General features: G+C 45.0%; 1 long non-coding RNA gene across 1 annotated transcript; it reads left to right on the top strand.

Annotated features, from left to right (window-relative positions):
- Positions 1–32,881: 32,881 nt before the first annotated feature.
- LOC134337850 (uncharacterized) lies at positions 32,882–69,666 on the top strand. The gene is made up of 3 exons (XR_010016091.1): positions 32,882–33,004; positions 58,344–58,407; positions 69,188–69,666. It is a non-coding gene; the product is annotated as an uncharacterized LOC134337850 (long non-coding RNA).
- Positions 69,667–72,089: the final 2,423 nt, after the last annotated feature.

Raw genomic sequence — 72,089 nt, 5'->3', positions numbered from 1 at the left:
TCAGCACTTTGAGCAGAGGAGTGTAACATACTTGTGTATGACCTCACACTTTAGCGTATGACCTCACACCTTTGTGTATGTCCTCAAACCTTAGTGCGTGACCTCACACCCATGAAGATCAGCACTTTGAGCAGGGCAAGGTAAAACGTTAGCTGGATGAAACACTACTGTTTGTCCCATTCCTCAAGAGAAGATTTATAGGCAGATTTCTCATAGTTCTACTGTTGCTATGCTGCTCTGTCAGGACGAGCTGGTGCACTTTGGTTGGATTAAATTCTCTAATGGCTTTAGAGCTTTCAATTCATTGGCCTTGAATCAATTTCCTCAAGTACAAACTATGCCTGAGGGTTTATTCATAGGGCCCCTCCTGTGTTGCTGCCTATTGTGTAAATGATCTTTTTCTTATTTTTATAACCATTACTAGATATCACACATCCATCAGACACGGTAATCATTGTACTGCATGTGTGGGCTTATTTTTTTTTAATGATCCTCCTCACTTGGTACAGTTTCTGCCTGACTCTTCCAAGCTCGCTGCCCCCTCTTGGAGTGATGGTGCCTGGAGCGACACAGCACTCCTTCCACTTCATCCACTTGGTTGTTCTTCACCTTTGACCTTAGACAAAGCATGATTGGTGGATTGTTCGCAGGAATGCTGGACAAACTCAGCAAGTCAGGCTGCATCAGTGGAGGGGAATAAACAGCCCTCGTTTAGAGTTGGGACGTCATCAGGGCTGGAATGGCAGTGGGTGGAAGCCAGCCAAATGTAGATGCTTCATCTGCCAGAAAAAGTGGGATCTCCTGTTAGTCATCCATTTCAATTCCATTTCCCATTTCCATTCCGATATATCAGTCCTGGGCCTCCGCTGCTGCCGCCTTATCTCCTTACCTGCCCATTACTTCTCACCTTCCCTTTCTTCCACGGCCTTCTGTCCTCTTCTATCAGAATCCCCCTTCTCGAGCCTTTTATCCTTTTCACCAATCGACTTCCCAGCTTGTTACTTCACCCCTCCCCTCTCCTGGTTTCACCTATCACTTACAACCTTGTACTTTTTCCTCCCCTCCCCCCAACTTCTTCCTCTGACTTCTCATCCTTTCTCCCCCAATCCTGAAGAAGGATCTCGGCCCAAAATGTTGACTGATTACTCTTTTCTATAGATGCTTAGCCTGCTGAGTTCATCCAGAATTTTGTGTGTATTGCTTTGATTTCCAGCACCTGCAGATTTTCTCTTGTGTGTGAATATATTTACAATATTACTGAAATATTAACTACACAATACTCCTCCCTCCTTAGCTATTTCCTTTGCCTTTTGGAAAGCCTCCTCACACTACTTTGTCCACTGCCATTTCTTCCGGATCTGTAGTAATAAATTCAAGGGGTGGATCACTGAGTTTGGTAGGAACCTGTTACAATAATTGGCAAATCCTATACAGGACTGCGACTGCAACACGTCCTTTGGCCTTGGGGCATCCGCCACTGCCTGAATTTTCTCAGCACACTTGTGTAATTCTTGTGCGTCAATGGTGTGACCACTGTAAGTGATGCTTGGTTTGAAGAACTTACACTTGCTGTGTTGTACTCTGAGCCCATAATCTTCTAATCATTTTAACACTGACTTGAGATTTTGGAGATGTTCCTTAGCAGCCTTACCAGTGATGTCATCCAGGTAACACTGAGTGCCTGGAGATCCTTGCAGAACTTGGTCCATAGCTTTCTGCCAGAGTGCAGGTGCAGAAGCTACTCCAAAAATAAGCCTATTACAGCGATGAAGCCCTTTGTGAGGGTTTACGGTAAGAAACACTTCGGACTCTTCTTCCATCTCCCTCTGTAGGTAGGTCTCAGCTGTCCACGTTGATGAAGTGTTTCCCTCCAGATGGGTTTGGAAAAATATCCTCTATCAAGGGCAGAGGGTATTTATCTACTTTCAGTACTGGGTTGATGGTGACCTTAACATCACCACAGATCCTGACAGACCCATTCTTCTTTGCTGCTGGGACCATTGGCATTGCCCATGGGCTCCACACAAACTTTGGAAAGAATTTCATCAGCCTCCATGTGATCTAGCTCACTGGCTATTTTATTACAGATGGTATAAGCAACTGGGTGGGCTTTGTAAAACGTGAAGGTGCCATTTTCTTTAAACACTATTTTACTGTTGATATGTTAGAGTTTTCCACTGCCGTTCTTGAACACTTCTGTGACATCATTCAGTACTTTTCCTAATACAGTTTCAGCTAACTCTTTTGCAGGGGATGTGACGTGCAAATGGTGGATGGATCTCCAATAAAGTTGTAGTTATCTCAGCCATGTTTCCAATTCCATTTTAATTAATTTGCCATTCACTTCTGACCTGAGCTGTATTCCTTGTCTACCGTTAGTTTTCATATTGTAAATGTCAAGGCTACTCAGTCCTATGTCACTCTCATCACTATCAGATTTTTCATGAGCAGCATGCAGGTTAGTTCTCTTGTTGAAACTGCAACTTAACTTTTTAACTTTTTACTCTTCACTGTGCAATCCATTTACTTTTGTCTGCCCAGCAGGCTCTTTGTATGTATGTGTCCTGCTTTGTTGCATTTTCTGCAAGTTTCACCTTTTAACCTTGCATTGTAAGATTCCACAAACTAAATGATCTCTTGGTGCACCATTAAGCCCATTACCAAACTGTCAATGCTCAGACAATCTCTTCAATTCAGCCATGTAAACTGAATAAATTCCCCTTCTTTTTGGTTCCACTTATGAAACCTAAGACATTCTACAATCAACGATGGTTTTGGTTCTAAGTGTTCCTGCATTACTTTTATAATATCAGCAAAGTTTTTTCAGCTGGTTTGGTTGGAGCAGTGAAACATCTAAGCAAATTATATGCCCATAAATCCAATGCAGTCAGCAAAACTGGTACTCACCTCTCATTGGCTATTTCATTTGCTTCAAAATACTGCTCAATTCATTCAGTATATATGAGTCAGTTATCCGTTGTGCAATTGAGCTCATCTATCTTTCTGATGTAGCCAGCCATTTCTGTTTTTTTTTCATTTATGATTGGTAACACCCAGTAGTCTCTGTTTATGAACCCATGACTTCATCCGTTCTCTGTCCTTCTTTTAAACGCAAACATTTCTCTCTTGTGAAGAAAGCATGCTGTATTTTTTAAAACTCGAACATCTTGCTGTGCTTTTTATAACCATATGACCATATAACAATTGCAGCACGGAAACAGGCCATCTTGACCCTTCTAGTCCATGCCAAACTCTTACTGTCACCTCGACCCACCGACCTGCGCTCAGCCCATAGCCCTCCATTCCTTTCCTATCCATGTAACTGTCCAATTTAACTTTAAACGAATAACATCGAACCTGCCTCAACCATTTTTGCTGGAAGCTCATTCCACACAGCTACCACTCTCTGAGTAAAGACGTTCCCCTTCATGTTACCCCTAAACTTTTGCCCTTTAACTCTCAACTCATGTCCTCATGTTTGAATCTCCCCCACTCTCAATGGAAAAAGCCTATCCACGTCAACTCTATCTATCCCCCTCATAATTTTAAATACCTCTATCAAGTCCCCCCTCAACCTTCTACGTTCCAAAGATTAAAGATCCAACTCAAACTTTTTTAAACTCAAACTTCTTGCTGTGCTTCAACAGGTAGGTAGTCATCTCCGATTCATTTTAAAACTTACTTGAAAAATGTTTTGTAACTCCAAAATATTAAACTAATTGAAAGCAAAAACATGGAGCCAGGAATAATATATCTTAGTTTTGCTTTTACTTTAAGCAAGGAACGCAAGTACTGTATGACATGGTGGCTCGAAGGGCCGAATGGCCTACTCCTGCACCTATTTTCTATGTTTCTATGTTTCTATAATAATGTATGCCATTTACATACTTTTACATATAACCTGCAAATCATTATATAAACAACCAAGAATGCTCAAGCAAACGATATATTTACAATATTACTCAGGTATTACTGAAGTATTAAATACACAACAGGAGGGAGGCATCTATGAGCAGATTATGGATCTGATTCTGAACTGCACCCACCTCCCCAACACAGTCTGTGGTCTGCATAACCACCGGCTACTCCTATTTTAAAATGTCTGGATTTTATCACAGCTCTGGAGATAAATTTGATTTAATGACCATTTTTATGGCTTTGTTTTTTCTGCCATTGGCGACAAAATAACAGGGAGCAGCCAGCTGTGACCGTACATCAGATGGATACCAGACAGATGTGATGCCAATGACTACTTGAAGCATAAATAAAATTTGAGAGACTCTGATGCATAAACCAAACAACAACTTACAGTGAGAAGGAGGCTGTTTGAACACTGGCATCTCAGGAATCTCTTTGGTGTGAAAAACAAGTCTGCAACATACACTTAGTAGTCAATACCACCTGCACCTAATAAAGTGGCCACTGAGTGTATACTCGTGGGCTTCTCCTGCTGCAACCCATCCACTTCAAGGTTTTATGTGCTGTGCATTGAGAGATATCTTTCTGCAGACCACTATTGTACCACGTGGTTATGTGAGTTACTGTCTCCTACATGTCCGCTTGAGCCATTCTCCTCTGACCTCCCTCATTAACAAGGGGCTTTTTCTCACAGAGCTGCTACGCGTCTAGAGTTTTTTGTATTTTGCACCATTCTCTGTAGTAGGGGTTCCCAACTCTTTTTATATCATGGACCAATACCATTAAGCAAGGGGTCTGTGGCCACCAGGTTGGAAACCTCTCCTCTAGAGACTGCTGTGCATGAGCATCCCAGGAGATCAGCAGTTTCTGAGATACTCAAACCACCCCATCTGGCACCAACAATCATTCCACGGTCAAAGTCACTTAGATGACATTTCTTCCCCATTCTGAGGTTTGCTCTGAACAACAACTGAACCTCTTGACCATGTCTGAATGCTTTTATGCATTGAGTTGTCTGATTAGGTATTTGCATTAACATGCAGATGTACAGGTGTACCTAATAAAGTGGCCACTGAGTACATATGCAGGAAGAGTGGGGTGAGTGGAGTTTTACAAACAGGAGTGGCTCCTCTAACTTCACTGGAACTATTTTCTGCAAACTCTTTACGTTCAAGTGCAAGTTTAATTATCGTTCAATCATACACATTAATAAAGCCGAACGATACAATATTCCTCTGGGGCCAAGGTGCAAAACACAGTACTAAAAGGCACACACAGCAGAAGGCACAGAGGGCACATATAATTATAATATCAGTAAAACACACAGTCACAAAAAGAAATAATAATATAACCCAGTTCCCTGAGTGTCACAACCAGCAGATTGATGGTGCATGGGCTTTTGTCCTGGAGCCAAGTTTCCACAAGAACAAGCACGTAGCAGTTACTCATCACACTGCAGATGAGCACAGTCCAGCTTGTCTTCAACCAAATGAACACTAGAGGGCAGCACTGACAGGAGGGGCAGCCCCCAACCCAGCATAGACTCCTCTCCTCCCCCGAACGGCTGCGACAAGCGACTAGGTGGCGTAAGGGGCTGGTCCAAGCAACAATCGAGGCCATACAGCTTCCTTGCCATTCGTCTATCCAATGAAACAATGAACTGCACTTCGAGTATTCTATATTACCAGTGTCCTATGGGGTATTGCAATCACAAGTTAAATGTCCAAGACAATCACTTGCACTGCTCGTTGCACTGCGCATCGCCTCTGCACACCACCTCCTCCTTGGGTGTCTGTAGTAGGCTGCACCACTGTACACGGCAAGTCCAGTTCCACCACTACTGAGCAATTCAGTGGAGGGGTAGGCCTGCGACACCTGATGTCCTTAATATCCCTCAGTGTCTTGTGATCATTAAAATAATTGTAAAGGACAAACAAGGTCTTACAGCAGCTCATTATGTGCAGTTCTTTCCTTTTATAAACCTTTATGAAAGGCAACATATGGAGATGAAACGATAGCCATCTGGAGTGATTAGGTAGTTTGGCTGTTGAATACCTTTGGTGGCATTATAATCATCGGCTGACGTTGATTTCACGCACATAATTTGGATGTGCTATCCTCCACTTACTGCATTTTTCTGGAGAAGTGACTTTGCTTTCACTTGGAGAACTTGCTTTAGGTTCTGGCTCCCCTGCGCTTTAGACTTCATTTTGTGAGTTTGCTGTGTGCTCTGAGTCACACTCATTGGTCAATGTAACATTGTCAGTAAATACTCTGGTCCAGATCTCAGGGACAACTGATATCAAGGCTGAAATTGAGATACAAGAGATTACTGGTGCTGGAATCTGCAGCACCATGAAAGACTCCCCACCATCTCCCTCTCCATCTGCCCATCACCCACACACTCTTCCCATTGGTAGCTTTCCCTCCTCCTTATCTTCATCCTAATCACCACCGTCCTCCCCTATTAGATTTCATCATCTTCAGGCCTTTGTTGCTTCCAACTATCACCTCCTGGTCTTGACACTATTTCCACTTCCATTTGCCTAGCGACCATCCATTGCCTCCCACCTGCTATCTCTTGCTCCACCCCTTCCCCAACCTTTTTATACTGGTTATCTGCCCTCCATCTAGTCCAGAGGAAAAGTCTCCACTCGATCCGATTCCCTCTGCCCCACCAAGCTCCTTCAGCGCTCTTTGTGCTGACTCCCGGCTGAAAAAGACATTTTTCTATTCACAAAGTACGGTATCTGGCTTTACTAGTTGCTACATTCACGACAGGTCTGCCGTAAACCAAGCAGCGATTTGATGATCGAAAGTAGAAGAGACTACAGATCCTGAATTCCAGAACAAAAATAAAACAGAACGCTGGAAGAAAGGAGCAAAAAGAAAGGACATAGCAGAACGCTTCACAGTGCCAGTGACTGCGGTTCAATACTCGCTGCTCTCTGTAAGGAGTTTGTACATTCTCTCCGTGATTGTATGATTTTCCTCCCAGTGTTCTGGTTTGTTCCCACATTCCAAAGATGTACGAGATGAGTTAGTAAGTTGTGGGGACGTACGAGATGGATTAGTGGGTTGTGGGGACGTACCAGATGGGTTAGTGGGTTGTGGGGACGTAGGAGATGGGTTAGTGGGTTGTGGAGATGTAGGAGATGGGTTAGTGAGTTGTGGAGATGTAGGAGATGGGTTAGTGAGTTGTGGGGACTTACGAGATGGGTTAGTGAGTTGTGGGGATGTAGGAGATGGGTTAGTGAGTTGTGGGGACTTATGAGATGGGTTAGTGAGTTGTGGGGACGTAGGAGATGGGTTAGTGGGTTGTGGGGACGTACGAAATGGGTTAGTGAGTTGTGGGAACTTACGAGATGGGTTAGTGAGTTGTGGGGACGTAGGAGATGGGTTAGTGAGTTGTGGAGATGTAGGAGATGAGTTAGTGAGCTGTGGGGACTTACGAGATGGGATAGTGAGTTGTGGGGACGTAGGAGATGGGTTAGTGGGTTGTGGGGATGTACGAGATGTGTTAGTGGGTTGTGGGGACGTACGAGATGGGTTAGTGAGTTGTGGGGTCGTAGGAGATGGGTTAGTGAGTTGTGGGGACATAGGAGATGGGTTAGTGGGTTGTGGAGACGTAGGAGATGGGTTAGTGGGTTGTGGGGATGTACGAGATGGGTTAGTGGGTTGTGGAGATGTAGGAGATGGGTTAGTGAGCTGTGGGGACTTACGAGATGGGTTAGTGAGTTGTGGGGATGTAGGAGATGGGTTAGTGAGTTGTGGGGACTTATGAGATGGGTTAGTGAGTTGTGGGGACGTAGGAGATGGGTTAGTGGGTTGTGGGGACGTACGAAATCAGTTAGTGAGTTGTGGGGACGTACGAGATGGGTTAGTGAGTTGTGGGGATGTAGGAGATGGGTTAGTGAGTTGTGGGGACTTACGAGATGGGATAGTGAGTTGTGGGGACGTAGGAGATGGGTTAGTGGGTTGTGGGGATGTACGAGATGGGTTAGTGGGTTGTGGGGACGTACGAGATGGGTTAGTGAGTTGTGGGGTCGTAGGAGATGGGTTAGTGAGTTGTGGGGACATAGGAGATGGGTTAGTGGGTTGTGGAGACGTAGGAGATGGGTTAATGGGTTGTGGGGATGTACGAGATGGGTTAGTGGGTTGTGGAGATGTAGGAGATGGGTTAGTGAGCTGTGGGGACTTACGAGATGGGTTAGTGAGTTGTGGGGATGTAGGAGATGGGTTAGTGAGTTGTGGGGACTTATGAGATGGGTTAGTGAGTTGTGGGGACGTAGGAGATGGGTTAGTGGGTTGTGGGGACGTACGAAATGGGTTAGTGAGTTGTGGGGATGTACGAGATGGGTTAGTGAGTTGTGGGGATGTAGGAGATGGGTTAGTGGGTTGTGGGGACGTACGAAATGGGTTAGTGAGTTGTGGGGATGTACGAGATGGGTTAGTGAGTTGTGGGGACGTAGGAGATGGGTTAGTGAGTTGTGGAGATGTAGGAGATGGGTTAGTGAGCTGTGGGGACTTACGAGATGGGATAGTGAGTTGTGGGGATGTACGAGATGGGTTAGTGGGTTGTGGGGACATACGAGATGGGTTAGTGAGTTGTGGGGTCGTAGGAGATGGGTTAGTGAGTTGTGGGGACATAGGAGATGGGTTAGTGGGTTGTGGAGACGTAGGAGATGGGTTAGTGGGTTGTGGGGATGTACGAGATGGGTTAGTGTGTTGTGGAGACGTAGGAGATGGGTTAGTGAGTTGTGGGGATGCTATGTTGGCATCGGAAGTAAGGTGGCACTTGCAGGCTGCCCCCAGCATATCCTCGTACCATGTTGATCACTGACGCAAACAAAGCACTTCACTGTGTTGCTCGATGCAAGTACAGTATAATAAAAAAAGGTCATCTTTTAAATTATAATTTATTTATTTATTAAGGTACAGTGCAGCACAGGCTCTTCCAGCCCTTCAAGCCACGCCGCCCAGCAATCCCCTGATTTAACCCTAGCTTAACCATGGGATAATTTACAATGACCAATTAACCTACCAACTGGTAAGTCAATAGACAATAGACAATAGGTGCAGGAGTGGGCCATTCGGCCCTTCGAGCCAGCACCGCCATTCACTGTGATCATGGCTGATCATCCACAATCAGTACCCTTTTCCTGCCTTCCCCCCATATAACTTGACTCCGCTATCATTAAGAGCTCCATCTAACTCTTTCTTGAAAGTATCTAGAGAATTGGCCTCCACTGCCTTCTAAGTCAGAGCATCCCACAGATCCACAACTCTCTGGGTGAAAAAGTTTTTCCTCAACTCCGTTCTAAATGGCCTACCCCTAATTCTCAAATCATGGCCTCTGGTTCTGGACTCCTCCAACATCGGGAACAATGTCTTTGGACAGTGGGGGCAAAATGAAGCACCTGGAGGAAACCCACGCAGTCACAGGGAGAAACTCCCTACAGACAGTGACTGGAGTTGAACCCGGGTTGCTGGTACCTGTACTGTAAAGCATTGTGCTAATCACTACGCTAACGAGCTGGCAATATGCTTTGGATCATGATGTCAACTTCACCTTTTGCCTCCACAAGTACTCTTGCCCAGCTGAGTAGTCCAGTGCTCTGGTTTTAATTATAGCTTTGTTGGCAGTTCTGTACAGATCATGCTTGCAGCAGTTTGATATTGGCATTAAAATTGGTTTGTTATCTTCGTTCTTCTTCTAAGCCTTGCAGGTAAATCATTCACATGGCAGATGTAAAATAGTTTAACAAGTTTTAAGTAACTTTTCTAAGCGTTGTTTGATTGACACAAACTGCTCAGAACTCGGGGACAATGTATTATAGAGTCTACTCCCATTAACTCTGATAAAATTTCATGAAGTTCTGATTGTGCCAGAGGCTTCACTCACTGGGACACTACATGAATGGAATTTATTCCTTAAAGTACATTTAATTTACAGGTAAATATTAACGCAGGGGTGGTGAACCTTTGTCAAGTGTACCCAGGCTGGCACATGCAAAATGTTTTGTTGGCACACAACAAGTAGCGCCGCCCTTCGATTCTTTAAACCCTACCCATAGTAAAAAAGATACATAATGATTATCTTTACTGCCAAAAATTGTTAGATGATGTTAGCTGCAGGGCATGGGCGGGGAGCAGAGTCCAGGCTGGAGGAATTGGGCTCTATTGTCATCAACTATGGATTTGATGGCGTGAGGTTTCTTTTGCAATACTTTTCTATAGTGATTGTGATACCATTTTTTTGTGTACTGAATGTGTGCTTTGTGCGACTGTATTATGCGATGCACCTTGATCCCACAGTAACCGCTGTTTTGTCTGGCTGTATCCATGAATTTTTGTGTATGGTTGAAACGACAATTAAACTTAAATTGAATGATATATTTTGAAATTGTCGTAGACCTGAAGTACAGATCAATATTTGGAGACTAAGTTGTTGGGCCAGTTGGCATTGGCTTTGCCCTGTTTTTATTTTTATCTCTGACACTTGTGAGTGAACACTGGATATTCAATGATAACATCGGTAAACACCTCCGTGAATATTTTTTCACAGTAAACTTATTTACTTATATTAGTAAAACTATCTTATTTAAGTTTATGGGCGAGGTACTTTTAAAATTGTGTTTACCCTTTTCAACTTGGACAGATACTGCAACAAAGAAACAAAAATGTTCAGGTGGTGGGAGAAGCAGCAGGGAGTGGTGGAGTGAATGGTATGGCATGATTTTTAAAAAGTGATAAAGCATCACGCACCTTATTTTCCAAAACAGTGGTGGGCAGGACTTCCTCTGTAAAGTGGCATTATGAAACTGTTCATAATTGTTATAAATGTGGCAGAATAACAATACTATTTATAATTGATGTTATTTTAATTGTCTTTTTAAAATATTGATATTAATAAATTTTTGAAAGGCTTCATTTATTTCAATCTGTCTCTGTTTTTTTTTAATAAATAGTAGAACAAAGAATACGCTTAAATAAGCAACAGGGCTCATCCTTTTCCTTGAAAAGTCCATGATCATTGTTACTAATTCATCAATCAATAATAGACTCTGCTCATACCTACCATGGCACTCATGAGAATTTTGTAGAGGATTGCAGCCAATATTTGCGCCAAAAAGCTTCTCGAAAAGGTTCACCACCATTGAACGTCTGCACACGTATACACTCAGTGGCCAGTTTATTAGCTACAACTGTACACCTGCTCGTTAATGCAAATATCTAATCAGCCAATCGTGTGGCAGCAGAGAAGTGTTGCAGACGTGGTCAAGAGGTTCAATTGTTGCTCAGACCAAACATCAGAATAGGGAAGAAATGTGATCTAAGTGACTTTGACTGTTGGCGCTAAACAGGGCCGTTTCAGTATCTCAGAAACTGTTGATCTCCTGGGACTTTCAAGCACAACAGTCTCTTTAGTTTACTATGTTGTTGCATGAATGAAGTACTGGTAGATACAAAGCAGCTTCTTTATTCAACAAAACAAAGTACAGCAGCATTGGTCGAAAGGTCTGTCTAGCCCAACATAGACTTGATATTTTATGTGCTAAAACAATTCTATATTTACAATGTATCTACATTGCTTTCTTTGAAACTACAGTACACACAAACTTCACATCTCCCGATTTGCACCCACACCACATTTCCAAATGAATTTTAATCAGAATTGCCTCGAGCCTTGGAATTGTTTTCGAATGCAACTTTCAGAATATCCTCCACCTGTTCTGCAAAGCCCATGTCCAGCATTTGGTCCACTCCATCCAGGACCACGTGCATCAGGTTGGACAACTTGATCTTCATGTTTTGCAAATGCTCCCTGATCCGGCCAGATGTCCCCACCAAAATATTGATGCCTTTGCGAATGCTACCATTTGACTGTTCCACCGTGAAAACAAGAGACAGAAAGTTTTCTGGTGATATCCTTGATACCTTTTGACACCTGAATCACAAGTTCTCTTGTTGGTGCAAGTATGAGGACCTTAGGAGGCTGACCCCTCCTTTGTTCAGTCATGTCCAGCTGCAGCTTTTCTACCAAAGGGATGGCAAAGGGAAATGTTTTGCCTGTGCCGGTCCTGGCCTGTGCAAGCAGTCACTATCATCATAGATATGGTTGAATGTCTGTGCTTGTATCAGAAAGAAGTGAGTCACACCTTGAGCCTTAAGCAGTTTAATAGTCTCCTGAGAAGTTCTGAAGTTTGAAAAGGCTCCTTCTCTCTGTTCAAAAGAATGCTCCTCTTCTACTTCACCCTCAGAGCACTGCATAGAATCATCGCTGCAAGATGGACTGGCTTCAGATTTTGATTCATTAATCAACCCATTTTTATCTTCCTGTTTATATCTCCTTTCAGATTTTTGTAATAATGTCAACGGTTTTGGGCCCCATATCTCTCAGAAAGGAGGTGTTGTCATTGGAAAGGGTCCAGAGGAGGTTCATGAGAATGAATCAGGGAATGAAGGGGTTAACATATGAGGAGCGTTTGGCAACTTTGGCCCTGTACTCACTAGAATTTAGAAGAATGTGTGGGAATCGCATTGACACCTACCGAATGTTGAAAGGACTAGATAGGGTGGATGTGGAGAGGATGTTTCCTATAGTGGGGGTATCCAGAACTAGAGGACACAGCCTCAAAATTGAGGGATGACCCTTTAGAACAGAGGTATGGAGGAATTATTTTAACCAGAGAGTAGTTAATCTGTGGAATGCTCTGCCAGAGACTGTGGTGGAGGGCAAGGCGGAAGCTGATCGTTTCCAGATCAGTCAGGGCATCAAAGGATATGGTGAGGAGGCAGGTGTATGGCATTGAGAGGGACCTGGGGTCAGCTATGATGGAATGACAGAGCAGTCTCGATGGGCTGAATGGCCTAATTCTGCTCCTGTGCATTATGGTCTGGTCTGGGATTCACGGTTTTTAGGATCCCATTGTTCAAAAAAGTACTCCAAAGTAAATTCACAATACGTTTTCAGATGCGAGGACTGGTAGCCGAAGTCATTTGTTAAATGTAAATGTGCTAAACCCAAAAATGGCTCTAACAGGGTGCGAGAAACAAAATACATCCTGTGGGCAAAAGTGCCTTGTTAATGCGAGAGGTCAGAGGAGAATGGCCAGATTGGTCCAGGCTGTCAAGAAGGCAACAGTGGTGTGCAGAAGAGCATCTCTGAATGCACAACACATCAAACCTTGGAGTGGATGGGCTACAGCAGCAGAAGACCACGAACGTACACTCAGTAGCCACTTTATTAGGTACAGGAGATACCTGATAATATGGCCACTAAGTGTATACAAATATATTGTAATATATCCTTAAACCCATTAGGGTGATGATGAACTATCTACACCCTGTGTTGAAAGATTTAGACATCAGATTTGATATTATCTTTGGCATGATTTCATTAGTCAATGCTGTGGTGGGCTTTAGATCATTTCTGAGATGTGTCTTTCAGACCTGTATCAAGGAAGGAATGCAAAATCCCAGGTTTGCAACAGTAAACTCTGAATGAAGCACGAGACTGTGCGGCAGGCAACAAGCAAGACCTGGCTTGTCGGTTGGCAGGCCGATTGTAAACATTTGACTAAATAAGCGGCAGGTTGGGAACCAAAAAGCATAATCCTGCATTTTCTGTAAATAACACTAAAATTTAGGAAACAGTCATCGGGTCAAGCAGCATCAGCGGAGAGAAAAGCAAAGTTGAAGTTTCAAGTTAATGGCCCATAATTTAGTCCCGATTCAAAGTCATCAACTTGAACTATTAACTCTCGTTTCTTTCTGCACAGTTGCTGCCTGACCATTTGTGCATTTCTGGCATTTTATGTTTGTAGTCGATGATTCATTGGTGAAATGTGCAGCAACAGTTCAAGAAAATGAAGTCAGGACATATTTCCATGTCCCGAAAACAAAAGAGATTTTTTTCTGCGCTGCAAACTACATGCATTTTGGATTATATTTTATTAGCCTATTTGTGGAAATATTTGTTTATGATATATGCTCTGTGTGTGCACCGTGGTCCAGAGCGATACTCTTTTAATCTCAAATGACAATAAATTTGAACTTGAAAAGAGCAATGAGTTTTCTCACTGAATATACCATGAAAAGAGGATTATTTGCTTTATTACCAAGGGTTAAACGTCTCCCGTCCAACCACAAAAGCGGTTTTAAAAATACAACTAGTACAGTTGGTGTTGGTAGTTAGATTCATTCTCTTAGTGCCAGGAGTCATTCACACTACCCTGCAACTGTTGTCTCTATCTCTTGCACCCATCAAGTTGTCCATCATGTGGAAGCCCAACTGATCAGCCACTGTGGCCTCTTCTCATTGCGGGTTCAGACACAGGTGCCAGGTTTACTAAATCAAGATTAGAAAGTGTTGGAAATAAGGCACCAAGTTTGTGCAGAATTTAAACAGACAATCCAGGTAACACACACAAAATGCCAGAGGAACTCAGCAGGCCAGGCAACAGAGTGAACCTCGCCAAGACCCTTCATCAGGACTGGAGAAAAAAAATGATGACGAGTCAGAGTAAGAAGATGGAGGATGGGAGGAAGAGAGAACCATGCTTTCTCACTGAAAATAACTTGAATAGAAGATTATTTGTTTTATTATCATTGGTTAATCTTCTCCTGTCTAACTTCACCGTAACTTCCGCCATCTCCAACAGGAACCCACCACCAAGCACATCTCTCCTTCCCTCCCTCCCACTTTCTGCTTTCTGCAGGAATCACTCCCTACATGACTCCTTGTCCATTCGTCCCTGCTGGTTCTCATCCTTGCAAGCGGAACAAGTGCTCCACCTGCCCCTACACCTCCTCCCTCACTACCATGCAGAGCCCCACATAGTCTTTCCTCCACACTTCACCTGTGAGCCTGTTGAGGTCAACTACTGTATCTGGTGCTCCTGGTGTGGCCTCCTGTACACAGTATCGGAGAGATCCGAAGTAGATTGGGAGACCGCTTCGCCAAGCACCTACGCTCCATTCACCAGATAAAATGGGATCTCCTAGTACCCAACCATTTTAATTCCACTTCCCATTCCCATTCCGGCATGTCAGTCCATGGCCTCCTCTACAGTTGCGATGAGGCCACACTCAGGTTGGAGAACAGCACCTTCCATTCCACTTGTGTAGCCTCCAACCTGATGGCATGAGCATTGATTTCTTGAACTTCGCTAATCCCCCCTGCCCCCCGTCACCTTCACTATTCCCCATTTCCATTTCTCCCTCTCATCTTATCTCCTTACCTGTCCTTCAAGTCCCTCTGGTGTTCCTCCCCCCCTTCCTCCCCGCTTTTCTTTCTTCCATGGCCTTCTGTCCTCTCCTATCAGATTCCCCCTTCTCCAGCTCTTTATCTCTTTCACCAATCGACTTCCCAGCTCTTTAATTATGTGGAGAATTCTGTTCTGGACATGGAGGCTGCTGGGGTGGTAGGTGAGGACAAGGGGAACTGACGCTGGTGGGGAGGTGGATGGGTTTAGGGCAGATGTGTGTAAGATGGAAGACGTGCAGGCGAGGGCAGCATTGGTGGTGAAGCTCCTTTCCTTGAAGAAGGAGGACATCTCCTTAGTTCTCCAAAGGACACTCTGACTGGTTGCCCCACAGCTCTGTACGGATGCTCCAATGCACAGGATCTAAAGGCCAAATTTGGAGTATTGTGTACAGTTCTGGTCACTGAATTATAGGAAACATGTCAATAAAATTGAGAGAGTACAGAGGAGATCTACTAAAATGTTGCCTGGGTTTCACCTCCCAAGTTATAGAGAAAGGTTGAACAAGTTGGGTCTTTATTCCTTGGAGCGTAAAAGGTTGAGGGGGGACTTGATAGAGCTGTTTAAAATTATGAGGGGGATAGATAGAGTTGATGTGGATAGGCTTTTTCCATTGAGAGTGGGGAAGATTCAAACAAGAGGGCATGAGTTGAGAGTTAAAGAGCAAAAGTTTAGGGTTAACATGAGGGGGAACTTCTTTACTCAGAGAGTTGCAGCTGTGTGGAACCAACTTCCAGAAGAAGTGGTTGAGGCAGGTTCGATGTTGTCGTTTAAAGTTAAATTGGACAGATATGTGGACAGGAAAGGAATGGAGGGTTATGGGCTGAGTGCAGGTCGGTGGGACGAGGTGAGAGTAAGAGTTCGGCACGGACTAGGAGGGCCGAGATGGCCTGTTTCCGTGCTGTAATTGTTATATGGTTATATGGTAATAAAGAGGCTGCAGATGATTATAGAGTCAGCCCGCTCCATCATGAGTTCTAACCTCCTTGCCATCGAGGATATCCTCAAAAGGCAGCATCCATCATTAAGGACCATCACCACCAGGAACATGCCCTCTAATCATTACCACCCTCATGGAGGAGGCACAGGAGCTTGAAGACCTTCTCACAGTGTTTTAGGAATAGATTCTGTCTCTCTGCCATCAGATTTCTGACTGTCTACGAACCCACGGTCACTACCTCGCTATTCTTTTTTTTCCAGTATTTATTTATTTATTCTTTATTGCAACTTATAGTAGCTTTTTTATGCATTGCACTGTACTGCCGCCACAAAGCAATCATCTTCACAACAGATATCGGAGAAAATAAACCTGATTCTGTCTGTGATTCTGAGGCAGCGTCACTGAGAAAACGCAGCAAAGAGCTAAAATGAATTCGCGCTTTTAGGTGGGCGTTCAAAGTTCAAGGTAAATTTATTAGCGAAATTCGTTTACGTCACCATGTACTACCCTGAGATTAATTTTCTTGCAGGCATTCACAGTAGAACAAGGAAATACAATGGAATCAATGAAACAATACGCACAAACAACGAATGTACAAAAGAATACAAAGTGTACAAGTACAAATAAGAACATAAGAACATAAGAACTAGGAGCAGGAGTAGGCCATCCGGCCCATCGAGCCTGCCCCACCATTCAATAAGATCATGGCTGATCTGTCCGTAAACTCAGTTCCATCTACCTGCCTTTCCCCCATAACCCTTAATTCCCCCTACTATGTAAAAATCTATCTGTTTCTTAAACATATTTAATGAAGAAGTCTCAACTGCTTCCCTGGGCAGAGAATTCCACAGATTCACCACTCTCTGGGAAAAACAGTTTCTCCTCATCTCTGTCCTGAATCTTCTCCCCTGAATTTTGAGGCAATGTCCCCTAGTTCTAGTCCCTACCAATGGAAACAACTTTCCTACTTCTATCTTATCTATCCTTTTCAAAATTTTGTATGTTTCTATAAGATCCCCTCTCATTCTTCTGAATTCCAGAGAGTATAGTCCCAGGCAACTCAATCTCTCCTCAAGCAACACACATCAAAGTTGCTGGTGAACGCAGCAGGCCAGGCAGCATCTCTAGGAAGAGGTGCAGTCGACGTTTCAGGCCAAGACCCTTTGTCAGGACTAACTGAAGGAAGAGTGAGTAAGGGATTTGAAAGTGGGAGGGGGAGGGGGAGATCCAAAATGATAGGAGAAGACAGGAGGGGGAGGGATGGAGCCAAGAGCTGGACAGGTGATTGGCAAAAGGGATATGAGAGGATCATGGGACAGGAGGTCCGGGAAGAAAGACAAGGGAGGGGGCACCCAGAGGATGGGCAGAACTGCACACAATACTCCAGGTGCGGCCTCACCAGTACCCTGTATAGTTTCAGCATAACCTCCCTGCTCTTGAATTCAATACCTCTAGCAATGAAGGCCAACATTCCGTTTGCCTTCTTAATAACCTGTTGCATAAATAAATAAATATTGAGAACATGACTCCTTGAAAGTGAGTCCATAGGTTGTGGAATCAGTTCAGCGTTGAGGTTAGGCATCCTGTGATGTTATTTAAAGAGTAATAGGAAACTCCACTCAGCGAACCCTTCCCATTGTCCTGCACACCGTTGACCTTTCAATCAACACATAAAAAAACATGACCTGCTATAAAGCGCCATGGATCCTCCTGTGAAAGTAAAAATTGCACCATAATTGCTCATTCTTTTTGTGTTAGTAGCTTTTCCCTGTGCTAGAGTCTGTTAATTGCTGAGTCTATTTACATATTATAGTGTCCCTCTGCCAGAGTTGCTCACTCTGAATGGAATGGAACAACTATTTCAGCAGGAAGTTAGGTATCTCAAAGTTGTCAAGGGGAATAACTAAGGGAGGCTTTGATAATGGCATGTGTGGGAATGCCCCCCTGTTGATTTACTAGTTAACACTCCATAGCAAATTTGCCTCTCAAAGAGGAGCTGGCTGTCAGGCCAGACAAAAGATGAGAATGCAGGAAACACTCATTCATCATCTGTAGACCCTTCATTCAAAGTGCAGTTGCTGGAGCAGTAGATAATGGCAGCTTGCTGGAGATATACCATAAGCAGAGGCATAACAGCTCGGTCCCAGAAGACCCTAGTCTTTGGTCACATGGCACAGTTCAGAAGACTATAAGCACTTTTGGCTCTTTGGAAATGCTGCTGAAACAGTTGCAAGAAGCTCCAGGTTAACAAAGGAATGCCACGATTACACCTTTTGTCATTCATTCTTTCTTCTCCAGACCTTCTTTTTGTTCTCCGCCAACCCGCAAACTGCTGAATCCCAAACTTCTTCCAGTTCCAATGAAATGTCATGAACACAAATCCCTTTATCTGTTTCCCTTGTTACTGTTGCTGTTTGCTCAACATTCTGTTTTCACTCCAGAAAGAGAAAAGAGAGCTCTCTAAGAGAACACTCCCTCATAAATGATTCTCTCTTACTTGAGTGTCAGGCTTTTGTCTGAATGTATTTTGTGTTTGCAATTCCATCCAGGTTGATGACTGACATGGAAGGGTCATTATGGTGAGATGGTTAATTTTACATAGATACAGACTTGACTGCTGTGTTGCATAATTTGCTACAGTGTTATTCTATTGAATCTGGATTTGAATCAAGGCTAGAATATTAACATTAATCACAATTTAATTGCAGGTTCCAAAGCTAGTTATACAACATAAAACAAGAGTGAAAAAACTGCCTGAAAGAGCAGTGAGCATTTTAGAGACATAGAGTCAAAGTCATTTAACAGTATATAAACAGGCCCTTCTGTTCATCTAGTCTGTGACGAACCATTAATCTACTTAGTCCCATCAATCTGCACCTGCACCATACCCCTCCATACCCTTCCCCAATCCATGTACCTATCCAAATTCCTCTTAATGTTGAAATCGAACCTGCATCTACCACCTGTGCTAGTAGCTCGTTCCACACTCTCACCACCCTCTGAGCAAAGACGTTCCTCCTCCTGTTCCCCTTAAACATTTCACCTTTCACCCTAAACCCACTGGAAAAAGCCTGCTTGCATTTACCCTATCTACACCCTTCCTAATTTAGTATGCCTCCATTTTATATGCCCTAGGGTATAAAGTTGTAACTTATTCAACCTTTCCCTATAACTTAGGTCCTCAAATTCCAAGAACATGCTTGTAAATTTTCTCTGCACTCTTTCAATCTTATTTATATCTTTTCTGCAGGTAGATAACCAAAACTGCACACAATACTCCAAATTAGGCCTGACCAACGTCTTACAGTTTCAACAAAACATCCCAACTCCTGAACTCAATACATTGATTTATGAAGATCAATGTTCCAGAAGCTTTCTTTATCTACCTGTGATACCATTTTCTAAGAATTATGGACCCATATTCCCAGATCCCTTTATTCTGCCACACTCCTCAGTGCCCTACCATTCACTGTGCAAGAGCCAGCCATGGCTGGTTCTTCCAAAGTGAAGCACCTCCCAAACTGCAACTCCTACTACCTTGTCCGGCTTTGACAGCGAAGCCGATGTCTAATCCAATTTACCACAACACCCCGAATGCCAAGCAACTGAACCCTCTTGACCAACTTCCCATGGAAGACCTTGTCAAATGCCTTGCTAAAGTCCATGTAGAAAACTTCCTTTGTCTTTCCTTCAACTTTCCTGGCAGCTTCCTTGAAAACCTCTGTAAGATTGGTTCGACAAGACACGCACAAAGTCATTTTGACTATCTCTAATCAGTCCCTGTCTGATGAGATGTAGCTGAGGGCAGCATCAATAGTGCAGGAAGGCAAAAAGCCATTCTTTGAAGGTGGAAGGCATCTCTGATGTCCTGGAAAGAAAGGCTGCATCCTGGGAAGAGCTGAGGCGGAGGCGAAGGTGGAGGAAAAGGAACTGAGAAAAGGGAACAGTATTTTTACAGGAGACAGGGTGGGAAGAGGTATAGCCAAGACAGCCATGGGAATTGGTAGGTTTATAAAAGATGTCAGCTGACAGTTTGTCTCCAGAGATGGAGACAGAGAGGTTACAACTTGGCACTTAACACCCCTCAAAACTAATCAATAAACTCCAAGACCTGGGCCTCAATGCCCGCTTGTGCAATTGGATCCTGGATTTCCTCGCTTGCAGACCCCAGTCAGTTTGGATTGGTAAAAACATCTCCTCCACAATCTCCATCAGCACAGGATCACCGCAGGGATGTGTACTTAGCCCCCTGCTCTACTCACTTTACACCTATGACTGTGTGGCGCAGTACAGCTCCAGCACTATACAGAAGTTTGCTGATGACAGCACTGTTGTAGGCTGTATCAAAGCGGGTGATGAATCAATACACAGGAGGGAGATTGAAAATTTGGCTGAATGGTGTGGTAACAACAACCTCTCAGTCAGTGTCAATAAGACCAAGGAACTGATTGTCGATTTCAGGAGAGGGAAACCAGAGGTCCATGAGCCAGTAATCATCGGAGGATCCGAGGTGGAGAGGGTCAGTAACTTTAAATTCCTGGGTGTCACTATCTCAGAGAGCATGACCTGGACCCACCATATGAAGATTATTGTGAAGAAAGCACTTCAGCGCCTCTACTTCCTCAGGAGTCTGTAGAGGTTTGGCATGTCGTTGAAAACCTTGGCAAACTTCTATAGCTGTGGGGTGGAAAGTGTGCTGACTGGCTGCGCTATAACCTGGTATGGGAACAATAATGCCTTTGAGTGGAAAATCCCACAAAAAGTAGTAGATTTGGCCCAATATATTACAGGTAAAACCCATAAGATCATAAGACACAGGAGCAGAATTAGGCCATTCAGCCCATCGAGTCTGCTCCGCCATTCCATCCTGGATCCCACTCAACCCCATACTCCTGCCTTCTAGCCATAACCTTTGTTGTCCTGGTCAATCAGGAAACTATCAATTTTTGTTTTAAATATACCCATGGTCTTTGACTCCACAGCTGTCTGTGGTAGAGCATTTCACAGATTCACTACTCTTTGGCTAAAAAAATTCCTCCTTACATCTGTTCTAAAGGGTCACCCCTCAATTTTGAGGCTGTGCCCTCTAGTTCTGGACACCCCCACCAGAGGAAACATCCTCCCCACACCCACCCGATCTAGTCCTTTCAACTTTCAGTAGGTCTCAATAAGATCCCCCCCCCGACATTCTTCTAAATTCCAGTAAGTCCAGACCCAAAGCTGCCAAACACTCCTCATATGTTAACCCCTTCATTCCCAGAATCATCCTCGTGAACCTCCTCTGGACTCTTTCCAATGACAACACATCTCTTCTGAGAAAACCCTTCTAACCACCGAGCACATCCACATGCATCCACATCACTGAGGACCTCACGTGGTCTGTACATACCGGCTGTGTGGTGGAACAGTGCCTCTTTCACCTCAGACGGGTGAAGAAGTTTGGTATGCGCCCCTAAATCCTGAGAACTTTCTACAGGTGCACAATTGAGAGCATCCTGACTGGCTGCATCACTGCCTGGTGTGGGAACTGTACCTCCCTTAATCGCAGGTCTCTGCAGAGAGTGGTGTGGACAGCCCAGCACATCTGTAGTTGTGAACTTCCCATGATTCAGGACAATTACAAGGACAGGTGTGTAAAAAGGGCCCGTAGGATCATTGGGGACCCAAGTCACCCCAACCACAAACTGCTCCAGCTGCTACCATCCAGGAAATGGTACCGCAGCATAAAAACCAGGACCAACAGGCTCTGGGACAGCTTCTTCCACCAGGCCATCAGACTGATTAACTCATGCTGATTTGAGTGTACTCTATATTACATTGACTGTTCTATTTATTATAAATTACTATGATTGCACATTGCATATTTTGACGGAGACGTAACGGAAAGATTTTTAACTTCTTATGGATGTGAAGGATGTAAGAAATAAAGTCATTTCAATTCAATTCAATTCAAAATGCTGTCATAGAAAAGCACCCTCCCCACCCAGGCCATGCTCGTTTCTCGCTGCTGAAGGTACAGGGGCCTCAGGACTCGCACCACCAGGCTACTACCCCTCAACCATCAGGCTCTTGACCAAAAGAGGATAGCTACACTCATTTAAGGACTTTGTTATATTGTTACTTATTGCTCGTTATTCATATCTGCACTTGTACAGCTTGTTTTCAGTTCCTGATGTTTACAGTTACTGTTCTATAGATTTGCTGAGTGTACCCACAGAAAGAAGAATCTCAGGTTTGTATTTGGTGACATGTGTGGACTCTGATAAATTTTACCTTGAAGTTTGATTGAGAAACGGGAGGGAGGTGTTAGAGATGGACTAGGCGAACTTAAGGGCAGGGTGGAATCTGGAGGCAAAGTGGATAAAATTGACAAGCTCAGCTTGGATGCATGAAACAGAGCCAACGCAGTCGTCAATGTCGTGGAGGAAGAGTTGGGGTGTATTACCAGGGAGGGCTTCGAGCTTGGGATGCTCTACATAGCCAACAAAGAGACAGGGATACCTGGGGCCCATGTAGGTGGCCATGGCTACCCTTCAAGTCTGGAGAAAGTGGGAGGAGCCAGAGGAAATACTGTTCAGGTTGAGGACCAGTTCTGAAGATGGAGGAGGATGGGGGTGGAGAGGAATTAGATGGTTCTTTCCTTAGAAAAGCCAAGAGCTTTGAGACCTTCTTGATGGGAGATAGAAGTGTATAGGACTGAACGTCCATGGCGAAAGTAAAGCGTTCGGGGCCAGGGAATTGAAAGTCACTGAGGAAAGCAAGACCATGAGAAGTGTCACAGATGAAGGTGGGAATGGTCTGAACCAAGGGGCATTAGATCGAAATTGAGGTATGAGGGCACGAGTTCAGTGGGGCAAGAGCAGCTGGAGACAATAGGCCTACCCAGACAGTCGGGTTTATGGATCTTGGGTAGGAGGTAGAAGCAAACAGTTCTATCCATAAAGTCTCACTAGACAAACCCTCCAGTCTGTCCTGATGGAGCACTGCCGTGATATTTTCCCTGACTAGCAATGCCACCCCTCCCCTTCAATCCCTCTCACTCTATCACATCTAAAACAATGGAACTGAATGCTGGTCCTGTCCCTCCTGCAACCAAGTCTCACTAATGGCTACAATATCTTAATTCCACATGCTAATCTCATCTGCCGAAGTTCATCTGCCTTTCCTACAGTACTGCTTCCCATTAGGGTATTAGTCCCCCCCTCAAGTTCAGGTGCAATCCATCCCTTCTCTATAGGTTCCACCTTCCCTGGAAGAGAGCCCAATGATCCAAAAATCTGAAGCCCTCTCTCCTTGCACTACCTCCTTAACTACGTGTTAAACTGCATGATCCTAAACTGGCCTCACTAGCGCATGGCACAGGTAGCAATCCTGAGATCACAACCCTGAACGCTCTGCTCTTTAACTGAGCACCTAGCTCCCTGAACTCACTTTGCAGGATCTCGTCACCCCTGCTACCAAATGCTGACATGGACCACGACCTTTGGTTTCTCACCTTCCCATTTAAGAATGTCGTGGGCTTGATCCGAGTCATCCCTGACCCTGGAACCCAGGCGACAACTTCCCGATCTAGAAATCTTGTTCTCATCCATAACCAGTGAACCCCCTATCAATACAGCTCATTTCTTTTCTCCCTTCCCTTCTGAGCCACAGAGCCAGACTCAGTACCAGAGACCCGACTATTGTGACTTTCCTCTACTAGGTTATTTCTCACCCCCCCCCCCGCCCCGCCGGCAACTGTGTATCCAGAGGGATACAAGCTGTATCCAAAACCTGCTTTTGAGGGGAACTACCACAGAGGTACTCTGCATTAGCTGCCTATCCCCTTTCCCCCTCCTGACGACACCCAGTTTCCTGTGTTCTGCACCTTGGGTGTAGCTACCTCCCAATATGTCCTGTCTATCAACCCCCCAAATGATCTAGAGTTCATCCAGCTCCAGCTCCAATTCCTTTACGCAGTTTGTTAGAAGCTGCAGCTGGAAACACCTCTTGCAGTTATAGTTGTCAGGGACATTGGAGGCCTCCTTGCCTTCCCACATCCTATAGGTGAGCATTCCACTATCCTGCCTGGCTCCTTACTGCTATAAATGTGCAAGAAGAAAAAAGAAAGGATAAATAATGAATTTTTAAAAGTCTATCCATGAACTACGCTTCTCCTCACTGAAGCCTCAACACCCCACTCTAACACTGGTCCACTCACACAATGGCCGCTCAGCTTAAACCTAGCTTCTTTTTATTGGTCCTTGCTATGTGCCTAACTATACGCACTACAATGTCTCCTCAGGAACTGTGGTGCGCAACGTGGGCCAACTGCCCCCGTTCACTTCTCTTAAACTCTTTCTCCCTCCACGCAATTCAATACCCTCTCTCCAACTGTGCACAAAAAAAAAATTCTGCCAACTGTCTCCGCTTGCTTCTTTTAAACTCTCTCTCCCACTATGTGGTCTAATGTCTCCTCAGGAACGGTGGTACACAAAATATTGCAATAATATTTTGCTATTTTACCAGAGCACTGTGTCTTAAATTATCACCTTAAGAGAGACAAGAATCGTTGAAAAGAATTCCAATAATCCAAGATGGCCAGATGGGTAGAATGAATGTAAGGTGTGGTACATTGCAGAGAAGACCATGAAATGTTAACACAATGAAGGGACAATTATTAGCACAATGGAATTTATTTTATTTCAAAAATAAACTTTATTCATAATAAAAGATATATAGAAAAGAATAAACACCGTGCAAAGATTTCTTATATTCTTAGTGTTATATGGTCCAAACATTCAGTAGAGTTAACACTTTTAAAACTGTAGGAAAATTTTACGTTGCATAAGGTAAACCAACATCATTCTGTTCAGTTCCCAATTCCGCTCCTGAAAGCATAAACCTCCTGGCTTTTTGCTCATACTGACGCCACTGAGTCAAAGCCTTGATATCCTATCAGTGAAGTTGAATTCAGTTTCAAACTTATAATTGCCCTTCCCTCTTACTCCCAGCCCACTACACCCCTAATTTAAAGCCTTACAGTGTTCCCAGCTTTCTTCCCTAAATTTCTTTTATCTTTGTCACTTTATTCCTGCCTCACTGGTCAAAGGCTCTGGTGATCTACCCTGCTAAAGGGCACAGGAAAAAAAAGTTTAACAGCCCTCCTGTGAAGCACATGGGACATTTTCCTGTTATTAGCTCAATGTAAATTATTCGTGTTGTCAACTCAATCCAGGTTTAGTTTTTCTAACATGTTCATCAGTCTTTTGATATTCTCCTTCCAGTTCTAGAGTTGTGGGTGGAATCCACCCACACAAAAGGCTCATCGATCATCTTTATTGCTTCCATTAACCTCCTCTGTTCATTCGGTGACAGCCACATACTGGGTTTTATTATCAAATTTCTTCCTTGCCTCGTCCCCCCCACCACCCGCCCCCATCTCCCCAGCTCCTCTTGGCCTTTCAGACACCCTGCTGCTCCCACATTTATGCCCCTGATCTGTTGGAGGGGGGCAACCTTCAGCCCTTTAAAGACAAAGATTAGCTTTATTTGCCACACGTAAATCGAAAGATTGAAATACGCGATGAAATGCATCGTTTCGTGCCAACGACCAGCACAGAGGATTGTGCTGGAGGCAACCTGCGAGCGTTACCGCACTTCCTGTGTTGTGTATTTAATATTTCAATCATATTTGAGTAATCTTGCATATATATTAGTTTTTGCTGATTTAAATAATTATTATGGGTTATATGTGAAAACATATTAATTGCATAGGTCTTCATGCCACCAAGTGATAGCTGCATATCTCACTTAAAGTAAAGACGAACTACACCAGTATTTCAGACTCCCACCATCTTCTTTTGAATTAGTTTAATGCTTTGAAGTTCCAAGATATATCATCCAGCATCAACGTATCATGCCCACAGCTCACTAACACTAACCGTACATCTTTGAAACATGGGAGGAAACCAGAGCACTTGGAGGAAGTCCATGCGGCCACATGGAGAACATACAAACTCCTTAGAGTCAGCAGTGGGAATCGAACCGCTGGCACTGTAAAGCAACTGGGCTACCCGCAACGCTACATCATATATTTCTTTTGAATGTCACCTTGGTCCAATTTTAAAAACCCTCCCTGGTCAACTCCATTCATCTCTTGGTGGTAATGACTTGCATTAATGTGGCATCTGCACTGCCGGTAGAATGATAGAGAGAAGCAAAGGTGTGATCTGAAAATTAGCTTCGCAGGGGGTTTAAAACCAGCAGAAATGTAACAAGGCGCAGTGATAAAGGGTCTCAGCCTGAAACGTTGAATGTTTATCCCTCTCCATAGATGCTGCTGAGTTCCTCCAGGATTGTGTGCGCCTTGCCTTAGATTACCTGTATCTGCAGAACCTCTGGTGTTTTTAATGAGGAGCAGGGTTACTGGGGTATTTCTGTAATACTATGGTCTTGGCCTGGTGGGTGGTAAAATTTAACAGTTTGGAATGGTTAGGCAAGACCAAGAAATTGATTGTAGACTTCAGGACTGGAGAGGCAGGAGATCACACAGCAGTCTTCATTGAGGGGTCAGTGGTGGAAAGGGGGAACAGCCTCAAGTTCCTGGAGGTCAGCATCTCAGAGGATCAACCCTTTGATCGTGAAGAAGGCATACCAGTGGCTCTGGTTCATTAGAGGTCTGAGGAGATTTTGTTACACCACCAAAGGCTTGCAAATTTCTACATGTGTACAATAAAGAGCATTTTGATAGGCTACATAACCCCCTGACATGGACCCTCCAATTCGGACGATGATAAGAAGCTACAGAGGGTTATAGACTCAGCCATTTCCATCATAAACACAACTCTTCCTGCTGTCGAGGACATCTTCAAGAGTGGGTGCCCGAAAGAGGTGGCATCCATCATTAAAGACCCTTACCAACCAGAACATCCGTCATTAAAGACCCTCACCATCCAGAACATCCCCTCTTCACATTCCCTCCAACAGAGGTACAAAGGCCTGAGCAGTCACACTTCCTCCTCTCCACCATCAAATTTCTGAGTGGTTTACGAACACAACCCTGCTAATCACCTTTTGCACTATCTATTTATTTTTTTCTGAAATGTTACATTTATCCAGTTATGTTATATGGCTCAGAATGTTGGACAATATCTAGTAACATGAGGAAACGAATTGAAGCAGCAGAGATGTGGTTTTTGAGGAGGATGCAAAGAATATCATGGACAAAACGAATATCTAATGAGGATGTCATGAGCAGAGCAAACGCAAAAAGAGAAATAATGTATGAGATCATGAAAAGGCAACGTAACTTCATTGGACATGTGATTAGGAAAGCGGAGTTAGAATGCACGGTAATTATGGGAAAGATTGAAGGGAAGAAAGCAAGAGGAAGACAAAGACAAATGATGATGGAGACAGCAGCCAGAGAACTGGAAATTAATACCAATGAATTGATCCACTTGACCCAAAACAGGAGTGTGTGGGCCATGACAGTCAAACTGGGCACGGCACCTGATGATGAGGATGATCTATTTTTCACCTTGTAGTAATGTTTATGTCTTCCACAGTACTGCTGCCGCAAAACAACAAATTTCATGACATATGTCAATGATAATAAACTTGATTCTAATTCCTTCTAAGTTACCTCAACGTTAAAAAGTTGAAGTAAAATTTATTACCAGAATAAATACATGTCACCGGATACAACCCTGAGATTCTTTTTCCTGCGGGTGTACTTATCAAATCTATAGAACAGTAACTGTAAACAGGATCACTTGACAACAAACTGTGCAAATGCAAATATAAATAAATAGCAATAAATAACGAGTGCGAAATAACAAGATAAAAGATTCTTTAAGTAGAATGTGTACCTATCCCCTTTTGTTCAAGAGCCTGATGGTTGTGGGGTAGTAAACTGTTCTTGAATCTGGTCGTGTGAGTTCTGGGGCACCTGCACCTTCTACCTGATGGCAGCAATGAGAAAAGGGCCTGGGTGGTGAGGATCTTTAATGATAGATGCTGCTTTCCTACGGCAACGTTTCACATAGATGTGCTCAATGGTGGAGAGGGTTTTACCAATGACATACCGGGCTGAATCCACTATCTTTTATAGGATTTTCCATTCAAAGGCACTGGTGTTCCCATACCAGGCTGTAATGCAGCCAGTCGGCACACTTCCCACCACACACCTATAGAAGTTTGCCAAGATTTTTGCTGAATCTCCACAGACTCCTGAGGAAGTAGAGGCACTGCCATATTTTCTTTGTAATTATATTTATATGACGGGTCCTGAACAGGTCCTCTGCGATGGGTCCACTGCAGCCACAGTATAGTAGACATTAGGGAAAGCTCACCGATCCAACGGCCTGCTATTCCCTCATAGAACCTGGCATGGTTTGTTGAGCTGCACCTTTCCAGTAAAATGCTTAAGATTTCCAACACACTCATGATAATTAAGTGAGTCAACTGGTGAGTCAGTTTTGCACAATACTCAATCTCGAGCTATTATAGAGCTCACATTGTTGGCGCTGATTAGTTTTTATCCAACAGCGAGTCCCAAGTTGTTAATGGTGGATCACCTTACACTGAGCATCGAGAAGAAGTAATAATTCTTTTGCTAAGATGGCGGTGTGCTTGGATGCAGCGGCTTCTACAGGGCCAACCAAAGGCGCTATTACCCTCTTTAAACGTATTTTTTTATGATCGCACGACCCAGCTGGACATTAAGAACAGAAGGTACAGCAGGTCCACCCCATCATTGAGCTGCTGGTTGGCGGAGAAAGCGAAGCTGCCGGACTTCGCGCAGATTGTGCTGCTGCCCGCGTCAGAGAGGCGCCGACAGAGTCGGTGCACGAAGGCGGTGTGCAGTCTGACAGTGAGGGGTCACCTTAGTCACTTTTCTAGTGATCGCAAGACCCTGCTGGAGGTTGTTACTGTGGAATACTGTAGGTCTGATTCACCGGTTTATTGGCGGACGGGTGGGGAGCTACTTGACCTCGGTCGTAACGGGGACCACACCTTTACAGCTGACAAGACAAGGAGAGCCAAAGGTGTCATAGGCGGTGTGGCACGATGCCCATGCTGGAGCCGGTGCTGCCCGCCTCAGTGCCCAGAAGACAGGCTGTACTGTGTATGACTGCAGACTGCTCCAACATTCATGGACTTGGGGACTTGGACTGTATTTTTTTGGTGACTGTATTTCACTGCTGTCTTCTTATATGTGTCTTGTGCTGTGTATCACTGTTGGTACTGTGTTTCGTACCTTGGTCCTGGAGCAACACTGTTTCGTTTGGCAGTATTCACGTATAGCTTGACTAACAATTAAACTTGAACTTGAAGTTGTTGTCTTCTGGCTGCAGAAGGTCACTGCATAGCTCTTCAATTATTTCAATCCTATTATCCTAGATGGAATTGTTTTTGCCCTCAGTCAGCAGAGATGATCCTCAGCTTCCTGTTGCATGCCATTTTAATTCTCAGTCCCTCTCCCTTTCTGACCTGCCTGCCTGTAGTCTAGCTTGGTGAGGCCCAGTGTGAACTGTAGTCCAGCCCAGTGAAGCCCAGTGTAAACTGTAGTCCAGCACGGTGAGGCCCAGTGTGAACTGTAGTCCAGCCCGGTGAGGCCCAGTGTGAACTGTAGTCCAGCCCAGTGAGGCCCAGTGTGAACTGTAGTCCAGCCCAGTGAGGCCCAGTGTAAACTGTAGTCCAGCACGGTGAGGCCCAGTGTAAACTGTGGTCCAGCCTGGTGAGGGCCAGTGTAAACTGTAGTCCAGCCCGCTGAGGCCCAGCGTAAACTGTAATCCAGCCCAGCGAGGCCCAGTGTAAACTGTAGTCCAGCCCAGTGAGACCCAGTGTAAACTGTAGTCCAGCCCAGTGAGGCCCAGTGTAAACTGTGGTCCAGCCTGGTGAGGCCCAGTGCGAACTGCAGTCCAGCCCGGTGAGGCCCAATGTAAACTGTAGTCCAGCACGGTGAGGCTCAGTGTGAAATGTAGTCCAGCCCGGTGAGGCCCAGTGTGAAATGTAGTCCAGCCCAGTGAGGCCCAGTGTAAACTGTGGTCCAGCCTGGTGAAGGCCAGTGTAAACGGTAGTCCAGCCCGCTGAGGCCCAGTGTGAACTGTAGTCCAGCCTAGTGAGGCCCAGTGTAAACTATGGTCCAGCCCAGTGAGGCCCAATGTAAGCTGTAGTCTAGCCTGGTGAGGCCCAGTGTAAACTGTAGTCCAGCCCGGTGAGGCCCAGTGTAAACTGTTGTTCAGCCCGGTGAGGCCCAGTGTAAGCTGTAGTCTAGCCTGGTGAGGCCCAGTGCGAACTGCAGTCCAGCCTGGTGAGGCCCAGTGTAAACTGTTGTTCAGCCCGGTGAGGCCCAGTGTAAGCTGTAGTCTAGCCAAGCGAGGCCCAGTGTGAACTGTAGTCCAGCCCGGTGAGGCCCAGTGCGAACTGCAGTCCAGCCCGGTGAGGCCCAGTGTAAGCTGCAGTCTAGCCAAGCAAGGCCCAGTGTAAACTGTAGTCTAGCCTGGTGAGGCCCAGTGTAAACTATAGTCCAGCCTAGTGAGGCCCAGTGTAAACTGTGGTCCAGCCTGGTGAGGCCCAGTGTGAACTGTAGTCCAGCCTAGTGAGGCCCAGTGTAAACTGTGGTCCAGCCCAGTGTAAACTGTAGTCTAGCCTGGTGAGGCCCAATGTAAACTGTAATCCAGCCCGGTGAGGCCCAGTGCGAACTGCAGTCCAGCCCGGTGGGGCCTAGTGTAAACTGTAGTCTAGCCTGGCGAGGCCCAGTGTAAACTGTAGTCCAGCCCGGTGAGGCCCAGTGTAAACTGTAGTCCAGCCCGGTGAGGCCCAGTGTAAACTGTAGTCTAGCCTGGTGAGGCCCAGTGTAAACTGTAATCCAGCCCGGTGAGGCCCAGTGCGAACTGCAGTCCAGCCCGGTGGGGTCCAGTGTAAACTGTAGTCTAGCCTGGCGAGGCCCAGTGTAAACTGTAGTCCAGCCCGGTGAGGCCCAGTGTAAACTGTAGTCTAGCCTGGCGAGGCCCAGTGTAAACTGTAGTCCAGCCCGGTGAGGCCCAGTGTAAACTGTAGTCTAGCCTGGTGAGACCCAGTGTAAACTATAATCCAGCCCTGTGAGGCCCAGTGCGAACTGCAGTCCAGCCCGGTGGGGTCCAGTGTAAACTGTAGTTTAGCCTGGCGAGGCCCAGTGTAAACTGTAGTCCAGCCCGGTGAGGCCCAGTGTAAACTGTTGTCCAGCCTAGTGAGGCCCAGTGGAAACTGTAATCCAGCCTAGTGAGGCCCAGTGGAAACTGTAGTCCAGCCCTGTGAGGCCCAGTGTAAACTGTAGTCTAGCCTGGTGAGGCCCAGTGTGAACTGTAGTCCAGCCCGGTGAGGCCCAGTGTAAACTGTAGTCTAGCCCGGTGAGGCCCAGTGTAAACTGTAGTCCAGCCCGGTGAGGCCCAGTGTAAACTGTATTCTAGCCAGGCGAGGCCCAGTGTAAACTGTAGTCCAGCCCGGTGAGGCCCAGTGTAAACTGTAGTCTAGTCCAGTGAGGCCCAGTGTAAACTGCAGTCCAGCCTGGTGAGGCCCAGTGTAAACTGCAGTCCAGCCTGGTGAGGCCCAGTGTAAACTGTAGTCCAGCCCGGTGAGGCCCAGTGTAAACTGGAAAAACCTTGCATGTTCACACTAGAGATTCTGCAGATGCTGGAAATCCACAGCAACACACATAAAATGCCTGAGGAACTTAGCAAGTCAGGCAGCATCCATGGAGGGGAATAAACAGTTGATGTTTCAAGTCGGGACTCTTCATCAGGACTGGAAAGAAAGGGGGCAGAAGTCAGATGAGGGACGGGGAAGGAGTACAATCTGGCAAGTGATGGGAGAGACCCTGTGAGGGGGGAAGGTGGGTAAGTGGGAGAGGAGAGATGGGGAAGTCTTCCATCTGTGCACTTTGCGATCCCTCTGAAATGAAAATTGAATTTTCCTACTTCAGGTAAGCTGTTCTCTCTTCATTAAAAATCAACTTTAAAAAAGTATCTTCAAAAATGAATTTTAGAAGTATTCTGTATAAAGGAAGAAGTAGTGCAAGAAAATCTTTACACTCACGACTGGTACATTCAGTAGGACAAACTTTTTTTTAAAAAGTACCACCATTGCCCCTCATGTGACTCTCTGAGGTGATGCTATGATTGTTCGAGAAGTTTCCCCACCCAACTTGGCGCCTCCACGTGCGGGAACAGAAGGCGCCTATACTGTGATCCTTCCCCACTGAGACTGAGCGTTGGCTGCACCAAGCTTCAGCGGGTACAGCGGCAAACTGGACCGAGCCAGTGTGCAGCATTCCCTCACAGTCACCTCACCGTGCTGGGAGACCAACGCCTTTCGGTCAGACCAAAGGGTACCCTTCACTGAGCTGATGACCTCCCCAGGGTCTCCCCATAAGCCTTACAGCCCTTCGTCAATTCTTCTGAGCCCACGATCCTCAGTTACACTGACTTGCCCCCTTTCTGTCCTGAACGCTGCCCAGCGTGCCCAGAGCCTCCAGAGCTTCCCGTTCAGCTTTAACCATCTTTTTACTACTTAGTTCTGTTTTGTTTACCTGTCAAGGTTCACTTAAATTTTTTTTTTAGTGCCTTTCTGCCCCGGTGCTTCGCTATTCCATCATTTGACATACAGATGGAATCCATCTGACCACAGATAGTACTATCTGGCATGGTGTTATGAAATTCCTCTGCTGGGGGCTGGCCAACTAACCAGAGGCAAGTTCTGTAATCACATTTCACAGCGGTTATGAGAAATATGATCTCGCTCCTGTAAGCACTTTTTACGTCCCAGCAAATGAAGAACTGTTGAGGTACAGTCTCCAGAATGACGCTGAGAAATGCAGTCGTCGACCTTGCCATATCCAGCGAGAGAAGTCGTGAGTTGATCAGATTTTTAAGTGTTGGTTGAGCGTTCGGTGTTGCCCAGGACCTCACAAGTACTTTCGTGACAATATAATATCTTTCCAACCCATTTCAGTGAGTAACTGAGCTCAACATCACAACAGGAAGGTGACATTTGGACTGTGTAACACTTCCTCACTAAACTCTGACTGCCAGCCTGGAGTGAATGCTTAAATCTCCAGAATAGTGTAAAATTATCAACCTTCCAGCTCAAATCCAAGACCACAACAACCGAACAAAGACTTCCTATTTTGTACGTTTTTGTGTTGAAGTTATTCCAATGCAATTCAAGTTAAAAGCGGTCTGTGAGGAGCCTTTCATATTCTTTGAATGTTACCTTCCGATTGTTAATATTAGGATCAGATGCAGCAGGGTAAAGCTTCCACAATCCAACAATATGTTTCCTGCAAATAAATTGAACAGGTTCAGTTGACCTCGACATTTTCCACCAAACATCTCTTGATTAGAAGCAGCACACATCAGGATGCAAAAAAAATAAAAGGAAGACTTGCAATATATGGTGTCATCCACAGACTTAATATCCTCACTCAACCTTATAGCCAATTCTTTATGAATTTTGTTTTCTTACCATGTGTCAGATTAAAAAGATATAATTCTCTCCTTGACTATTCCATAGATGATGAATGCTTAAACTATGGCTTAACTTCAAAGGAAGAATTCCTACAGCAGTGGTTTAGTCTTTTAAAACTGTATTTGTAAGATGCGGGCTTCACTGGCTGGCATTTATTTATTTATTGAGCCGTGCTGCCCAGCAGCCCCAGGATTTAACCCCAGCCTGATCGCAGGACAATTTACAATGACCAATTAACCTAACAACCGGTACGTTTTTGGACTGTGGGAGGAAACCGGAGCACCCGGAGGAAACTGGTCACGGGGAGAACGTACAAATTCCTTACAGGCAGCAGTGGGAAGGGGAAGTAAACCTCGCTGATACTATAAAGCATTGTGCTAACCTCTTTGCTACCGTGGCCTGAAAGAGTGGCAGTGTTTCTCCTTGAATCACTTTAGTCTGTGTTGTGAGGGTCCTCTCTCACTGCTGTTGTGTAGAGACCTCTGGAGTTTGCCCCGGTGACAGGGAAGGAATGCTGACACAACTCTGGAGCCAGATGCAGGGAGTTTTGAAGGGCAACTTACAAATGGTTCCTATTTGCTTGCTGCCCTTGTCCTCCAGTGGAGATCATGGATTATGGAGGCACCACTGAGAAAGGTTTGGCCATTTCCTGAGGTATATTTCATGGCTACCACCCGCCACAGTCCAGTATATTGGCAAAGAGTGAATGACTGTTTAATGTGGTGGAAGGAATACTGATTAAGTCTGATGATAATGGGCTTTGTAAGTCTAAATCTGAATTTCCTAGAACAATTGTCTAGTGATCCATCATGCAGTAAGTACCAAATAGAGAGCTATCTACCAGAAAGTTTATTTTTGATTTTTAATATAGAACATTACAGCCCAGGCTCTCAGCTCACGATGTTGTTCCAACTTCTCTGCTACATGGACATCCATTTTATATCATGTACGTGCCTACCCAAAGCTCTTTTAAATGTCCCTAATGTATCTGCATCTACCAACACGCTGATCACTGCTTAATTTTTGCATCACTTTTCCAGAGAAATTAATTTCACATACCGCAGAGAGGGAGAAAATGCTTTCTCCTCCTTTGTGGATCCCTGACTCTTATGGTGGACAAAGAGTATCATTATCTGGTAATACCAGGGTGGGTCTGCAAGTTCTGACAGAGAACAAACATCAGAAGCTACAATTCCTTGAGTCACCCATGAACATTCATGGGATTTCAATATAATTGCTTTGTAAAAGGATGTGCTCGGAGAGAGCTTCCTCCCCACCTACGGTGCGTGTGGCAACAGACCTGTGTGACAATGAATCAAACTACAATTACTGTATGTGTGACAAATGGGGCAAATCACAAAGCCACTCTTGTTGTGTCGTCTTCACTTCGCTTTGCATTCCCCGCCATCCTTGACTAACAAAATCTTCTTGTCTCACTCCTTAACTTTTCCATCTGTTCGGTCCCAGCATGAGCAAGAATTGGAGATTTCCACAATCCCCTGTGCTTGGGAATCTCCTGGCCTTGTTCCAGAACGGCTGAGCTCTCTGCTGAAGACTGTGCCTCCTGGTACTGGTTTCTGGAGGACCTGTGTTATGTGGAAAGGTTGAATAGGTTAGGACTTTATTGCTTGGGACATTGAAGATTGAGAGGAGATTTGACAGAGGTATACAAAATTATGAGGGGTACAGATAGGGTAAATGCAAGTAGGCTTTTTCCACTGAGTTTGGGTGGGACTACAACTCAAGGTTAAGGGTGAAAAGTGAGAAGTTCAAGGGGAGCATGAGGGGAGACTTCTTCACTCAGTGGGTCGTGAGAGTGTGGGACGAGCTGCCAGCACAAGCGGTGCACGCGAGCACGATTTCAATGTTTAAGTGAAATTTGGATAGGTAGATGGATAGTAGGGGTACAGAGGGCTACGGTTCCAGTGCAGGTCAATGGGAGTCACTGGAATCTTTAGTTGAAACAGAGACCAAATCAGAGTCCAAATTCTCATCCGTATCCTCAGACAACAGCAACAAGGAGCTACAAATGGTCTTTGTGCTACTGGGACTAGGCTGCAAGCGTTTATGTCTAGGAGCCCTTACCTTAGATAGGACCTGGCGATTGGGTTCCCTTAGGCTTGACTGCTGGAACTCCAGACTGCTTGGGCACTTCCTTGGCTTACTCCTGAACTGAGACCCTGTCGCTCCAGTTTCAGCGCACCCCCAACTAGTCAGGGTCAGGACTCGCACGTTCCTGTTGCCTGGAGCCAGTTTGTCTGCCCTTGGAGACAGGACAAGCTCTTCCAAAGGCTCCAGATTACCCCAAACCAGTCTGCCTCCTCACCAGCCGCTGGTTTCAGGAGGGTCTGGGGGGGTCGTAACACCAAACTGAAAACATGTCCTCCTGCAATGACTGTATCACGCAACAATCCTCCCTTCCTTCCAGTGCACAAGAGGGTCATGCTGGGACAACCATGGGTGCCTGAGGATCAGGGGAATGTGGTAGCTCAGATATGATGGCAGAATATAGTATTAATGGTAAGACTCTTGGCAGTGTGGAGGATCAGAGGGATCTTGGGGTCCGAGTCTAGAGGACACTCAAAGCTGCTATGCAGGCTGACTCAACCAACACACATCAAAGTTGCTGGTGAACGCAGCAGGCCAGGCAGCATCTCTAGGAAGAGGTACGGTCAACGTTTCAGGCCGAGACCCTTCTTCAGGACTAACTGAAGGAAGAGTTAACCCTCTCTTACTCACTCTTCCTTCAGTTAGTCCTGACGAAGGGTCTCGGCCTGTAACGTTGACTGTACCTCTTCCTAGACATGCTGCCTGGCCTGCTGCGTTCACCAGCAACCTTGATGTGTGTTGCTTGAATTTCCGGCATCTGCAGAATTCCTGTTGTTTACACAGGTTGACTCTGTGGTTAAGAAGGCATACGGTGCATTGGCCTTCCTCAACAATGGGACTGAGTTTAGGAGCTGAGAGGTAATGTTCCAGCTATATATGACCCTGGTCAGACCCCACTTGGAGTACTGTGCTCAACTCTGGTCGCCTCACTACAGGAAGGACATGGAAACCATAGAAAGGGTGCAGAGGAGATTAACAAGGATGTTGCCTGGATTGGGGAGCATGCCTTATGAGAACAGATTGAGTGAACTCGGCCTTTTCTCCTTGGAGCGACGGAGGATGAGAGGTGACCTGATAGAGGTGTACAAAATAATGAGAGGCATTGATCGTGTGGATAGTCAGAGGCTTTTCCCCAGGGCTGAAATGGCTAGCATGAGAGGACATAGTTTCAAGGTGCTTGGGAGTAGGTACAGAGGAGATGTCAGGGGTAAGTTTTTTTTACGCAGAGTAGTGAGTCTGTGGAATGGGCTGCTGGCGGCGGTGGTGGAGGTGGATACAATAGGGTCTTTTAAGAGAATCCAGGATGGCTACACGGAGCTTAGAAAAATAGAGAGCTATGGGTAAAGCCTAGGTAGTACTAAGGTAGGGACATGTTCGGCACAGTTTTGTGGGCTGAAGGGCCTGTATTGTGCTAAGGTTTTCTATGTTTCTATGTTCTATTAACTAATGATATTGAAACAAGTGTCCTCTGCATGTTCCTCTATCCTCAACCACAAAACCGATGTCTGTGGCAGGGTCTGCCGGACCCAAGCGGATGACTGCCCAGGGCTGTTGTGGGCATGGGCTGGCTCAGCTCCTGCAGGGGTACGTTCAGCTGATGGGCGGTCGCCCAGGCCAGGAAATTATCAGCTGCCCCAGAGTCCACAGAGGCATACACCTCTCGTTGGTTCTTACCCCAGGAGATCTCCAGCTTCAGCGTGACTCCGGAATCGGTAGGGTTGGGAGTAGAGGCTGCTGCCGTCACAGTCCTCCCTGATGCTGGACTAGAGCGATGGCTGCGGTGTCAGATATTCAGCCTGTGGTTGGCCTGCCTCCCCGTGGCAATAGCAGCAACCTCAGCTCCAACACTGGGACTCCTTATTGGTGGAGAGTCCTGTGCAGCCAACTTGCCTGGGCTCGACGGGTCCTGAGCAAGAGACGGGCTGGTCATTGTCCCAAGTCGGGAAGTGGAACCGTGACGCATTGAGGCTAGCCCTCTTCAACCTTCTGAGAAAGTCCCACTCTCGCTCTGGCAAGCGATTACTGAGGTGGATGGACTGGTCGATCAGAGCCTCTAAGTCCTCGACCAGCTCTCCCAAGGCAAAGGCATTCTTTAGTTCGTGTCGGAGTCTGTGGCGGTACAGAGTGGCCAAGACCTCCCATTCCAGCCACTCTCCGCAGCCAAAGTCCGAAATTTAATAGCAGTGTTGGCTGCTGACCGATTGCCCTGACGCATCTCATCAGACGGTCAGAGACTCTGTTCGCTCCGGTGGGGTGGGTGTGATTGAACACCCTCTTCATCGCATCCATGAACTCCTCCAAATCCGAGAGAGACTCCAACCTCTGCTCCCAATGCACCGTGGCCCAGGCCAAGGCTCTCCTGGTCAGGAAAGAGATCACGAGGGACAACTTTCCGTGCTCCGTAGGAAGCCGGGACCGCTGGAGTTCAAGCGCCAATGAACACTGGGTGGGGAAGCCGCGCAAGAGCTCGGGGTCACCGGCAAATCTCTCCGGGTTCGGGAGGCAGTCTGACTCTGTAGAGCGACCGACAGCCTCACCCTAGCGACACTGGCATCCTCCTTGTGACAGTTGGCACACGGCGACCCACAGGTCGTGTATCTCCAAGAGCTCCCTAGAAATTTTCTCACTGCGGCTGGCCACAGCTGACGAGAATCTCTAACACCCTGCTGGGCCCACATTGGGCTCAATCGTACTGCGACGAGAGACCCGGGCGAGGATGGTTAGGATGATCCAACGCTAGAATCGAGACACGATATGAGACTGAAACAAAGACAGGGTTCTAAACCAGACGCTAGATGAGAACCCGAAGCTGAACTGTCGAGGGAGCACCGAACCTCAGTTCAGGTGCTCTTTAAATATTAAAATCCTGGTGCCAAAACATGGCTGCCAATTAGCGGGTGGTCCTGAGACTTTAAAGGGGCCTTGCCAGCTATCTGGAGAGTTGAAGTGTCTAAACCCCAGAAACTAGCACTGTTAAGTGTGTATCGAAACTAGATAGGGTCACATGGAAGGACTTCCTATCTCTTTCAAGCTTCCAAAATCCTCTGCTTTCAAAATGGGCCAATGTTTTGGAGCTTAGAAGAACGATGGATGATCTCATTGGAACGCAACAATCTGAGCGAACGTCTCAGGGTCAATGGCACAAGGATGTTTCCACGATGGAGAGAGTGGAATTAACTGGAATTGCTTCAGAATAAGGAGAGAGAAATTTAGCAGCGAGGTGAAGAGAAATTTTCTCCTTGGAGGTTAGTGGATATTTGGAGCTCTCTACCCCAGAGCTGGATGTGTTGAATCAGTATACTGAAGGCTAGGGTAGATGGATTTGGGGTTATAGGGGAACCCAGCGTTGTGCAAGACAGGCACGAGTGTCAAGTTGATGCTCAAAATCAGAACAGCAAGCGGGGAAGGCTGGACAGCCCTCTGGTCTTCCCTTGCTCCTAGCTTTTATGTTTGGACTGAACCAATTTTTCTCTCCACACTCATATAACTATAGTCCCTTAAATCCCCAGCCATCAAAAGTGGGAGGCAAAATTAGTAAAAAATAGGTAACAGAGATGTCATTGGAAAATTTGGGCACAGAGCACCCAGCAGAGATAACTCCATCTGGCCTAGGTACCCATTACCTACAGCTTTACGTTGCTGGAGTACTGGGCCCTGTCGACGCCACCCGTGGTTTATTTAGTATCGCGTTCAATAGAATCTCCTCTGCATACTTCCTACCCCTGATGCTTAGATCTTTCACCGCTTGTTAGCAACCACGGTTAGCTCATATAATCCGAACTGCATGTTCTGCAGGGTTACTCATTAGGCCCCTAATTAATGCAGTTCGTTATGAGGGAGATAGATGGCTGCTGAAAAACGCCACTGTCCACACAGACAGAATCATATGCAAAGGCAACGTGCTGTATGAGGGCTAATGTTAGCACTTACCCTGATTTGAATGGTGCCCACATTCACACACTAAAGTAAGGTTGATTAGATATCTAGAAAGCATGCCACTAATAATAGATGCACAGCATAAGAGGCTACGGATGAAACTTGTGCAATGTACGACTGCAAGTTTCTTTGTTCGGCGACCTCTGACCTTAACCCTTGACCTCTCTTTTGCTAAACACAGGTCTGTGAGTGAATTCATTGCATTTATTCTTAACCAGCAGAATGGAGCAGACAAGCCGAAGTCCACAATCAATGCTATTGTTTTTAATATCCATTCCTCCGAACCTGTTCAGTCTCTGCTCTCATTAAGGACTTGCTGAGTTAAAAAGCAAATTCCAGGCATTCTCTTGCACAAATGAAACTTGGCTGTAGCCTTTAACTATCTCTGTGTCCTGTTAATACTTGCCTTCCTGTTGGTACTTGCTTTTCTTACTTAAGTCAAGCCACCTGCAATTACCTGCACAGGCAATATTATTTAATCCTTTCTGTCTGTACCCAGTTCATCTGAAAGTCTCAAATCATCTTACACTCAAGCAACTCTTCAAGCTTCTGCGAGGCCCGACTTGCAACATAATAAACAGTTGGTCCAGGGAACTGGGATGATGCACTATCACGCCAGCAGGAGAGAGGATGTCCTCCCTACTTACCTGCGTTTCTTCAGTAGCCCTGCTGCCTTATCGTGTCTTATCTTTCAGCAGCTGTGCGTAGGTTGCACATGCGAGGGCAGCAGCCTAAACCCGACTTTCTTTGAGCCGCTGCCAATTCTGGGTCACAAGCATTAACAAGCAGGCAGACTAAAATGTTGTGACCAGCTAGTATTAAAGTCGCTTTAGCTGGGGAATGAGATACCAAAAGAAGGGAAGAAAGAGAGGAGCAATGAAAGAAACTGCCGAGATTAACTCAAATAAAAGAAGCCCCGAGGTCCAGTGTTGCACTGGGTTTCACAGCTGCTCTGCAGAGGCAGTCCAGGGGAAGCAAGCACTGGATAATCCCCAGTGAAAATCCGCCGTGCCTCAGAAATATTTGACTTGCAGTTCGGAAAAGCAGGTTTCAAAAGGAAGGTCTGCCGGCTACAGTCAGACAATTTGCTTCCTTCTTGAAAGGTTATCAAGCCACTGCTTCCACGCAGTCCATCTTCAGAATGGGTTGCATGTCAGGCTAACATCATTGCCATGGGTTCCTGCCGCCCTGACCCCTCCCGTTTCTCTCTTCTGCCCTCTCGGAGAAGATGCAGGAGCTTGAAAGCCTGTACAACAAGACTTCTTCCCCGCTGCTAACAGACTCCTGAAACAATCATCTTTCAGACCCCTTCCTGGGGGAGCTTCTATGCTCCCAAACCCTTCCTTCTACCTCTCCCATTATTGTCACTTCAGCGTTTCTTTCTGCCCAACCTCGGAGTGCACGATCAGACTTTGCACCATTCGGTTGCTTTGCACGCATCTCTATATTTATTGCTGCCTGCATCAGGGAGCATGTCTTATGAGGATAGTGGGGTGAGCGAGGGCTTTTCTTTTTAGCGAGGGGGAGGACGAGAGGTGATTTGATAGAGGTGTATAAGATGATAAGAGGCATAGGTCTTGTGGACAGCCAGAGACTTTTCCCCAGGCTAATACAAGAGGGAATAATTTTAAGGTGATCCGAAGAAAGTATAGGAGAGACGTTGGAGGTAGATATTTTACACTGAGAGTGGTTGGAATGTGGAATGCAATGCCAGGAGTGATGGTAGAAGCAGATACATTGAGAACATTTAGCGGATCTTGGATATGCACATGTATGAAAGGAAAATTGAGAGCTCTGTGATTGATTGTGGAGCAGGTTCAAAGGTTGGTAAGTATTGTGGAAGGAAGGGTCTGTACCATGCTGTAATGTTCTATGTTCCTTGTTCTAGAATTACCAGGTACATGGTTTATTTTATGGGCTTCATATGAGCAAGGAATTTCATTGCGCCCTGGTGTGTATGTCAATAGACTGACCTAATCTGAAAAGTTAACTGCTTCCCACCCTGCAGATGCTGTCTGACCTACTGAGTATTTTGCTTTTCATTTTTAGCTCAGATTTTCAGCATCTGCCGTTTTCCGCTTGGTTCCCGTGCTTGCAAGCTCTTCCAAAGTACCAGAGGATGCTTTGCTAATTTAAGATCACGGCAGGAAATGGAAGCAGCTGGGCAAAGAATCGCTGTGGTCACTGCCAACAGCTGCATCAGCTGGTGCTTCTGTGACGTGACAATTGCCCCGGATTACAGGAGAATATAGCTGGAAATAAGTAATTCTTTATTTTGTTTTCTATATTTCCCACGGCATAGAAGACAGCTATTCAGCCCATCGAGTCTCTGCCGGCTGTCAATCCCATTCCTGCACTAATTGTCCCTGTAACCTTTTCATTCCACATGCCCAGCAACCCTGTTCTTCTTTCCCTATATTTTGTTCAATCATTATCTGCTTTGTCGTATGATCCTGGTCTTACCCAGGACCATGATTGCTCTTGGCAAATTTTTCCACAGAAGTGGTTTGCCATTGCAACACACACAAAATGCTGGAGGAACTCAGCAGGCCAGGCGGCCTCTATGGAAAAGAGTACAGTCGACATTTTAGGCCAAGACCCTTCGGCAGGACTGGAGGGAAAAACTCCTCAGCTTTTTCTCTCCAGTCCTGTCGAAGGATCTCAGCCTGAAATGTCGACTGTACTCTTTTCCATAAAAGCTGCCTGGCCTGCTGAGTTCCTCCAGCATTTTGTGTGTGTTGCTTGGATTTACAGCATCTGCAGATTTTCTCTTGTTTGTAGTTTGCCATGGCTTTCTTCTGGGCAGTGACTTTACAAGACGGGTGGCCCCAGCCATTATCAATACTCTTCGGAGATTGTCTGCCTGGCGTCAGAGGTCGCAAAACCAGGACTTGTGATAAGTACCATCCACCACCTGCTCCCATGGTTTCACATGACCCTGACTGGGAGCTAAGCAGGTGCTACACCTTGTCCAAGGGTGACCTGCATGCTACCAGAGTGAAGGAGCACCTTACACCTCCTTTGGTAGAGACGTATCTCCACCCTGCCATCCGATTTTCCTATCACCCAATTCATTAGGTGTGGTTTATAGTAAGCAGTTGAAGTACCAGACCATACCATTGGGACACAGGAAGAAATTGGAGAACCAACTCACGCGTTCGTAGAGAGAACATGCAAACTCCACATAGACAGCACCAGAGGTCAGGATTGAACTGAAGGCTGCTGGAACTGACAAATATCTGCACTACCTGCTGCATGGCCCAATAAAGGCAAAAAAAAAACCCAGAAAAGACAATAGCGTTGGTGGTATTGATAACCTGAGAAAATTGGAAAGGAACAGAATGTTAGAAGCATACAGCACGCATGGACCAGCAAATAGAGTCAGAGTGAGGGTAAAAGTGTGAAGACAACACAAAAGGCAAAAATAGGGATAGAGAGCACAATTCACACATTATTGAGGCAACATAAGGATTTTATTGGGGGGGTCTCTAAAAACTGAAATAAATTAGCAATCAAATTTGGTTTACCATGAGCGCATAGGAACAGACAATGTGTGGGACATGAGGATGGTATAGAACAGCAACACAGATGTTTGCTGACGTTCACAGAAACTTGACTCAAAAGACGGCAGTATTGGGCATTAGATATTGCTGCATCCAAATTGTTCAGGAAAAATAGAAAAAGAAAGGAGAAACAGCTGGATTGATTATAGGGAATATTATGTTAGTGTAGTAAAAGGACACTGGTACTCCATAGTAGAGTATGTAGAGTTATAGAGTGTGTGTATGTGTATATATATATATATACATACATACACTCTATAACTCTCTCTCTCTCTCTCATACACACACTCTATAGCTGTCTATATATAATCCGTATGTAGACACCATAGATAGGTTGCTAGTCACCTGAAGGTAAGGCAAGGTTAGCCAACATGGATTTGACAGACAAATTATATTTAACCAATTTGATAGAATTTTTTGATGAAGCAATAGTTCAAATTGACGAAGAACTGCAGTGTGTAAGTCCAGTGGCTTAGAGACTTCCACAAACCTTTGATAACATTACAGGTTCATTAGCATAGTTGAAGCGTATGGCATAAAATGAACAACGGTACCAGGATATAAATTTGGCTAGCTACCAGGCTACAGAGGGTCCAGGGTGGAAGGTTGCTTTTCAGACTGAAGGGAAGCTTTTTCCAGGGATTGGTTTTGGGGCCATTGCATTTTTGATCCATATTAATGGGGGGGGGGGGGGAATGGAGGCTACAGCTTCTAAATTTGTGAATGACAGAGGACGCGGTAACTGCAAAAAAAGGTCAGAAATAAAGTACAAGCAACACACGCAAAATGCTGAAGGAACTCAACAGGCTGGGCTGCATCTATGGGAAAAAGTACAGGCGACGTTTCGGGCCGAGACCCTTCATCAAGGACTGGTGAAAAAAAGATGAGGGGTCAGCGTTAGAAGGTGAGGGGAGGGGAGGAGGAAACACAAGGCGATAGGTGAAAGCAGGAGGTGGTGAAGTAAAGAGCTAGATAGTTGATTGGTGAAAGAGAAACAGGGCTGGAGGAAAGGGAATCTGATAGGAGAGGACAGAAGGCCATGGGAGAAGAAACGGGGAAGGAGCACCAGCAGGGGGGTATCTCCTTTCCTGCATATCATCTCCCTCTAATGTTCCTCACTCTTTTACAATAATCAGGTGGGTGGAATAGGCAAAAGTGTGGCATGCAGAAGGCACAATAACCAGAGGCAATAGAGAATAAAGGATATTTTTCTTTAAATGGTGCAGGGTGGTGAAATCTGCAGATGTGAACACAATCATTGAAAGTGGGAAGACAGGTTGAGAAAATATCTAATAAGCTGCTTTCAATTCTGGGCTTTAACAATCAAACCATGAAGTATAGAAGCAGGAAAGGCAGGTTGCACCTTTATAAAGCAAAGGCGTGCCCTCAACTGGCTTTAATTCTGGTTGCCACAGTATAGAAGGAATGTGAAGACGTTAAAGAGAGACAAGAGAAAAAGCAATGAGAATGGTTCCCGTGATGAGAGAGAACTTTTACAAAGTTTTCTCAGAGTGGCTGGGTCTTTGGAGAAGAGGTTGAAGGGAGATTTGATTGAAGTATACGAAGTGATTAACGGACTGTATGGAGGGGATATCGGAAATCTATTGCATTTGAAGAATAAAAGACGGAGGTATAAAACAAAGGGGATGAGAATGCAACATGTGCTTGGGATCTGGAATGCAGATGTAGTGCTGGTAGGTTCCTTCATGGCTTTCAAGATGGAATTTGGATTGCTACATAGTGGAGAGAGGTTTGAAACTGGACGTTTTCTTCGGCAGAGGAACAGCAGGAATATGAGGGGTGAATAAACCCCTGCACGTTCTAAGATTTGCACACAGCAGGGGAAATGTCAGCACCAATCCACAGAGACCATCTCTGTACTGCTGTTTGGGATGGTAAGCGAATGCAGGCTGCTCGCCGGAAGGAACGTCCCGTGCTCCGTGCGTGGTGAGCTGGCATTCGATAAACCTACACCGCCAGCAATGGCGTAGGGAATTCAGTAACCTCACCAGACCACAGGGTAAGCTGTCAACAACGTCTGCTGCAGAATCTCAGCAGGTCGAGCAGCATGCGTGGGGAGGAAAGGACTGTTGACGTTTCAGGTTGAAACCCTGCATCAGGGCTCACCAACAATCTCCTTTCATGTATCTGGGTACCAGCACACTTCTTCAGTCTGCAGTACAGCATCCTGCAGTTCCGTGTGGTAGACTGAGGCGACGAGCTGTCCAGCACCAACGGGGAATCACGTGGCCCTCTGAGAGTTCACTTCACCTTGCTGCTGCAGCAGTTTATGTCGGGATGAGGCAGAGTATTGGATAGTGGGCTGGCCTTAAAGATGACTCTCACAAACCAGTGTATTCTGTTCAGACTGTGACAAAGAATTCCACAGATTCACCACTCTCTGGCTGAAGAAATTCCTCCTCATCTCTGTTAAGCAGCCTCATATGTGGCACCTAGTCACTGGTCTTCTGAAAATCCAAGTACACAACATCAAGTGATTCTCCTTTGTCCACCCTTCAAAGAATTCCAACAGATTTGTCAGGCAAGATTTTCTTTTGAGGAAACCATGCTGACTATGGCCTATTTTATCCTGTGCCTTCAAGTATCCTGAGACCTCATCCTTGATAATCAACTCCAACTTCTTCCCAACCAATGAGGTCAGTCTAACTGGCGTATAGTTTCCTTTCTTCTGCCTCTTCCGCTTCTTGAAGAGTGGAGTGACATATGCAATTTTCCAGTTTTCCAGACTCGTGCTGGAATCAATTGATTCTGGAAAGATCATTACTGGTGCCTGCACAATCTCTCTAGCTGCCTCTTTCAGAACTCTGGGATGTATACTATGTGGTCCAGGTGACTTATCTACCTTCAGACCTTTCAGTTTCCCAAGAGCCTTCTCTCTAGTAAATGTTAACTTCACACATTTCGTGACCCCAACACATGGAACCTGCGCCATACTGCTAGTGTCTTCCACAGTGAAGACTGATGCAAAATACTTATTCAGTTCGACTGCCATTTCCTTGTCCCCCAGCATCATTTTCCAATGGTCGGCTCTCTTTTACACTTTACATATCTGAAGAAACTTTTGGTATCCTCTTTAACATACTTTAACATAGCTTACTTTCATATTCCATCTTTACCATGACTTTTGCAATATTGCCCTTCTGGCATGCAATGTCTATCTCCTGTTGTAATTGTAGACCACCTTACTACTGTTTTGGGGTTTGTATACGACTCCCCTCAGGGTCTTTTTACCCTTGCAGTTCCTTAGCTCTATCCACAAAGATTCAGAACCATCTGACACCTCCTTCTAATGATTTGCTTTATTTTTTGCCAACAAAGCAACGCCGCCCCCCTCCTGCCTTCTTGCCTGTCCTTTCGATGCAATGTGTGTCCTTGGACGTTGAGCTCCCAGCTATAACCTTCCTTCTGCCATGATTCAGTGATGCCTACAATGTCGTACCTGCAACTGGGCTACAAGTTCATTGACCTTATTCCGTGCACTGCGCACATTCAAATATAACACCTTCAGGTCCTGTATTCACTCTCTTCCACTTTGTCAGCCTTTTATGTTGCAACTCATCCTGTTAACTGCAATTTCGCCCTATCAACATATGAATTCTGTTAAAAGAAATTACTTTGAACTTTGAACTTTGATTAATGCTGCCCTTCAGTAGTAGTCAGGTGCTTATTACTGGCTCAGTCACGGAGGAACAAAGAACGAAACATTAACCATGGTGATGCTTTAGGTTGCGTGTTGAGAAACCCTCATAAATTTCTGCTTTTATTTGAGATTTAGAGCATCAAAGAAAAACTGCAAGCAAAAGCAGAATTTGATGGATAATCACAGGGCAGGCAGAGCCTGCGAAACTGAGCTAATGTTTCAGACTAAGGACCTTTCGACAGCACTGGGAAATGTCGAAAGCAGGCACGTTTTAAATTGCAGAGAAGGGGCAAAGGTGGACTGAGTGAAGGGAGTGACCAGGTAGGAGACGGAGTTTGGTACCAACTAACAAAGGTTGTCGCTAACGGCAGCGAAGTGTCACAGATTGGAGGCAACGGCGCGTGGTAACGTCAACCCCAAAAGTCATTGCAAACTGCAGTAATTGTTGCTGCATTACCAGCGGCCTCCACCATTCATCACGTCCTCTGTATCAGCTGATCGACAGCATCGTTTGCCTTTATTGGAGAGAGATGGAGAAAGCTTGTGGTATGTTGAGTTGTCAAGGAGAACGTTTGCACTGTGGATCCTGCTTGCAGTTGCTCGCTTGGTGGGTGGAGGATGCTGATGCTTTTTTCGCGGAAGTAAGTTGGGGTGGGGGGGTTGTCGCTTTGCTGCTGCTTGTGCCTGGGGTGGGGAGTGGGGGGCTTTGGGGTCCTGGCATTTTTACTGTCACTCATTCCTTGGGGCTCTCTTCAGTTCTCGTGGGCGTCTGCGAAGAACAAGGATTTCAGGTTGTATGCTGTATGCACCAAAGTTCCGAAGGCAGCACCTTCCAGACCCACGGCCCTCTACCATCTCAAAGGACAAGGACAGCAGATACCTGGGAACACCGCCACTTGGAAATCCCCCTCCAAGTCACTCACCATCCTGACTTGGAAGCATATCGCTGTTCCTTCATTGTCTGGGTCAAAATCATGGAATTCCCTCCCTACAGCAGCGTGCGTGGCCTCTTCGGTGGTGATGTCTGTTATCTGTAGGGGACCATGCACAATTCTGATTTGATGGAGACAGGCGTGAGAGTATGGAGGAATATTTGGAAAACTTCTGAAATGCCCGCTTCACTGCCACTGCTACTGTGTGGTAACCGGAATCTCCGGAGCTGAAGGCCTCGAAACCCTCGGCTTTGCGTGTTTCAGCGGCCGGGGAGAGGTTGAAGGCGCTCGGCAGAAGATGGCGCTCGGGAGGCTGTATTGGAGAGGCTGGTCGGAAGCTCGGAGTTTTCGGACGGATGGACTCAGTGTCAGCTGTGGTCGGCTGCTTCCAAGGCACCAACAAGTTGACAGTGCCTGGAGGTTTATGGCAGGGAGTTTCTCCCTTTTGCCGCCTGCTATTGGGAACTCAGGGACTTTTGAGACTTTATTTACCGTGCCCATGGTTTGTTCTTCATCAAATTATGGTATTGCTTTGCACTGCTGTAACTATATGTTATAATTATGTGGTTCTGTCAGTGTTAGTCTTTGGTTTGTCCTGTTTTCTGTGATATCACTCCGGAGAAACATTGTATCATTTCTTAATGCACGTATGCATTTCTAAATGACAATAAAAGAGGACTGAGTGTTCTCATAATCTAACAGCACTGTGGGACTGCAATGATTCAAGAAGCCAGCTCATCACCACCTTCTCAAGGGCAACTAGGGATGGGCAGTAAATGCTGGCAACGCCCACACCCCACAAATAAATAAATAAAAATACATTCTCTAATATTAAATGTATCTATTGAATCTACTGTACATGTTTGCAGTTACTGCACATTAACTTTCAATTGTTCATGTACACAGATGCCCAGATCCTCCTGAACACAAACACCATTTAATCTCATCGTTGAATCACCCTGCAAGGCACTTCTGTAGTATGTGTGCGTGTACACTTTAAGCAACTATATGGAGCATGTGATCTGAATTCATGTACAATTTTGTATCCACCCCTCAAAGAGGGCCACAACCCTGTCATTAGGTGCCTCAATAATCCGAAGAGCTGCATTGGCTGGAATCAGGGCCTTGTGCTTTGGCTCTTGGTAGGGTCACCCATGCCAAACAGGTCAAAGGGTAGAGGCCAGACTAAGAGTTGCCCATGGGTTCCCCAGGTTCAGGATTTCAGCTCAGGGCCAACAACCCTGACTGGTCAAAAAGCAGTTGTAACGGAAACAGCAATGAAGAATCCTTCCAGGCAGACAGAAATAGAGGACCTTCATTACTGCCCTAAATGCCAGAGTCATAATGGGCAGTGAGTAGGTAAGTTTCAGGAACTCAGCAGGTTGGGCAAAATCCGTGGAAAAGATCGGTTGACTTTTCGGGCCGGAACCCTTCGTCAGGACTGTAGAGGAAAGGGGCAGACGCCCTATAAAGAAGGTGGGGGGAGGGTGGGAAGGAGAAGGCTGGTAGGTTCCAGGTGAAAAACCAATAAGGGGAAAGATAAAGGGGTGGGGGAGGGAAGCAGGGAGGTGATAGGCAGGAAAGGTGAAGAAGGAATAGGGGAAAACACAAAGGGTAGTAGAAGGAGGCGGAACCATGAGGGAGGTGATAGGCAGCTGGGGGAGGGGGCAGAGTGACATAGGGATAGAGGAAGGGAGGGGGAAGGAATTACCAGAAGTTGGAGAATTCTATGTTCATACCAAGGGGCTAGAGACTACCTAGATGGTATATGAGGTGTTGACTACCTACACGGTATATAAGGTGTTGTCTCCAGCCCCTTGGTATGAACATAGAATTCTCCAACTTCCGGTAATTCCCTCCCCCTCCCTTCCCCTATCCCTATGTCACTCTGCCCCCTCCCCCAGCTGCCTATCACCCCCACCTCATGGTCCCACCTCCTTCTACTACCCATTGTGCTTTCCCCTATTCCTTCTTCACCCTACCTGTCTATCACCTCCCTGCTTCCCCTCCCCCACCCCTTTATCTTCCCCCTTACTGGTTTTTCACCTGGAACCTACCAGCCTTCTCCTTCCCACCCTCCCCCCACCTTCTTTATAGGGCCTCTGCCCCTTCCCCCTACAGTCCTGACGAAGGGTTCCGGCCCGAAATGTTGACTCATCGTTTCCAAGGATGCTGCCTGACCTGCTGAGTTCCTCCAGCGTGTTGTGAGTGTTACTTTGACCCCAGCATCTGCAGAGTACTTTGTGTTTAAGTAGGTAAGTTTGTATCTCCCACTGGTAACAGCTGAGAGCTGTTTGCCCTCAATAGAGGATGAGAGGCCCGGTCTTTGTTATTTGCCATAATCAGAATCAGAATCACTGGCAAATGTTGTGAAATTTGTTGCTATGTGGCAGCAGTACCTTGTAATACATAATAATAAAAAAATGAAAATTACAGGAAGTAGATATATACAAATTCAATTAAATCAGTAGTTTAAGAAGAGAGAAAAAAAAGTGATGAGGTAGTATTCATGGGTTCAATGTCCATTCAGAAATCTGAAGGCAGAGGAAAAGAAGCTGTTCCTGAATCGTGTGAGCTGAAAGATAAAAAAAGATACTGCATTCGCAATGAGAGTGGAAACTGCTGTTCAGGAAATGGTGAAGTTGTGACCATGTGCAAAGGAAAAGTGAGAGGAATTTTTTAAGTAGACTGTTATTGATGGCAAAATAGCAGTGATTGTTCCAGCAACGTGTCATGATCATAGCACACGGCACATATAATCTTAAAGGTATAACTATGCAATATATATTATAAAAGGGTATTTTTGTCTTTGCTTCTTAGTCTTAAATATTTAGGAAGAAAAACAATAGGAGAAAAGCCTCTCCCACCCACAGGCCACGAACATTTCACGCTGTATTGATAGTCTCCATTGTTTTCTCTTCTGGGGAAGTGTATGTCTGCATTCAATGATAATAAAGAAAAGTTCTGGATTATGCAATCATGCAACTTTGGGTGCCCATTTCACACAGCTGTACCCGGCTGGTGGCGTAGTAGCATCAACGCTGGACTTTGGGGCGAGAGGTCCTGAGTTCGAATCCGGCCAGCTCCCTTGCACGCTCTCCATCTGTGCCTGGGTTGAGTGTCGAGCTAACTACTCGACCTCGTAAAAAAAACTGGAGAGGGATGGGCTCCGTCAGGTCTCAGATGCCCAAGGCACGCCGTATGATGAGTTTGTCATAAGGGCGTGCACACACACACACACACACACACACACATACAGAGACAACACACGCATTCAGGACATGCTTATTTACATAAGTAACATTTATTTCTGATACCCTGCAGCCATCTTCCTCAATATGTAACTTTCCATTCCAATTAAAAAGACTATTAACTACATATTTAACTACAACACTCTTTTACTGGCTGCGGTGAGATTATGGGTTGGCTGAACCTTGGCTGAACAGGGATTAACTGTGATCGGATTAACTGAGTTCAGAAATTGACCACCACGTTGGTTTGGGATTCACAAACCCACGTCCTTCCGATCCATAGGTCAGTGTCCAAGCTGCCTGCAAGGCTGGGTAAGTATGTGGTCCATGAAAGTGAGTAATCTGAGTGAAAGGATGAAAGGGGAAGGGAGGACACTGAATTGACGGGCCTGGAGACAAGGAGGAGGAAACAGAAAATTAGAAGCATGGAGAGAAAGAAAAAAAAAGGAAGAAAGCAATTAGAAATGTCATGGAATCATAAAGTGATACAGTGCAGGTACAGGCCCTTCAGACCAGCGAATCTATAGCAACCATTTTGTCTTCTGAGCTAATCCCAATTTCCTGTATTTAGTCCATATCCCTTGTTGCATATTTAATATTTCAATAATAGTTGAGTAATTTTTTATATATATATTGACTAAGCATTCTTGTCCATTTAAATAATTGATTGTATTAATTGCATGTGTCATCATGGTATCTAAAAGTAATCTCAAGCAAGAATGTTTAATCCACCAATAAAAGATTGCTCAAATATTACTCAACGATCACACAAAGTCCCTCAAGACCCACCTTCCCCATGTACTTCTTAAATGATTCTATTGTACCTACCTCAGCCATTTCTTCCGGCAGATCATTCCATATACTTATCATGCTCTACATGAAAAGGTTGTCCCTTAAGTCCTTTTTAAATCTTTCCCCTCTCACCCTAAACCTCCCATTTTTGGGCTCCCCTACCCTGGGGAAAAGACTGCTGCCAACCATCTTATCTCTGCTTCTCATAATGTTAAATATTTCTGCAGTAGAAGCTTATCACTCATTCTACATGCCAAGGAATAAAGATCTAGCCAGACCAGCCTCTCCATATAACTCAGGTCCTCTTGTCCTGGCGAGATCCTTGTTAATCTTTTCAGCACTATTTCCAATTTAACCACATTTTTCCTGCAGCAGGATGACCAAAGCTATACACAATATTCAGTGCTGTCCCACCAACGGCCTGTAAAACTACAGTGTGATCTCCCAACTCCTATACTCAATGTCCTGACTGACGAAGGCCAGCATGCTAAACACTTTTTTCACTGCTCTGTCTACTTGTGGCGGGTGCAGCTTTCAATTAACTAGGCACTCAGACTCCTCGGTCCCTCAGTTCCCTTACACACCCTAGTGCCCTACGAGGATGATTCCTGGAATGAAGGGGTTAACATATGAGGAGCGTTTGGCAGCTTTGGGCCTGTACTCACTGGAATTTAGAAGAATGCACAGGGATCTCATTGAAACCTACCGAATGTTGAAAGGACTAGATAAGATGGACGTGATTCTTCTGGCGGGGGGTATCCAGAACTAGTGGGTACAGCCTCAGAACTGAGGGTCAAGCTTTTAGAACAGAAGTAAGGAGGATTTTTTTTTTAGCCAGAGAGTGGTGAATCTGTGGAATGCTCTACCACAGACTGCGGTGGAGGCCGAGCCCGTGGGTATATTTAAAGCGGAAATTGATAGATTCCTGATTGGTCAGGGCATCAAGGGGTATGGTGAGAGGGCAGGTGTGTGGAGTAGAATGAGATCCAGGATCAGCCATGATGAAATGGTGGAGCAGATTCAATGGGCTGAATGGCCTAATTCTGCTCCTATGTCTTATGGTCTGATGGCCTTGATTTATAATGTAAATCCTATGCTGGTTTGACTTTCCAAATGCATGGCCACACAGCTACCAGTAATGAAATCCATTCGCCACCTCTTGGCAGACTTCTTTAACTGATCAAGATCTCCTTGTAATCTATGATCACCTTCTTCACTATCAACAACACCTCTAAATTGTTTGTCATCAACAAACTTACTGATCAACACTTGTGCATTTAATCCAAACCACTTATATAAATAACGAATAACAAGGATCCCAACAGCAACCCCTGAGGCGCACCACTAGTCACCGGTCCCCATTCCAAGAATCAATGTTCAACCACCTGCATTTTCTGTGGGGAAATGCAGGAAAGCTGATTTTCTCAAATAACAATATAGAATTCTGCAAACACTCAGCAGGTCAAGCAGCAGCTGCAGAGAGAGAAACGGAGCCAACATTTCAAGTTGAAGACTTTCCACATCTTCTGTTGTTATTTCCGATTTCCACTTTTTACAACTTTTTGATCTTCAGATTTTCTAAAAGATCATTTAAAAGTAATATTAAATCTGGGTTAATGTTTGAGGCATGTTATGAAAATGACGTTAAATGTCAATTAAAAACTGACAGGAAATTTGCTTGCCAAAAACAACAGCGCATGACCCCATCCAGTGACTACAAATGCCACAAAAGCCATCGCTGAAATTTCGGGTGGCTTCATTGGCCGTAACGAAGTGAAAACATATTTATGATGTTGGCACAGGAGATAGCTGGAAGCTGTACTGGTTCTGTGAAGTCCTCCGAGAGAAAAGGAATTTCATTTTCTAGGTGGGCAATTTGTATAAACATCAGAAAGCCAAATGTAATCATGCCACACAGCTGCCAGTTTGTTGCACATCATTTAACTACTTTTTAGTCAATAGTTTGCAAATGAACTTGTGATTTATGATTCTAAAGATTTGAATGAACCTGCCCAGCAACAGGTCTTTATCAGTGATTAGAATGATTTCAGTGACCTCTGTACTTTCTGTATGTTTGACATGCCTTCACTCCCTCAACACTTTCACTGTGTTTCTACCTCCCTGCTTCTTGTCTAGGAGTTTTAAGGAAAAATTCCCTAATATTATATTTGGGCAAAGGCTTTGGGTGATAACTAACAAGACCTATGATATAAGGGTGATGAGTCCCATTGTTCAAGGCAATGAACTCTTGGACAGTACAGAGGGAGAGTTGCACTGTGACAGATCCAATTAAACCTACTCATATCAATAAGAATCCCCTCTCACCATTTCAAGTAAGTCCAGCAGTGTTATCCATTGCCTTGCTCAAACTTTATTCATCAAGGAGTATCAGTAGAAATGGAGTGCCTGGACATAATCACACTGTTGCTCTCTGTCTTTGCTGCACGTGCAAATTGGCTGCTGCGTTTTCTACACTGCAACAGGGGCCACTGTTTTCTTGCTTTGAAGCACAACAAAAATCTCTCAGGTATGAAAAGCACTGACGTTAAAGTCAAAAGCATATGTACATGTATGAACAGGTGGAATAAGAAAAAACCTCCTTGCAGCAGCATCATACAAGCCACATTTACAAGAAATATAAAAAAAAACACAAATTACAAATAATTGATTATAGAAAGGAATACCTTTTTTTCCTTAAGCAATATATTTGGACACGAGAGACTCTGCAGGTGCTGGAAATCCAGAGCAACGCACACGAAACACTGAAAGAACTCAGCGGGTTAGGCAGCATCTATGAAAGTGAATAAATAGTTTTGGGCCGACACCCTTCATCAGGACTGGAAAGGAAGGGGCAAGGCACCAGAATAAACAGGTGGGGGTAAAGGAAAGAGGACAGGCTAGAAGGTGACAGGTGAGGCTAGGTGGGTGGGAAAGGTACAGGGTTGGAGAAGAAGGAATCTGATAAGGGTGGAGAGTGGACCGTGGGAGAAAGGGAAGAGGGAGGGGCACCAGAGGGAAGTGATAGGCAGGTGAGGAGAAGAGGTAAGGGCTAGAGTGGGTAATAGAAGAAGAGGGAAGGGGGGAGGGAAAAAGTTTGTCTCCAGAGAAGGAGACAGAGTGACCAAAAAAGAGGGAGAGCTGTCAAAAATGGACCAAGTGACTCTAAGGACAGGGTGGAAGTTAGAGGCAAAGTTGATGAAGTTGACGAGCTCAGCACGGGTGAATGAAGCAGCACCAATGCAGTCGTCAACGTGGAGCAGAAAGAGCATTACCAGGGAAGGCTTGGAACATGTAGCCAACAAAAAGGAAGGCATAGTTGAGGCCCATGTGGGTGCCCCTCCCTACCCCTTGGGTGTGGAGAAAGTGGGCGGAGCTGAAGGAGAAATTGTCGAGGGTGCGGACCAGTTCTGCCAGACGGTGAAGGGTGGTGGTGGGGGGGGGACTGCTTGGAGGTTCTATTGAGAAAGAAGTGGAGACCTTTAAGGCCTCGTTGACGGGGGATAGAAGTGAACAGGGGCGGATAGAAAATATATTTAGACACTAACTCTCTGTAAGGGGCAGCATGTTTAGAAGTTCAAACATGATCCTAGAATGTTCCTCAAGATGTCAGACATCCTCTTTCTTCTGTGAGTCATCACATGTTTACTGCAAAGCTCCACAGAACTCCCACCATCCAGCCTATGCTCGCTTCTCACTGGGAAGGAGGTCCAGGAGCCTGAACCACCAGGCTCAGGAACAGTTATTACCCTTCAAACATCAGGCTCCTGGACCAGCGTGGATAACTTCACTCTCCTCAACTCTGAAGTGATTCCATAACATATGGCCTCACTTGCAAGGGCTCTACAGCTCATGTTTGCAGTATTATTTATTTCTTTATCTTTGTGTGTAGTTTTCCATCAACTCTACCGTATTTCTCTGTTCTACTGTGAATGTCTGCAAGAAAATGAAACTCAGGGCAGCATACAGTGAGATACTTTAAGTAATGTTTTGTAACTCCGGAAACTAATCAAAAGAGAAACACGGGAGCCCGAGGATACTCGTATACTTACTTTAAGTTGTTTTACTTTAGTGAGGCGGGTACTTATGACGTGGTGGCATAATGATGTATGCCATTCATGTACTTTTACATATAATCCTGAATGTCCTGATTGATCAGGGCACCAAAGGTTATGGCAAGAAGGCAGGTGTATGGGGTTGAGTGGGATCCGGGATCAGCCATGGTGGAATGATAGAGCGGACTCAATGGGCTGAATGGCCTAATTCTGCTCCTATGTCTTATGGTCTTATGGTCTAACCGATAGTTAATTATGTAAACAACAATGAATGCTGAATCAAATGATATATTTACAACATTACTGAAATATTACATACACAGCACTCCTTCCTGTTTAGCTATAAACTCCATCTCAATATGGTATTCATCTCAACTTCTATACATGTGTGTGTGCATGTATAAGTAAAGTATACCATAAATTACAACTACTATGTAGACATTGCCAGCTGATAAAATTTAAATTATCCCATTCAGGTTTAAGGATTTAATCACTGTGGAAGATTTCTTGCTCAATCCATCAGCATTTCCATGATTAGTTGTCCTTTTGAATTTAGTGTTGTAATTGTGTCCTCCAGGAAGGAGCCCATCTCTGCATTTGTGCTGATGCTTCTAGTGGGAAACCCTTCCAAGGACTGGAAATGGGCAGTAGTTGTTGGTGGTTAGTAACAATGGTAAACTCTGACACATACGAGATCTGGTTGAAACGTTTTACACCCCAAGCCGGACTCAAGGCCCCTCTGTCAATCTGTGCGTAATTTTTCTTTCCCTGCAGTGATAAGGGAACGTGATGCTAAGGCTATAGGGCTTTCACCTCCATGACTCATAACATGTGTCACGACCGTGCCTAAGGTATACCATAAGGCAAAGCGTTACAGGCAACCTTCACTGGACGATGTGGATCATAATCTGTGTGAATACAGTGTCTGACATTACCCTTTACCCTTCTGAAAGCCATTGAAACATTTAAATCCCCAGGGCCTGACTGGGTGTTCCTCAGACCCTACAGGAGACAATTGCCCGGGCCCTAGCAGAGACATTTAAATCATCCTTAGCGACAGGAGAAGTACTGTACCAGAGGATTGGTTGTCTATATGGACGCTATCAAGGCATTGATAAGGCCTGGCATGGGAGATTGGTCAAAAAGGTTCAGTCACTTGGCATTCAAGATGAGGTTGTTAACTGGACTCGACATTGGCTTTGTGGGAGAAGCCACAGAGTGGTAGTAGATGGCTGCCTCTCCGACTGGAAGCCTGTGACTAGTGGAGTGTTGCAGGGATCAGTGCTGGATCTGTCGTTGCTTGTCTTCTATATCAACGATCTGGATGATAATGTGGTCAAACGATCAGCAAATCTGCGAATGACACCAAGATTGGGGGTGTAATGGGCAGCGATTAAGGTTATCATGGCTTGCAGAGGGATCTGGATCAGCTAGAGAAATGGGCTGAAAAATGGCTGATGGAATTTAATGCAGACAAGTGTGAGTGTTGCACTTCGGTAGCACCAACCAAGGTAGGTCTTACACAGTGAACGATAGGGCACTGAGGAGTGTGGTAGAACTAAAGGATCTGGTAATACAGGTCCATAATTTGCTGAAAGTGGCATCACAGGTAGGTAGAGTCATAAAGAAAGCTTTTGGCCTTCATAAACCAATGTAATGAGTACAGGAGATGGGATGTTATGTTGAAGTTTTATAAGATGTTGGTGAGGCCTAATTTGGAGCATTGTGTGAAGTTTTGGTCACCTACCTGCAGGAAAGATGTTAACAAAGTTGTAAGAGTACAGAGAAAATTTAGAAGAATTTTGCGAGTCTGGAATATCTGAGTTATAAGGAAAGATTTAATAGATTAGGACTGTATCCTTAGATTGAGAAGATTGAGAGGGGATTTGATAGAGGTATACAAAATTATGAGGGGTATAGATAGGGTTAAGGCAGGCAGGCTTTTCCCACTGTGGTTGGGTGGGACTACAACCAGAGGTCGGTGGTTAAGGGTGAAAGGTGAAAGGTTTAAGGGGAAACATGAGGGGAAACATCTTCACTCAGAGGGTCATGAGAGTGCGGAATGAGCTGCCAGCGCAAGTGGTGTAGGCGAGCTCGATTTCAACATTTAAGAGAAATTTGGATAGGTACATGGATGGTAGAGGTATGGAGGGCTATGGCCCCGGCAAGTCGATGGGAGTAGGCAGTTTAAATGGCTTTGGCATGGACTAGATGGGTCGAAACTAGATGTTTCGGTGCTTTACTTCTCTATCACTCTATTAATTATACAACACTGCATATATGCTTCGATAATAAATTTACTCTGAACATTGAACATTGTTTCAAATTGAACTTGCTGGTAAGTCCTAGCAGTTATCGCTTCTGAGGGAGCCAGTCATGAAACCGTGCAATTTACCTAAAGTCTCCTGTTTGCTGTTTACTTACAGCCCTGGAAATCCAAGCCATCACTGCACTCAACCATGTGTCTCTGGGCTGTTTCAGGACTTTCAGGTAAATATCTGTACAGCAATGACTGCAACTTTGCTGGTCAGAGATAACAGCTGCCACCCTCAACAACTTGAGAGAAGAAATCTTTCTGCTAGTGTCTGAGTTTTTAAATGTTCAGAGCTTCACTGGTAAAGGTCCCTGTAGCCATCAGATCACTTAATAATAATCTTCCAGCACACCGGAATTTCAGAATCCCAGCTCAGTTAAATAATGCTCCTGAGCATTACCAATGATCTATTCAGATGTTTTCTCTGCTTTAATTAATTTTCCAGCATGTAGCAACGCTGGTGTTGAACCTTGATACTCTTTTCTTCCAAAGTTTCTTCAGAAGTCAAGAATGAGTCATAAAGCTCTATTGCTTTCAATTGTTTTATTAAGTATTATAGGAGAAGAAAACAAAGAAGAAAGAGGAGCCAAAAGAACAAAGAAAATACAAAAGGAAAAAAGGAGTCATGGTTGTATCACAATCTGGCTAGAGATAACAAAATTCCAGTGATAACCATTAAACTGTAAAACAGCCAGTTTCAAGCTGCATGACACCTGCTACAAAAAACTAAAAAAACTCCTGGAAAAGTACCGAAGCAACTGTACCATAATTGCTGGAAAATTCACTAAATAATTACATGTACAAACATATATAGGTAATTCTATAAAGTACAATTCCAGCATCTGCAGATTTCCTCGTGTTTGCATAGGAAAGTTCTGCTTCTTCTTCGTCTTGTTTTACGGCGGTTGGCACCCAGCTTAATGGTGCATTACCGCCACCATATAGGAAAGATAAACTACAAGAAAAATACAGTCCTACACCAGAAGTTCCACAGATGCCGTAAATCCAGAGCAGCAAACACAAAATGCTGGAGGAACTCAGCAGGCCAGGCAGCGTCTATGGAAGTGAATAAAATAGTTGAGGTTTCGTGCCGAGCCCCTTCATCAGGACTGGAAAGGAAGGGGGAAGATGGCAGAATAAAAAGCGTGGGAGTAGGGGAAGGAGGAGAGCTGGACGGTGAAAGGTGAAGCCAGGTGAGTCGGAAAGGTAAGGGACTGGGGAAAAGGAATCTGATAGGAGAGGATGGTGGACCATAGGAGAAAGGGAAGGAGAAGGGGACCCAGGGGGAGGTGATAGGCAGGTGAAGAGAGGTAAGAGGCCATAGTGAAGAATAGAAGAGGGGAAGAACTTTTTACCGGACGAAGAAGTTGATATTTATGGCATCCTCCACATCATTGACCCAGCAGTTAAAAAGGTCTGGAGATTTAATTCCACGTCAGAGCAACCTGATGTCCATCATCCTTGTCCTCCTTGGTAGCAGAGTTTGCAGGAGTGGGAGGCATTGTTGGGGGGCTACAACTGAGAACACTTCAGCCATTTTGTGATGGCGGTGAAAGGAATGAACATTTACAATAGCAGAAGGGATGTCGAGCAGTGCTGGTCCAGGTACGTGGCCCAATGTTCTCTAAATCGTGCTGCGTGTAGGTAGGGGCTGTTTCATTAGCAGAAGAGTTTCAAATGGAAGCGAAGGCTTCATAATCTGCAATAACATGTCCGCCTTGCACTGCAATGGACCTATTTATTTTGTTCCACTTAAGTTCTTTCTTGTAAAACTCATGTATAATTTATGTTATTCATTGTGAACACTGTGTAACTGTTGCTATTTTCCTGTGAGGCTGCTGGAAGTATGTTTTTCCTTGCACCCACTGTATGCTTTCATGTACTTCCGCATTTGACAATAAACTTGACCTTGTTTTTGAAACATCTCCATTTCTCATTGTATGAAGGAAGGACACTAATGATTGGATTCGGATACTGCCTGTCCTTCTGTGGCTGGGTTCACTGGCCTTCAGAAACAACAACTTTCTTCTCTCTTGCCAAGTGTGACTCCCACCAGGCAAGCATTTTCCATTCACTGCCCCTTGACCTCCATTTTCCCAGAGCTCCCTAATGCAACACTGAGTGGAAATTCCTGTAATGTCATGGGCAGTTATTCTCAAGTTAATGTAAGACCATAAGATAGAGGAGCAGAATTAGGCTATTTGGCCCATTGAGTTTTCTTTCCCATTTCATCATAGCTGATAAAACTTTCCTCTCTGCCCCTGTCCCCTGCCTTCTCTCCAAATTCTTTCAAGCCCTGACCAATCAAGAATCTATAAACCTCCACCTTAAATATACATAAAGATTTGGCCCCACAGCTGCCTGTGACAAAGAATTCCACAGAGTCACCACTTTCTAGCTAAAGAAATCCCTCCTCATCTCCATTCTAAAAGGACGTCCCTCTGTTCTGAGGCTGTGTCCTCTGGTCTTAAGCTCTCCCACCATAGGAAACATCCTCTCCACATCCGCTCTATTAAAGCCTTTCACTATTCAATAGAATTCAATGAGGTCAGCCCTCATTCTTCTGAATTCTAGTGAATACAGACCCAGAGCCATCAAACACTCTTCATACAACTAGCCATTCAATCCTGGAAACATTTTCGTGAATCTCCTTTGAACCCTCTCTAGTTTCAGCACATCCTTTCTAAGATAAAGGGCCCAAATCTGCTCACAATACTCCAAGTGAGGCCTCACCAGTGCTTTGTAAAGTGCTCCAACTCCTTAATGCGGTTTGTTAGAAGCTGCAGCTGGACGTACTTCTCGCAGTTGTAGTCGTCGGGGACACTAGAGGTCTCCCTGCCTTCCCACATCCTGCAAGAGAAACATTTCACTAGCCTGCCTGGCATCTCTACTGTCCTAGTTGAGCAGATATAAAGAAGAGAAGGAAAAAAAAATCTGAGCTTTTCTTTCCTTTGTTTTCTCTGACTGAAGCTCTTGAGTCCACTTTTGGACCAACCCAGGCTGTGATGAAATCTGGACTCGACGTTCCTAACACAAAATCCAAACAGTATGGGTCTCGGATTTTTTTTTTGTGTGGACTTCAATTCAGAATGCAATTTGCTTGTGGTTATCGTTTGCATTATTTGGCTTTTTCCTCTCTATCTGTCATTGGGTTCTTCTTTTTTTATGGGTTCTTTTAGGTTTCTTTGTTTTGTGGTTGCCAGGTAAGAGATTAATTTCTAGGTTGTATAATGTACACGTACTTTGATAATGAATGTATTTTGAACTTTTTGAACTTTGAACAGCAATACTGGGCCTGGAATTGCAAAGTAAGTGTTCCGTAACAGCACCTTCAACAATACCTTCCATCATTGTGCTGATGATTGAGATTTGGGTTTTAAGTAACCAGATTGGATTTATCCTGCTTCTTGTGAACTGGGTGTCCTCGGACAACTTTCCACATTCTTGGATAGAATGCCCCAGAGTGTAGATGTAGAAACAGCTGACATGCTTTCCTGGAGCAGATTTTGAGTTCTATAGCCAGGATGCTATCCACCATGCCTTTGGTGTACACCGTGCTCTCAATCTTTTCTTGATGTCATGTGAAGTGAATTAAAATTGCCAGGGGACTGGCTTCTCCGGTGGTGATAATCTGGGGAGGAGACTGAGACAGGTAATTTACTCAGCACTTCTAGCTAAATATGTTGTGATTTCTTCAGGCTAACCTTTAACACTCACTGGGTGGGCCCGGCCGTCAATGAAGGTGAGGATGTTTTGGCAAATTCCTTCGATTATCTGTTTCGTTGTGCACAACCAAAACGGCGATATACCAAATGAAAGAAAGCAAGGAACAGATGATGCTTCCATTAAAGTTCAAGAACTTGGCAATAAGGAACTTCAAGTTCAAGTGGCTTTTATTGTCATTTCAACCATAACTGCCGGTACAGTACACAGTAAAACGAGACAATGTTCCTCCAGGACCATGGTCATAAATCAACAGTCTCATCTCCTTATATGGGAAACGTTAGAGGATCTCAGAGATCCTATAGTTGTGAGCAACTTCAACAGCGAAGACAAATAGCTCCGGACTTTGCTTGCTGGAATTCAGGAAATTGACAGGAGATATCATTGAAAGCTATCGAATGTTGAAAGGCCTACACTGAGCGGATGTGAAGGGGATAATTCCCATGATGGCGGAGTCTAGGACCAGAGGGCACAGCCTCAGAATAGAGCAACATCCACTTAGAACGGAGATGAGGAGGAACTTCTTCAGCCAGAAAGTGTTGAATCTATGCAATTCGTTACCACAGGCAGCTGTGGATACCAGGTCACTGGGAGTTTTTAAGATGGAGCTCGATAGGTTTTTGATTAGTCAGGGCATGAAAGGTTACAGGGAGAAGGCAGGAGCATGGGTTTGGGAGGGAAATAAAACAGTCATGATCAAATGGCGGAGCAGACTCAATGGGCCAGTTGGCTTAATTCCACTCCTTTGCCTTGTGGTCTTATGGTCTATGTCTGACTGCAGTAACTGCAGAGAGGTATCGTTGCTGTCTGTCACAGGGAAAACTACTAGTGGGATCTGGGTAAGCTAAGGGAGTACACAATAATCTTACTGAAACATGTGATTCTGTGGAGGGAGAGGAGTTAACCAGGTAAATGCTGTGAAGATTATTTTCTTTAGAAAGTATCCAGAACAAAGATGTATAGTTTCAGATCAAGGGGATCAAATGCTTTCAAAGTTCAAAGTTAAATTTATTATCCAAGTGCATACTTGTCACCACATACAACCCTGAGATCCTTTTTCCTGTGGGCATACTCAGCAAACCTATAGAACAGTAACTGTAAACAGGATCAATGAATAACAAACGGTGCAAATGCAGATATAAACAATTAGCAATAAATAACGAGAGCATGAAATAACAAGATAAAGAGCCCTTAAAGTGAGATCACTGGTTTTGGGAACACCAGAAATAGAATGAGTGTACCTATCCCCTTTTGTTCAAGAGCCTGGTGGTTGAGGGGTAGTAACTGTTCTTGATCTTGGTGGTGCGAGTCCTGAGGCTTTTGTACCTTCTACCTGATGGCAGCAGTGAGGAAAGAGCACGGCCTGGGTGGTGAGGATCTCTGATGATGGATGCTGCTTTCCTATGGCAACGTAGATGTGCTCAATGGTTGGGAAGGTTTTATCTGTGATATACTGGGCCAAATCCAGTACCTTTTATAGGATTTTCCATTCAAAGGCATTGGTGTTCCCATACCGGGCCATAATGCAGCCAGTTAGCACACTTCCCACCACACATCTATAGAAATTTGCCCAGGTTTTTGATGACATGCTGAGTATCTGCAGTCTTTTGGATAGTGAAGAAGAATTTATACTCTCAGAAGACTGTGAACGCTTATGGTTTTCTACAACAGTGTGTTATGGAGGATATCTCATTGATTTGTACCCTATTAAAAGATGGTCACAATTACAACCACTCTGACAAACTGTATATTCAACACCAAGGTAGAGTTTGGAGAACATGACCATAACTCTATAAAGGTAGAGAGTTCTTTCTGCCTCTAGTCTCGGCCAGATTTCAGCAGATCAAGTTATTTCCTCACATGGACTTCCACCTTCCCTTATCTATTTCATAACTTCCATTATGTGAAATACTTTCAGATACATTTTATGGATCGTTACAAAAATACCTACTCCAATTACATCACTCACAAGTCCTGACAGTTATACTGTATATTTACCAAGCTAAAGAAAAAAATCCAGCCTTGATTTATATCAAAGGAAAGGTTTGATGCAAAAGAATTAAACTGGATGTGATGGTGATAAGGGACCCACAGTACTATTCCGTTCACAGTCCCCACCCTAGCCCAGTCAATGCTGAGAGAGTACAACCCAGTCTGCTACATTGACAGCATGTAGCTCAGATAGTGGTGATGGTTGTTTAGTGTGGCTCAGATTAACTAAAACAAGGACTACATGAAAGTGCAGTCACTATTCATCAATGTATGATGACAAGAGGACTTTAGTCAATCACTTGATACTCATCTGCCCCTCTATTATCTCTTGGCTAGTAGAAGTGGTGGGTGTGTGGAAGGCACTGCCGGCGACAGTGGTGGAGGCAGATACAACAGGGTCTTTGAAGAGACTCTTAGATAGGTACATAGAGCCTAGAAAAATGGAGGGCTATGCGGTAGGGAAATTCTAGGCAGTTTCCAGAGTAGTTACATGGCCGGCACAACATTGTGGGCCGAAAGGCCTGTAATGTGCTATAGATGTCTATGTTCGATGGTCTTGGCTGATCTACGTCTCATACCTGTTTTCACTCCTATTCCTTCCAGGTGCATCATTTATAAAGTGCTGTTGAGCTCGATTCTGAAAGCCAAATCTGACCTGTGACACTTACGGGCATTTGGGAAAGAGAATTCAAATGCCAGGGTTTTGGAGCACTAATCAAGTGGTCTGGTGGCCTACAAGACAGGGAGAACATAGCTTCAAATACGTCACCCTGACTAATATTTAATACTTTACCCGTGCCACTGTCGAAAGCCGGTAGCCCGCTGAGTTGTCAGGAGTCGTTTCACTGCCTCCATGAGGGCTTGGGAAGGTTGTCAGTATCTAGAGAAACCCAGGAACAGCTGCAGGACAGATGACCACGGGAGAGAGGAAGCTAACACACAGAGGAGACAAAAGTCTCCAGTGAGTCTTAGTGAGTGCCAAGTTTACTGCAAGCTCTGAGCTCAGGAGGACTGAATTTGCATCTCCATCTCCATCTCCATCATGAATTGTCTAAGTTATTTATCTCTGACCTAGTGGTTCCATCAATGCTGCAGCGATTCCAGTTCTATGGCACCAGATCTTCGTAACTGTTGAAGAGCTGGATTAAGATTAGTTTTATTTGTCACATGTACATCGAAAAATACAGTGGAATGCGTCACCTGCATCAGACCAAAACGTTGAGGATTGTGCTGAGCATTCCATAATCGTCTTCCAGCGCCAACAATGCATGCCCACAACTCACAAAGCTGAACTATTTTGGAATACGGAAGGAAACTGCAGCACCCGGAGGAAACCCACGTGGTCACGCAGAGAACGCACAAGCTCCTTGCAGAGAGCGGCGGGAATCAAACCCCGATCTTACGCCTGAAACTGCAAAGTTGTTCCAGCCGCTACGCTGCTGTGTCACTCCAACTGTGCAATGTCCAGCTTGGACCTAGGTCAAAGGTGGGGTTTGATGTGAAGGAATTGAACTGGATAGGGGATGATGGTCCTTCCCAGCAATGCTGTTAGAATCACGCTAATGAAACAAAATGAATGTGGAGATCCTTTAAGCTACATCCCCGTTCCATTCTTCTGCAGGGTTTGCTGTTTATTTTTTTTTGTGTGAATTCTGAATGCACTCTGTAGGTTGACTCTTTAACATTCAGTAATCACGGGAAGTGATGCTGTGCAGTACGTGATTTCATTTAAATGCAAATCCGTAGTCAGGAACATATCAGATGTACTATCATGTATTGCTCCTGGAAGCTCATTTTGTCAATAGTTGCTAAATGAGTCAGAAATGTTCAGAAGCAGATAAAAACAGCATCTTTATTCAAACTGAATAAACAAAAGTTGTGTACAAGGAGGTTGTGTGAAAAACATTCCTGATTTGTTCTTGTACAGGCCTGTTCCAATCTTCAAATCAGAGTTAAACTATTCAGGAGGGAAGAATAATCCTTTGTTCATGATACCTTCACCTAGGGAAATAGATCTCCTTATCTAATCTAACCGGTCTTTTTAATATTTAAACACTCTGGTCAAAACAGCCCTCCAAACTGAGTCCTGAAGAAGGCTCTCAGCCTGAAATGTTGACTGTTTACTCTTTTCCATAGACCCTGCCTGACCTGTTGAGTTCCTCCAGCAGTTTGTGTGTCTTGTTTCGGATTTCCAACGCCTGCAGAATTTCTCTTGGCTCCAGTCTTCTATTTTAGGGATTAATGGTGGGGGGAATTGAGGTATTCTGGGAGTCTCAGATTTGATCTCGCACTAACAAGATTGAGGGTTTAAGTTGCCCACCCAGAGTTAATTAGGACAAGTAGACGGGTCACAGTGCCGCCATGCAGCTCCAGAACTCTGGGCTCGATCCTGACCTTGGGTAGTGCCCGATAGGCAATTGCACATTCTCTCTGTGACTGCATGAGTTTTCTCAGGTAATCCAGTTTCCTCCCAAATCCTAAAGTAGGTTAACTGGCCATTGTAAATTGCCCCTGTTGCAGGTGAATGACTGGACAACCTGGAGGGAGTTGGTGTGCGTGCAAGAGAGACTAGCTACAGGGAAACAATGACACCTATGACAAAGGTCCAAGAGCTGGCAAGGACTCATAAAGCAAATTGTCTCCTCCTATGTTATCAAATTGGGCATGGTATACAGTAGTTTTCAAAACGCCCACCAATGATGTTTCTCAGCACTGCCTTCTCCAAAGGCTCCCCAACTGAGCAAGGTTGGGAACTGATCTTTTTCTTGTGGGACCGAAGAGAAGCTGGACTTCAGCCCCTCTCAAAGGAACCGGGCCGCCGTTCACTTCTAAACAATTTTGCCTCATTTAGTACCGAAATAGGTAAATAATAAGTAAATGTATGGTTCACTCTCCCCTCCTATCAGATTCCTTCTTCTTCAGCCCTTTACCTTTTCCACCTATCACCTCCCAGCTTCTCACTTCATCCCCACCCACCTTCCCCTTCGCCTGACTTCACCTATCACCTTCTATCTTGAACTCCTTTCCCTCCCCCTGCTTATTCTAACCTCCACCTCCCTTCCTTTCCAGTCCTGAAGAAAGGTCTCAGCCTGAGCATAGACTGTTTATTCCTTTCCGTAAATGCTGCCTGACCTGCTGAGTTCCTCCAACATCGTGTATGGATTACAATTTTTAAAAAGTAAAAAACAAGTTTGGCTTTCTAAGCCAGTGAATACTTCAGCAGCACCTCCCAATCCCATAACGTCCATCACCAGGTAGGACCCATGGGTGCTGAAAATGAACATGAGAATATTATCTCACTTTTACCTGGGTTGCAGAGATAAGTTTTCTGTAGTTGGCGTTCCGCCTTGGGGGGAAAGATCCCTTATCTCCGGTTACTATGGAGTTGGTATTTCCCTGCCCCTTTCAGCTTTTCACAGACTCACTCAGAATTACCATTTCAAACTAAGCTTTTCCTTTTGTCCTTTGGTCAGCCTGTCTCTTGGCCGTCGTTTTATAGCTGTAGTATTTCACTTTACCTGCAGATTTAAAAAGCTTATGCAGCCCGTTCCCTCAAATTAATCTTCTGAGCTCTGATATCATTCTGTGAGTGGCAATCAGAACCCGGGCAGTGTTCACAGGATATATATCACGAGGCAGATGACATTAATAGGATTCTTGGCACAAGCTAGCCGCCACTGATAGGATCCAGCAAGTGAAAAAAACGTGAAGCCCATTCAGGAAGGATATAATGCGGAACAGCAGCATTTCCATTGGTCAAAGGTCATAGGTCCAGACTCTCAGCTTGTAACTGGGGGAGACGCAACAGTGCATTGTTGAAGACATAATTAAGTCATATAGCATGGTTCCAAATTTACCTTCTAAAGTGTGTCCCAGTTGCCCGTATTTGGCCCATATCCCTCTAAATCTCTCCTATTCATGTAGTTGTCAAAGCAGCTTTTAAATGTTGCTGATGTACCTTCCCAAGCCACTTCCTCTGGCAGCTTTTTACATGGCCGTTAAGTGGCATGACCAACTCTCCCTGGCCCCTATCCATGAAGATCGAGAGGGGCACAAGTTGAACTGGGCATTAGTGAAAGTCACGGTGCAAGCTAACATGCGGCATGCAAGAGTGTTTCTAAAAGCATGGTTGTCCGTGGACAATTCTGTAAAGAAGCACCTAGACCTCGATCCTATTTATGAATCGATGCAGACAAAATTCCTGACCACAGCCAATCAGTGACCAGATTTCCTCCCCGCATCACATTTGGGTTTCCGAAATGACGTCCCATCAGCTGATTAAAAAAGTAGATAAAGGCCAAGCATTCGGAGGACACATCACAATCAACAGCACACTGACGATGTTTCCTCGCACGGTGCTGGAACGTTTGCAAGTAAATTGCCAAGATCAGACAAACAACTCAACCCAACCATCTCTTTCTGTAGTTGTGACCTGCGGATGAAATATTAAACCTATATTATCACCCTGTGTGAACGTAAAAGGGCCCACAACTCTTCCTGAAGAAGAGGGAGTGAGCATTTGCTAGTCCTTAGCCCAATAGTTACCCCTCAGCCAACACGGCCAATGTTAACTTTTCTTTTGGTATATTATCTCATAAAAGGGCTTGAGGCCAGGATTGCTACATCACACCTGAGTCTAAACTAAAGGAGTACCTTACCGTCTGCCTTATGTTTTGGGAGACATTAAAGCTGGGAACATTGAACAGTAAGGGCCTTTCAGACCCCAATATGGTGCCAACCTTTTGAACTACTCAAGTACCTGGGGCTGCACCTGGATGACAGACTTGAGTGGAGCACCAACACAGAGGCTGTGTACAAGAAGGGCCAGAGTCCCCTCTACTTCCTGAGGAGACTGAGGTCCTTAGGAGTTTGCAGGCCTCTCCTTCACATGTTGTCCCAGACTGTTGTCACCAGTACAATCTTCTACGCAGTGGTGTGCTGGGACAATGGCATCAACACGGGTGATGCCAACAGGCTCAATAAACTAGAAAGCCTGGCCTTGTTCTAGGCGTCAAACTGGACACACTGGAGGCCGTGGTAGAAAAAAGGGCCCTATGGAAAACACTGCCAATTCTGGACAATGTATCTCACCTTCTGCTAAACGGAGGAGCACTTTTAGTAATAGACTAAGATAACTATGCTATTCCAAAGAGGTCATTCTTATCTTCGGCCATTAGGCTTTATAACCTGTTAGACTGTTTGTGGTAACTTTTTTTCCACTTCTCTTCTCATATGTTAAAGGAGAAGAAACTGAGGTCCTTTAACATCTGCCGGACGATGCTGAGGATGTTCTACGAGTCTGTGGTGGCCAGTGCTATCATGTTTGCTGTTGTGTGCTGGGGCAGCAGGCTGAGGGTAGCAGACACCAACAGAATCAACAAACTCATTCGTAAGGCCAGTGATGTTGTGGGGACGGAACTGGACTCTCTAACGGTGGTGTCTGAAAAGAGGATGCTGTCCAAGTTGCATGCCATCTTGGACAATGTCTCCCATCCACTACATAATGTACTGGGTGGGCACAGGGGTACATTCAGCCAGAGACTCATTCCACCGAGATGCAACACAGAGTGTCATAGGAAGTAATTCCTGCCTGTGGCCATCAAACCTTACAACTCCTCCCTTGGAGGGTCAGACACCCTGAGCCAATTTACATAATTTACATATTACTATTTAATTACTTATGGTGCAACTGTAACGAAAACCAATTTCCCTCGGGATCAATAAAGTATGACTATGACTATATTTATATCTGTGTACTTGTAATGCTACTGTGACACTGTAATTTCCTTTGGGTTCAGTAAAGTATCTATCAATCTATTTATCTTCTCCAAGATTAATCTTATGCTTCCCTCAACATAGTCCTCCTTTTCTTTTTCATCCATGTGCCCATCTCCCTAATATATCTGCCTTTATTGTCTCTACCACAACCCCGACAGAGTGTTCCTCTTTGCGTAAAAAAATCTTTGACATTCCCCCTATACTTTCATTCAATCACCTCAAAATTATGCCCTCTCATATTAACCATTTCCATGCTGGGAAAAAGGTGCTCCCTGACCACTCTACTTATGCCGTTTATCATTTCACACACCTCTATCAAATCACCCTTAATCTTCCTTTTCTCCAAAAAGAAAACCTCCAGCTCCCTCAACCTATCCTCAAAAGAGATGCTCCCCAATCCAGGCAGCATCCTGATAAATCTCCTCTGCACCCTCTCAGAAGCTTCCACATCCTTCCTATGAGGTGACCGGAAATGAACAGATCACTCCAAACGTGATCTAAGCAGAGTCTTACGGTGTTCCATTATTAGCTCGCAGCTTGTGAACTCAGTCCCCTGACCAACGAGAGCCAACACACCACTGACCTTCTCAATCACCTTATCCACTTGTGTGGCAACTTTGAAGGAACCAGAGACAGGGACTCCAGGATCTCACCGTTCCTCCGCACAGCTAAGAACCCTGCCACTAACTTTTACTCTGCCTTTGACCTTCCCAGGTGTAACACCTCATACTTTCCAGATAGAACTCCACCTGCCACTTCACAGCCCAGCTCTGCCATCCCATCAATGTTCCAGTGTAACCTACGACGATACCACCAATCTATTTGCAACACACACACAATGCCAGAGAAACTCAGCAGGCCAGGAAAAGAGTAAACAGTCGACATTTCAGGCCGAGACTCTCCAACGGGACCCATTTGCAAGTTTACCAATTTAGTTCCACTTCCCAGTCGTTGTCCCAAGTGTACCGATTTACTTCCACTCCCCAGTCGTTTATAAAAAAAATCCCAAAGAGCAGGGGTTCCAGAACAGATCGCTGTGGAACACCACTGGAAATGGACTTTTAAAAAGCCCTACTGTTTACATAGAAGAAGCCAAATTGCCACCACTATGGGATTAAGATAACATCTGCTCCGCATGTTTGCTGCACATGTCAGCTAGCCAGCAGGTGAACTGTGTTGAAATGGAGAGTGCAATAGACAGAGTTCATTCAGTTTTGCCCCACTTTACTCTGGAATTGTGTTTGCGCAAAAATTACCCGATCCTACGCCGAGAGGAATTTGTAAAGTTAGCTATTTTACGATGAAAGGAATGCCCACCCATCAAAGAGGGCCGAGTTTTATAGCGTCTGACAGCAGTGAAGAGATGTGAAGTTTGTCCTGCGTTACCAGGCACTGAGTAAAACAAATAGCTGCTCCTATCACTTTCACAGGAATACCTGAAGCCTGAGCACATTGCTGACTCGGTGTGCCCTGATTGCAGCTTCAAAGCCGATGGGCGCAGCACTTAATGAATGATTTCATCCAGATGTAATCAGCCGAGCTTGGAAAAATGTCAAGCAATTTATCTGCCGTGAGATAGTTACTCAATAAGTAACATAATCGTTATGGTCACCTCTTCCACATCCTGGAACATGTTGGGTGATGATAGCATTGCAGAGACGGTGACAGAGTTTGGGCAGGGTCCTCTGTGACACTGAAACTGGATGGAGAAGTGCCAGCACTATTCTTTACCTTGATGTGATGTGAATTTGCTGTGAGAGTGCTCTACTTTGGAGCTATTAGCCAGGCTGCAGATTTTGCAGCCTGGAAGGGTTCAATTTTTCAGAATTCAGGTTTAATATCAGCAGCATGTGGCGTGAAATTTGTCAACTTCGTGGCAGTGGTAACAATGCAATGCATGATAATAGAGAGGAAAAGAAAGCAGTGGATTGCAGTAAATATATATGTATATTAAATAGTTAAACTAAGTAATGCAAAAACAGAAATTTTAATAAAGTAGTGAATGTTCAACGTCCATTTAGGAATTGGATGGCAGAGGGAAGAAGCTGTTCCTGAATCACTGAGTGTGTGCCTTCAGGCTTCTGTACCTCCTACCTGATGGCAGCAATGAGAAGAGGGCATGTCCTGGGTGGTGGGGGTCCCTAATGATGGGTGTTGCCCTTTGAAGTTGTCCTGGACACTATGGAGGCTAGTACCCATGATGGAGCTGACTAATATTACAACTCTCTGCACTTCACTTTGATCCTCACAAGAAATATGCAAATAAATTCTGATAATCCAGCACGTTCTGGCAGTGCCAAACCAACAGATTTTCCGGATTTCCGGATATCATTTAATTATTACCACAAAACCTATTTGATTTATT

Source organism: Mobula hypostoma, chromosome 25, assembly GCF_963921235.1.
Source record: "Mobula hypostoma chromosome 25, sMobHyp1.1, whole genome shotgun sequence".
In the NCBI taxonomy this organism is placed as follows: Eukaryota; Metazoa; Chordata; class Chondrichthyes; order Myliobatiformes; family Myliobatidae; genus Mobula; species Mobula hypostoma.
This window is presented reverse-complemented; position numbering and strand designations above follow the sequence as displayed.